Source organism: Drosophila serrata, unplaced genomic scaffold, assembly GCF_035046125.1.
Source record: "Drosophila serrata isolate PLE 108 unplaced genomic scaffold, ASM3504612v1 contig_355, whole genome shotgun sequence".
Classification (NCBI taxonomy): domain Eukaryota; kingdom Metazoa; phylum Arthropoda; class Insecta; order Diptera; family Drosophilidae; genus Drosophila; species Drosophila serrata.
In genome coordinates this window covers 22-62,386 of record NW_028257253.1, presented here as the reverse complement: position 1 = coordinate 62,386, position 62,365 = coordinate 22, and the positions used below count along the sequence as shown (strand labels likewise).

The following is a 62,365-nucleotide window of genomic DNA, read 5'->3' as shown; positions in this document are numbered from 1 at the left end:
ACAGCCGCATGGCTATCCAAGTAGATTCGAACTCTGTTGCCCCTGAGGTCCTGCCTTAAGGAAAGTTCGACTGCTTCCCTTATGGCTAGTAACTCAGCCTGAAAGACCGTCGCTGGGTTCGAGAGATTGAATGCCTTTTCAATCCCCCCAATTCTCAGCTTAGATCTCAGTCCGCCGCAGCTCATCTTGGAGCCATTGGTGTAGAGGAAAACCTCGTTCTCTACTGCCATTTTGTCCTTGCTCCAGTCTTCCCTTGTTGGATATGTGGTCGAGAATGCGTTCCCGAAGCTCAACACCGCGATCATGTAGTCAGTCTTTTCGTTTGTAATTTTACGGTTGCTTACAAGAATCTTGCCGTGCCCAGTAATCGTATAAAAATCGTATCGAAAAAGTCCTATGTCATTCCATAAAGAATGTTATAGAGAAGTTGTGTAAAAATTTTGAAGAGAATTGGTCGAGCATTTTTTGAGAAATCATGTACACCAAAAAACACAAAAGAAGATAAAAAGTATTCTAAGGTAACTTCTAATGACTTCAGTATCAACAAATAATGAGATATTTTAGGATTGTGGACCTTTAGGGTATTCATTAGAAATCCATGCACTATATCCACAGCAGTTGTGCTTTGTTTTATTTTAAGAAAAATTTAAAATAAATATGCACCATGGCTGATAAGCATATAATAAAAGTTGTACTTATAGTGGTAAGATACCGGTAACAATTTTTAGATATGGGGATCTCTCGCATATATGTAATTTTCTTTGCATTGCTTGCGATTACGGTTAACTGTAGACAGAAAAGCCAAGAGCGGAGCGGCATCGAAGATCAGTCGCTCGCTTCTGAGTAAAAAAAATAGCAAGATATCTACATTAGTCTACCGCAATTATAAGCATATTATACATAATAATAACTAAAAAAATCGTGTTAATTATTATACCCTTGCAGGCTATTATAAGTTCAGTCAGAAGTTTCCAACGAAGCATCCACAGCAGAGTCGATCTAGCCATGTCCGTCTGTAGGTGTGTCTGTTTCTACGCAAAATATGCTCTCAGTTTTAAAATTGAATGAAACTTAGCAGTTAGTCTTCTATATTCATCACTCGTATATAAGTCGCAATGGGCCAAATTAGATGATTATATCATATAGATATATAGATGCCATACGAACGATCGGAAAATTAGTCGATAAAAATTATAACTTTTCATTTTCCAACAAGATTTTAACAAATTTCCTTTTTGTATTATTTGTAAAACTGGTTTAAAAAATTTTTGAAAATCGAACTACTATATCACGAAACGAAGGAACGATCGAGAAATTAATACAAATAAAAATTATAACTTTTTCAGTTTTCAACATATATTCATTAAATTTGATATATAAATCGCTGGCTTATTCGGCGGCTATCGAGGCAGGTTTATTTTTCCTTTGAAAACAAAAAATTCTTTGAAAACAAATTGTTGGTTCTCTCTTAAGTGCGTTCAAAATTTTTAGCGAATCGGTGATGCCATACCCTTGTGATTAAGGTATAACCCTCGAGTGGCCCGGTTTCGCGGGAGAGGAAAAGAGAGAGGAATAGAAGAGAGGCAAGTTAAGCTCGTGAAGAATAAACGTTCACGCTGAGGGACAGACTTCTTATTCCAAGATGTTATCGCAAAACTCTTGAAATGTTCTTGGCGTTGGATACCCAATTTAATAACCTTACGCTATTAAATCAGACTCCTAGGCGCAAAAAAAGCTGATATTGGTGGGCAGTATATAGACGGACCCCAACTACCTGCAACGGGCTCTCAGCAGCAGCCTCCCTCGGCGCAGCCCTCGACCTCAGCATTAATTCCAAGAGTGCTGAGATCGATCGCTATAGAAGATTCGGTACCCGAATGTGCAGCGGGAGTGCCCGGACCGTCGCAAATATTGACCCCTCAAAGTCCCAAACATCGGAAGATGTTCTCGCCTTTATACAAGGTAAAACCAGAGCAGACCAATTAAAAATAAAGGTAAAAAAAATCAAATTTTTTTATGCTAGGGACATGTCTTTCAAAATAAATGTCCCTTATGAACTCCTTGAAGCTATTTGCCTTAAAATATTTGGCCAGAGTATATTGCTGTCAAGAATTTCGAAGCTAAGAAGAAGAAAAAGCAGTCTGAAGGAATAACTCTTCCTAAGGCCGATCAGACCACTGCGCCTTAACGTCTAACTCCGCCTCAAAGAACCAACTAACTATCTAACCATTTCCTATCATAATGCAAGAGGCTTACGTAGTAAGCTTCCTAAATTGTATTCTGATAGTCTTTCGTTTGCTTCTCAGATTATTGTGTTACAGCCGGATATTCTGAGCTCCGATGTTTTTCCAGCTCTGTGCACAGTATGGTCGGTCTATCCGGCGTGGGAGTGGAGTCCTCATAGCGGTTGACTCCTCACTCACGTCAGAATTATGAACTATGAAATATGAGGTATCTATCAATTTTTATTGAACACCATGAGATAGCTAAGAAAATCGGTCGATGTCAAAACGTTGCAAGTAATTTTCTTCGTAATAAAGCAGACTATGTAAAATATATGGATAAAAGAAAAAAAAATTTTAACAAAGGCATCGGAACCACGACTTATCTTCCGAACTGTCTCAAATTCCCACCTTTCTGCTCGTAAAATTAAGAGAGAATACGGAGTAATTGTAAGTGTGGCCACGATAAAACGAGTTATTCTAAGCGCCAAAAACTTGAAGAGAATGAAAATGATGCTTGTTAGGAAGCACGACTTCGACTTGCCCGACAACACATGTCGTGGAACAAGTAGTAGAAACCCGTGGTCTTCTCTGACGAAGAGATGTTCAACCTTGATGGACCGGATGGATATAATTACTATTTCCACGATATTTCGAAGGGAAGAGTGTTTTCAAAGTCGTCGTCACGCCTGTGCAGGTGGAGTAATGTTATGGTAAGCCATATGTACAATAGTGTGCTCGAAAAGGGTGTGCCCCAGTTTTCTGAGACGTATGGTAGAATTCCATGAACTTACCAACACGACAATGCTCCGATCTATACCGCTCGGATTGTAAAGCAGTGGATTAAAGACCAAAATGTCAAATGGCCGCCTTACTCCCCTAACATAAACATTATGGAGAACATTTTGAAACTTTTGTCGACGAAAGTATACGAAGGGGGAAGACAATTTAGAGACTTTGGGGCTTTAATTGAAGCAGTTAAAAAAGCGTGGTAGACAATTTTACTAAATAATATTGGAAAAATTAAAAAGAAAGTAACATTTATTAAATAATGCTAAAACAGGGCCTTAAATTACCTAGTGAAAATAATACTTAAAAAAAATAAATTTTATAGTTTAGAGGTCAAAATTTGCTATTATACTAAATACGGATTTATTTATGCAAACAAATTTATTAAAATTAAATCGGAGTGCTTGTTATGATAGTCTCCTAATTTTCTGAAAATTAACCCGAATTTCTGAAATTTTAAGGAAGAGATAACAAGAAGAAAATAAAAATAATTTGAAAAACGCCAAGGTTTTATTTTTTTAATATTATTATTCGATTTTTGATATGTCTTATTTGATATAGTAGTCCGGTGTTCATAAAATAAAGGTCTAAAAATCTGGAATAATACAAAATGACTTTATCTTAATGCAAATAAAAATCTCCTGGAAACTGAAAAAGGGTATCATTTTCTTCTAAAAATGTTCCGATCAAGGGCATTAAAAAAACTGTCGCCACTAATGATATAAACTTTTCTTTCCAGATGAGCATCGTGAAGAACGAGTTACCAATAGTAAATGGAAGGAGTCTCAGACCCAAAGCGACAGGTAAATGTACAGTACTATTCAACCGAAGCTTTGGACAAAAATAAAACTTTTATGATTTTCGAACTCCCCAATATTCATCGCGCTTTTATAATCTTTCACCTTCCTTTCATTAACTTTTTATATATAACTTAGCCAAAAAAGAAATTAAATATGTGTGTAATTAATTCGAATTTTAATTCTGCATCGGAAATTATATGACATTTGGCTTTAGAAGACCAGAAATTTAAAAAATAAATCTATATTTGTATATGACATTTATTTTTAACAAATCAAAGCTTAATAAACTTATAGCGCTTACTCAAAAAGCATTAGATGTAAAAAAGTATATGTATGTAAGATAATTTGATATTAACTCTGTTTTATTAAATAAGCTTATAGGTTAAAGAATTGATTATAATAGGCAAAAACTGTTCGACTGAATTTTTTACTTTTTAACTTTATTTTGACGGTTTATACTTCTTAGTGCTGAACCTTCTCGACCGACTCTTTAAGACACCACTCTATTCGCCTATTCTGCCATCTGGTGCCCATAACACCACCCTTCTTTCGGCCGTCCTGCTGTTCTAGATGCATCATCCTCCTCTGCACTTACCTCGTCATTTTCTTTGTAGTAATCATAAAATCAGCTCTTGTTGATGTTTGTAGTGGACCCTCAAATTCTGCTGCCCCCTTAAAATCGTATCGGCTGTTTTCGATGTATAAGTGGCCATGTGGCGATGAACTGCGTTCCTTTAATAGCTACTAGATAACCTAACTGGAAACCATGATGTCCCTTTCTTTTTTTTATAAAATTTTTTCTTAAAGGTGTCTTAAGCTTTTCCTATATGGAGCCTAGTTTCTTGCCAAGTTCATATGCGTTCGTCTTATAGGTTTAACAGCATCTCATCTTGTAGGACCTTCAAGAGCTCAGGATTGGCGTTATTTCTCTTTCTTTAGCAAAACATTACTTCGAAATGCGTATAACTAATCGATGCGAAGACATTTGTGTTTATAGTGTGCCGCACTTGTACTTATACCATTTTGCTGGTTCCGTTGCTAAAGTCAGCAAGAGTATGGAATTAATAACTTTGTTGACCCGTTCGTTTTAGCCATTGCCCCTTGGTACATCTGCTGAAATGCCGATTTGCTCAGCTTGTTGTTACTGCAAAATTCACTAAATGAATGTGGTGTAAAGGCAGCTCCTTTATCGCTGATCATTCTTTGAGGACTACCAAAATAAAATCGATGATTCCAAAACCTTATTAGGCGTTTTTCTACTTCGTTGGGAATATTCAGCTGTATTTAGAGAAAATATACTTATAATTTTTCGACGTCAAGTCCAACGAACCTAAATGGTTAATGTGAAACGTTGTGTAATAAGTTCAAAAAAAGTTTAATTTATTTGTTAGTGCACTAGTGGCTATTTATTGATCCATTCTAGTCCGGGCTCATTTCATGAATGCCCTGCTTGACTTAAGAATCTATTGGCTTGGCTTACAATTCACATAGCTGCCCGAGCAGGCGGCGCGCGCAGCGGCCGCGCAAGAGAGATAGAGTGTTATGCTTACATGGTAACCGAAGGATCGGCCGCGCATGCAGACATGCCGGCTCAGCATTTAGGAATTTATAACAAAGAAAGACAATCAAATTTTCCATAATTTTCCGTTAAATTTTCGTGGAAGAAAAAACTGCCGTTCAATTTCTTACCGTAATTTTTTGATGTCCTATGTTTATATCAAGTTATCAGGACAACTCCTGAAAACTTTTATATTTCCATAAATTTGTTTGCTCATAATTCTCTTGTATTTATTTGTGAAAGAACTAAATTTGTCTCTCAATTTTTTTATATAAATTTTTTTAAACACAAAGTTGCCCTTATAAGTTGATATCAAGTTAGCAGAACAAACCCAGAAATCCTTCACATTTCCAAAATCTCTTTTAGCTAGAATTTGCCGTTAATTATTCGTGAAAGAAATAAATTTGGTTCTCCATTTTTATACCTTAGCTGGCCGATATTTTCAAGGCCGTACGATTAACTTTTCTGCAATGGATTATTTTTGTATTCTTGAATCGCATAAGCACCAATATCGATTAAACACGAAACGCAGTTGTTGATGATTGTAACAGTTCAATCAGTGCTTTATTGGAATTGATACTCCATCAAAATCAGGCACTACTTTTGAGAAACTCTAGCTGCCAGCAGTTAAAGCACTTCGCACCGTTGTTGTTGCCGTTCTTCACGGCCGGATGTTGATTTCAGCATGTGATGAAATTGAGATTTTGGACCCTTGCCATTTCTAAAATTGACCTCTAAATTTAACCTCTTCCACGCCTCAATCTTCCTTTTTATTTTGGCTTTCTATCTCGTTCGGCGGCAAGAAAGAGACTGAAAATTTAATACCCTGCAAGGATATTAATATATTTAAAGGAAAATGGTCAGCCTATCGGTCTATCGGAATATTTCTTTCCCCCGAAAATTAAAAACATGATAATATCAAAATAATACAGTGAAGCGTTATTACAAAAATTCGAAGTTTTTCTATTTTGGTTCACTGTATTTTTTTTTTTACAATTATTATTTTTAACACTTTTATCTTGAAGCTCATCATCGTCCATTTCTGCTGTGAAAATTTATGTGGGTAACTGAAAGCACGACGTGCGGAATTTATATCATTTGAGATGTAAAATACACCAACTTTAGGTCGATCAACTTTCAGTGACATCTGCTTCGAAAATATGCATTGAATAGGCCTTTATCATCTTGATTATAAGCTTCTCATTTTTGTTCTTTGCGTTTATAGCCTGCGGGCAAAACGAATTCAAATAAACAAATCCAGCAATGACACTTCTACAGTGTGGATTGTAAGAAAGGCCCAACTTGTAGGCGTGCTTGCCTATTGGCCAGTGGCTACCGTTATCTTCTGATGGTTTTCTTACTTTTTGGCGATCAGCTCGGCAGTCCGTCTCTTTTTTTAATTTGGCCAGCATAGTTTCTTGACTACTCCTTGCGGGATAGTATTTGAAATGATCGTAAATTTCCGTCTGTACTGAGTTCAGAGAGTCAAGAGTGTCTGTATTTTCCTTTCCTTTCACCCTCTCCTTGCCAGCTTCAGCTTTCTCGTTTCATGGGATGTCGTCCGATTACCCAAGCTATCCGAGACCTGTTTTCCTCTGCTGGTCCATTTAGGGCCTCTTTGCAGTTGGCCGCTAGTGTTGATGTAGTGCTTACCGTTGCGATATATTTGATGTCCGCAAGGCTATAAGAGAACCTTGGTATTTCGAAGGTGTCGATTTGATGAGAGTTCAACATGTTTCAGTATTGGCAGAACCTCCACCTGGAAAAGTGGAAGGACTCTCCAGTTCTGACGAAAGATTTCGGCCCACACCCCGCAGCTCATCCTCGAGCCTTTGGTGTAAAGTCATCTGGCTTGGGTGCACTCTCTCTTCTCCATTCTTGACTTGTTGGGTGCATCGTGGTATATGTATTGCCGAATCGCAATCGGGTGTCATACAGTCAGTGTTGCTGATGAAATGTTCTATTGGGATTATATATAGAATGACATTCAATGCTACCCCGGACCATAATCTTAGTGCACCAGTGGCACATCCGCAAGCCGATTTCTGAATCTTTGTAAGTTTATTGGTATTCTATGCCTTAGTCAATGCCAACCACCATACTAGTGCTACTACTTTGTAGAGCCGAGCCATGTATTGTCTTTAGTTGGATGCCCCAGTTTTTTCAGACATCTTCCTACAGGAGTTGAAGAATATGTTTGATTTATTGACTCTTTCGTTGTTGTTTTTTTTACATGACAGCTTCGCATCTAGTACCACTCTCAAATACTTTGCTTCTTGCGATAGTTGTAGTTCTATACCTTCTGAGAATTTTTCTATTTGGAGATCTTTGTTCTTCTTCTTGTGAAGAGCATAAGCTCCATTATATCTGAGTTAATGCCCAATCCGCAGGCTTTGGCCCATGATTTGTGTTTAGTGAGCACCCTTGTAATTTGTTCAGCTATCGTTAGCATTGCTCCGACCCAGTAGTATATTTAGTATCCGCGTGCAGACTAAGCGGCCTGTAATCTTGGGTATGACAACTACTCTTGTTTCTTTTCACGCAAATGGTATGTGTGGTATATACATGTTTGGAAGTTAGTTTGTAACCTAAACATGCATGTTTTGTTGTCTGTAGCATTGCTGGTATAATTTTGCCCAGACCCTGATTTTTGTACTTGTATTCCTTCTGTCGGTCCTTGTACGTAGTATTAAAGGCCTTCCAAACATTTTTTCTCAGTTCGCTTATTAGCTCTTTGCTTCATCATTGTGGGTGTGTATTCTCCGATTAAGTAAGTTATTGTTGCGGGGGTTGAGTTTTGGTGCTGTCCCTTGTGTCGGCATCGAGATTTCAAAGAACACATTCCTATGGTCTGAAAAAAAGTGTTGTATCGAGACCCTCCATTTCCCTACCTTATAATCGCTGTGGTTCATTTTGAATTATTGAATTGAATTATGTCTAAGACCTCTGGAAAAATTACCAACATGGAAAATTAAGGTAGGCAAAAATAAAAATTAAATAAACAAGATGGGAAGATAACTATGGCTTACAAGGATTTGTTGTTGGATTATCCATAATCGATCTATTATACTCAAATAATATTTGTATTTTAAAGAAACTCCAATCTGTTTAAAATCGTATAAAATAAATATCCCATATTTATTTATTTATATAAAGCTAGCGGTTGGTTGTAAACTAAAGGCTAACTTAGGATAATGAGCATTGGCTGATGTGGCCTACCGCTCGGTCCCATATAATATATTGTGTTCATATCTTTGTTGAAAAATTACAATTTAACGCCAACTTTTATTAAATACCGATACATACAATATTTACAGTTTTTTATTGTGCTGAAAGGCCCAAAATATAGCTATTTATTAACTTTTTCATGGTGCAAGGATTGACTTCGAAAGTTTTAAATTTAAAGTAATTTAGCAATTAAATGTTTCGCACAGGCGCGAAACGGAAGCGATTTTTGAAGTCGATCAGTTCACCCGCCAATTTCTGCGAATCTAGAGGAAATGTTTTAGTAAAACTAATTTTAAAATTTCTTGCACTGATGACTTAAAGCTTGTTAGTTTTTTTTAAATGGAGGTTTTTTTTAAATTAAATTTGATGTAAATTTTGCACTTGATCTTGCTGAAATCGTTTTTAGGTAATCGCTCTGAATGATTTTAGTCAAATTAATAAACAAAAGTTAGAGTATAATATTAATTTGTTATTTATTTAAGTTTATTGTTTTAGTCGCAGATATGTTTTTTTTTTTTTAATTTCTTCATCAAAATGACAAAACAGCGTTTAAGCGACCATGCATTTAAATATTTTGATCGTTCTGAATTTTGATCAATCTCAACATTTCTTAATGCAATTATCTTGAAAAATAAGTAATTTTAAAGAACATTTAATTTTTTTTATATCATCTTTCACTTCAGTCAATATTGTTGTTCTTTAAATATTTCCTCCGTCTTGGCTACAATTATTTTGTTAGGTTAGGTTAGGTTTCAGTGGTGAGGCCCAAGACTAGAACCTCGAATTAGAGCTAAGCTCCTTTTTGTTCCACTCCCTCTGTTTGCTATTTGTGGTCCCGATCACTATCAGTACCATCATGAGTTAGTAAGGAAGCCTAGGATTGCCGATACTTTCAGCTTTCCTATGCTTCCCAGTGACTCCATCTTGTAGGCACCAAAGTGGCAAAGTCTGGTGCTATTTAGCGCTAGGCAGAAGCAGAGCAGATGTTTCGGTGTCTCTTTGTAGTTTGCTTGCATCTCCTATAGATTGTATTATTTGGCAGTCCCATCTTCATTGCATGCGGTCCGATCGCCCAATGTGCTGTGATGACTATCGTGAGCCTGCTGATATCCCGTTTGCTGTTGGATAGCAGTTCACTGGTTCGTTTTTTGTCGTACCTCGGCCAACATTTTTTGACCTGTGCTCGCTCTTACTAAGCCATTCTTTGTTCTTAGCTTGAAGTGGTCATGGATCCTTGTCTGGATCGCGTTTAGGGAGATCGGTTATTCGAAGTCTGTACTTTGCTCTGCCGAACCTACACGTCTGCCTTTTCGTTTCCCGGGATCTCGTTGTTTCCCGGTACCAAGGTTACTTGTACTTAATTTTTATCAGCAAGTTTATTAAGGGCCTTCTCGCATTCTGCCACTAGCCGCGAGTTTGTTTTCACGGCGGCTAGGGATTTGATAGCCGCTTGGCTATCCGAGTAGATCCGTACTTTGGTGTACTCGAGCTCCCGCCCTAAGGAGAGTTCAGCTGCTTCCCTTATGGCTAGCAACTCAGCCTTAAAGGCCGTCGCTGGGTCCGAGAGATTGAATCCCTTTTCAATTCCCCAATTCTCAGCATAGATCCCAGTCCGCCGCAGCCCTTCTTGGAGCCATTGGTGTAGAGGGATACCTCGTTCTCTACTACCACTTTGTCGCTGCTCCAGTCTTCCCTTGTTGGATTTGAGGTCGAGAATGCGTTCCCGAAGCTGAACTCCTCGGTCATGTAGTCATTTTTATCGTTTGTTTTATTAATCTTTATTCGGATGCTTTCAAGTATCTTGCCGTGCCCGGCGCCGTATTCCTTTTAGCAATTGCTTGCCTTCAGTCTTACTGAGCTCTGTGCTGCAATATCCTTTACGAACAGTTCTATCGGCATTATATTCAGGATAGCATTGACGGCAGCCGCGGGTCATGAGCGCATTGCTCCTACGGCCTCCGCACTCCCTGCTCGTTGTATCCGTGTCAGCTTCGATATATTGTTGTAGGGCCCTGTCTGTTGGGATTGGCCGTACCACTGCCACGTACCACTTTGTCTCCATTTTCCTGCAGGAGTAGAAAGCACTGCTTGCCTTTCTAACTCCTACCGGAAAGTTTTTCGTCCATGAGAGCTTTTTGTCCTGTACCACTCCTAGATACTTTTCCTGCTCCGCTAGTTTAAGCTCCATGCCATTTGCGCTGGGCATGTTGAATGATGGTATCTTGGTTCTTCTTGTGAAGTTCTGTTTTATTAGGGCTAATACCTAGTCCGCAGGTTTTTGCCCATATGCTTAACGTCAGGATAGGGTCCTGATACTAGCAGTACCACATCGTCTGCTTATGCCACTGCTTTAACGCCACCCATATTGAATTCTACCAATATGGCGTTCATATTTATAAGCCAGAGTAGGGGGGATAAAGCCCCGCCATGAGGTGTGCTTCTCTTAACAGTCCCCTTGAGGTGAGTGCCACTCAGTTTGGCCGTGATCGTTCCCCTCATAACCCCGATCCACCCTCTTATGCCTCTCTCAATACCTAACAAGTTGAGTGAGCACAGAATGGAGTCGGAAAGTCGAAGTTGAAAGCGCCTTTGATGTCTAGTAAGGTGGCCATCGTGTATTGCTTGTGTTGTAATGTCTTCTCGACATAATGTACAACTTGCCTTTACGTGCTGCGCATCCGAAAATCGATGTCCCTTTAGTCTCTCCCGGATGTGGACGTTCAGGACAAAGGTGGTGAGACTTATCGGTCTGTATTCTTTTGCTAGGATGTGCCCCCATCTGCCTGGTTTCGGTATGAAGATGACTTTCGTTTCCCTCCACAAGAGCGGGATGTGCGTCAGTTGTATACAAGCTTCGTAAATGGCTTTTAGCCATCTACAGACGCTTTTCTTGGCTGATTGTAGCATTGCCGGTATTATGCCGCCTGGGACCGGGCCCGTCCTTGGTCTAAGGCTCCTGTACCATAATGATGTCGATATCCCTCTCCCTTGGAAAGAACGTGAGATCTGCTGAGGCGTGTGAGCTGCGCTTTAGGTTTATCAGCACGATTTTCGACATTAATGTTTGTTAGGGTACCATCATGGGACTTATCGTCGATGACAATATCATCCAACGTTTGTTGGTGTCATCGACCTCCTCCAGTAGCTCGTCCGGCTCGGATAGGAAGACCTTTATCTTGGCCTTCCTAATGCCGTAACGCACTCCGTCTAGTCCTCTGTATGGACGTCCGGGTTTAGGGCCTTCAGACAGGTGACCGTGGTCGGTTTTCCTTTTCGGTAACCACTTGCGAGCTCTGGGTCGCCGATCGAGTTCGCCGTTTTGAAGGCCTCTTACTCCGCGATCTACGCAAGAAATTTGGCTTTGTCTTCGGTGTTTCTAGGGTCGGTCTTGCCTTCAGGCTCGTTCTTGGCTATCTTGCCGGGACTAAGCTACTGCGAGTCACTGGAAGGCATAAAGGACACGGCGACATTAAGCAAGATTCTCGCCATCTCAGCACCACCTGAGTGGTTTGGGGGGAGTCCTACTTGCTCTCCCCTCGGATTGGGACTCTTCTTCGTCGGTCTCCGATATTATATGAGATGCCGCGACTAATCTCTGCCTCAGCATATTCTTCTCGTCCATCGTTGACTGTTTATGGGGTTTATCCTCTCCCGGGAGTTCTGAAGCTTGGCGTTTTGTATCCATTTTCATTCATAGACGCCATTTTTTGTTTTATTTGGTTTTTTTATTTTAAAAATATTGTGTAGGCGCTTTGCATCGATCGTGGCACATTAGACCAAGTTATATGTATTTAAATCAAGGTGGACATTAAAGAAGTACACAGCAAACAAATTACTTTTGAAACGGACTCTGTAGATTTAAGTTTAAGTTTTTTCCATTATTGTATTATTTGTTATTTCAATTATTGTCGTATTATTTGTATTATTTAATGTATTAAATTAAATTTAGCCTTTCTCCGAAATAAATTTTTTTCTGTTCTGTTTTGCAACAAATTAAGGGGGTAGACCACCTTGAACGCCTGAAAATTTGAGGGTTTTTTAAAAATTCATTTTGACAAAGTTGTTAAGAATACAACTTTTTATTTATTAGTACATCATATTACATATGTTAAACTAAAAAATACTTATTGAAAGAAAAATAAATATTATTAAATGGCGGAGATAAAGCAAGTCAAAAAAAAAATTTCTTTTTGAGAATGGTATGCTGCACACCACATTGGTTATCTGAAATTCAAAAATACAATTTTTTTATAAACTATATAAGTATTATTATTATTAAGCAAATGGGAGCACTTTGAAAATGTTTGTTTTAAAAATGTATAACTTAAAAAAAAAAAATCATATCGATAAAATCCTACGTCATGCCATAGAGAACGTTATAGAGAAGCTGTGTAAACAATTTAAAGAAAATCGGTCCAGCAGTTTTTGAGAAATCATGTACATCGTTTTAAAAAATGTAGTTTTGAGAAAAACGCAAAAGAAGATAAAGAAAGTACTCTTAAGGCATACCGGCAGCGCTCAGTTCTAATGGCTGTAATATCAACAAATAATGAGATATTTTTAAGCCCAATGTCTTAAAATGACCGTAAGGATATTTGCATCAAAATTATGTAAAAACAAAAAAAAATCTTTTTTTTTTTTTTAATTTTTTCAAAGCTAGTGAGTTACCTATTGCCGGAAAGTTCTACATCTAAAAAAAAAAAAATATGACCTAAAAATTAAATAAATTATTGGTTAAGTCCTTTGAACTGCATGAACCTAGAGTATTATGTGCAGATTATAATGATTTGTACACACTAATCTCTTACGTAGATACCCTTCCCAAATTAAAATCTTTAATACTAACACACTTAGTAAACATGCAAGCTAACAACCTGGCAGCATGCCGGTAGTCAATTTCCTCGTATCCTGTCCTATATTTTCCATCGCGCCTACTAAAACCTAACCCAAACAGGCATGTGTCTGGTGTCTTACGGGCCACTTGAATGTACTGACCGTAGTGCATCAACGTCCAATAAAAAAAAAGTTTTGGTAATAGCTTGTTTACGTATTACGCGTTGGAAGGGCAAACACACGATAAAATCGTCCAAAATTCTTAACCACTATTCAAGGGGACACTACAAAAAGGCTTCCAATTGTGATGTACTCCGAGAAAGATCGCAGCGATTAACAATGCTCTCACCTCAAGCGAAAGCTTCCTAATTTAATTTACGTTACTTTTTATACAACTGCGGGCCCACCCAAGCGATCGCATTGCATATATACGCAAAAACTCCCCCTTCGTCTTCCAATCAGGCCAGTGTCACGAAATTCTGCTAATTTTAGTTTTTTCTCATTTTAACACGTGTTCTTTTTTTAATTTATTTATATTTTCACAACCAATTTACATAATGTAATTGTGTCAATGGAATCACCATACATTCAATATGTAAAATTATGTTGCTATGTAGAATAAGACAATTAATAGCAACTAAATACCTCTGTTTAATATTAAAATACGTTTATGTTACCTCTCAGTTATATTATATAATAAATAATATATTTTGTTATGCTCTATTCTGTTAAGGCCCGAAGCTTTGAAAGAAAAAGTTGATCTAAACGGTCAGAACAGATTTCATGAAGACAACAAACATAACCGTGATGACCAACCACTGCCGAAAAATAAACCCAATCATGAACCAGTAAGTTAACTTTCCATTCCTTATAAGTATAATGAATTTAATCATTTATGAAATATATATTTCGTCTGAAGTCAATAACAGCCGTTCGTGTCCCATTCTGATCAGCATAGTTTCGATCTTCTGTGTTCCGTCTTCAACATCATTCCTTGTTGTCTAGAAGTTTAAAATGGTCGTGAATTTCCGTCTGAAAATTTCTGTTTTGTTAAAGCTTTTCTATGACTGTTTCCTGGCCAACTCGTCAGCTTTCTCATTTCATGGGATGTCGTTACCAAACTGTTTATACCCTGTTATCTTCTAGATGTTTAATAGTGCCTTTTTCTATTTGTAGCACTAATGAATATGTAGTGCTCGCCGTTTCGGGAGATTCGATGCCCGCTAGACTATAAGAGTATATTCTTACCTGGAATTCCGGAGGTCTCGACTTAATTAGAGTTCGAATTGTTTCAATATTGCTAGAACCTCCGCCTATAATGCTGTCGCTAACTTTGACAGGTGAAAGGACTCTTCCACTCCCCAGTTTTCTAGAAAGATGCCGGCCCCTACCTAACCTCCAGCCGTCGTTGCAGAGTGGCTCGGTTACACTCCCTCTTCTTCATTCCTTCCTTGTACGGTATATTTTTGAATATGCATTTCCAAGTCACAGTCCCAATTTCATATAGTCTGTGTTTCTTGTTTATCTCGTCCAGGATCACTGTGCCCGGTGTGGTAGTTCTTCCAGCCCAGGCTTGCCTTCAATCATGCCGCGCTTGGGGCTGCTGTGATCGTGATGAAAATATTCTATTGGGATTATGTTTAGAATGACATTCAGCGCTTCCACGAAGCATGATTTTTATGCTCCTGTGGTACCTATGGATGTTGTAGGCTCTAGTTAGTCCTGGCTACCATACTATATCGTCTGGATTTTCTGCCACTTTTATTCCTTGAACTTTTGATCTAAATAAATATGGCAATGGTAGCACCTGTTCGGACGTGTCTCGAAAAAAATTTGAATTGCGGTGCCAATTATAACTCGGTTCCCTATCATCGGAAATAAAAAAATGCATTCGTTAGATTATAGAATACCCTAGGTAACGCTGTAGATTTTTTTAAATTCCAATTTTTGAATTTTTTCTAAGTGAAAAAAAAAGATAAAATAAAAATTATGAAAACAAAAATTTTTAAAAACGCGACAGCGTTACCTCGCAAAACATGAACAGAAATAGTGTTTGAAATTTCAAAAGGATCGGTGGTCAGCTTTTTGCCTCCTTTTTTTTGCGATATTTTCGCCAGTATGAAACTGACCTTATAATCTGCGCCTGCTGTTGGTGGGTTTATCCTCCCCCACTCATTGCTTAGTGATGGTTGTTTCCCACTAAACTCGACGGAGTTAGAGTCTCACCATTCGAAAGCAGCAACTTATTTCCTTGGATTTCTGAAACTGAGTGGGATTTTACCTTCCCCATATTTGGGACATTGAAACCATGGCTACGCCCCTTAGAAACGGTAAGGCAACTTCCGTTGCCTGGCCCTGGGAAGGGAACATTCGAACACAGCTGGATAAACACCTCAGCTGCGAACCTTATACAGAGGCCACAGGTAACTTTGCACAGGACGGCGTTTCAATCAGCTTAGGAATATACATCAGCTAATGCTATGCTGATCTTGCCTTGGACTGATGCACCCTTTCCACTCACATATATGAGTACATAAATAAAATTATTTATATACATGTATTTTAAACGAAATGATTAATTTAATAACAATATATATTTATTTCAGGTTTTGCAATCGTCTAACAAATATTCTGGACTTGAAGATGGAGGATGTGAATAAAATATATGTATGTTTCTCATAAATGAATAATAATAAAAAAGCAGAAACAATTCATCATTATTGTATTCGTTTACATTCTTTACGTTGTTAAATTATTATGGAAACATGTCTAAAATTCTCAAATTTCTGGAGGGTTTGTAAGATGATAGCAGGGTACCCACCGTTTTGCTTTTGGCGGATAACTTGGCGAATTACTACATCTAAACTCGTATTCATTTTATCTTACGTTTTTATATACAAATTTAAGTTTTCCGCGTCTTCCGTTCTGTAGTCAATGTACGGGGATGAACTGATGGATAATGTATTAAAACAGAGCGCATTGAACTATAAACCCGCGTTAAGACATTTTTTTTTTTTTAATATATTTCATCTAACCTTGAAAAAAAGATGCAGATAAAAAAAAAGGAATAGCTTTATTTCTAAGCATATGACATTAATGGAGAACGTGGGGGATTTTCTCCTACACCATTGTTACGCATTCCAAGCAGATTTACTCGCATCGTAACCGATTCGGTTGCGGTGCCTTTCTGTGAGTATACGTGCTCTCTATAAGGTATGCCTATGTCCAGTATTAATCCAATGTCCCTGTCCTCGGTTCGAGGTACTTGGGAGTCCGCATACCCGGATGTATTTTTGTAAATCTACAAGTCAATAAAAGAGCTGTGTGCTTGGTCGAGAACATAAAAACAATACATGTATTTTTTTTGGCGAGACAAAAAAATAAAACTTGTAAGTCATTTGTAAAAAGATTTTTGTATCGATTTCATTTACGGCCTACCTGCCAATCGCGAGGACATGGGAAAATGCTGCCTAATAGATAGTTTTTAAAAATTGACGACGATGTCGCTCATCCAAAACGTAAACAGGAAATCAGTAACTAGGATACTAACTGCCAAAATGCCATTACTCTTGAAAGAGAGAATTGCTCTCACCTTGTACACCTCGGGATCATCCTAGGAGTATCGTTGCGTTGCCCGAAACACTGTGTATCAAATTCTTCGTGAATTTTGCCGGGCAATCTTGGCCGAGTTTGCTGCTGAACGGCTAACGACAACAAGGTCTGGTACGGTACACGGTAAGCCAAGATTAATGTCTTTCTAACTGAGCCGGACGAGATACTGGAAGAGGTCAATGATAAGGCGTGCGAAATGCGCTACGCCTTATCACGCCTTCGACCAGATTACTGTGCAGCAACTCGGTTGGTAGGTCAAGAGCATGTGTTGTAATTAAGAAGCACGATAGTAACTTTCTCTGTTCCAATATCAGGACTGTGGATGTAGCAGTGGCCAAATTCGTGGTAGCGAATGGGAGCGTAGTATTGATCGCTTCGGCCGATGACTAACTAGCCCGCCTGAGTAGGCAAGCTGACCAATTTGCTCAGGTGCGACGGGAACCCGAGGAACCGGCTCTGGGGATGCTTGAAAATGATAAAGACAAGACTCTTCTTGATAGTAGTATTTTTTTTTTACGTTTCAATATGTAAGAAAGGTAGTTCAAGATTGGGATAAAGTGTTAGATCTGACCATGGCAATTTCAGGGTTGAGAACTAGAGTGTGTCGATACAACACTCCTTCTTGGACCAGAGCTATGTTTTCAAAGATTTATCGGCACCGACCCCATGAAACAGATTGGCCAAAATTGTACACTAAAAATTCTAGAACAGAAAGATACTGGTACAATCCCCTTCAGAGGCACTCGACAAGGAGGCCTTTCAAGAGACATGCAAGGTTTCATTCAAGCAGTATCAACTGTATTGGACAAAGGAACTGAGCGATCTCAGAAGAGAGCGGAAGTCCTTTAATACAAGCTAAGCGACCAGGATGTAGGAACCATATAAGAAAGCATGAAAAGCATAAAAAACAAGAAAGGAGGCTAACTTCGTCACGCCGAAGTTTATATACCATTGCAGATAGAACTTTGATCACTAGGAAGTAGTAAAATAGAAATTATATATATTTATTTAAAAAAAAATTAAGTAATGCCTGTTTTCAATTCATTCACCTTTAGATATTATATTTACAGTTTTACATTCACAGTTTTGCATTTTCCTCAATATCTAACTATCGATTGTATTGCAGCTATATTATAGTAGTAGTATATAGTAAAATCTTACACAAATTTGTAGAATAATATGATAGGCTAAATCTTAAATTTAATAAAAATCTGTTAAAAACTAAAAAAGTTATACTTGTTATACAAATTTTCCGATTCTTCCTATGGCAGCTATATGATATAGTCGTCCAATCCGGCTCATTTCGACATATATATGAGGGTAGTATATAAAAGACTAACTGCAAAGTTTCATTCAGATAGCTTAAAAACTGAGAGACTAGTTTGCGTAGAAAGGGACAGACGGTCACGGCTAGATCGACTCGGCTGTTGAAGGAGATGACTCCTTCACTGCATTGCAAACTTCTGACTGGAATTATAATACGAAAGAAGAATATAAAAATCGTATACAAAGGCAAGAGAGTTACCTGGAAAAATTTTACTGCGAGCGAATTTTTTTAAAGCGAATATCAACTGAGCGAATCCAATGGGCAGTAGATTCGTTTGGCAAATACCAAAGCACGGGCCCGAGCGCAGTATTCCTGACAATGTTAAAAAAAAATTAGTTGCCTAAAAAAAATTTAACTTTCCGAAACAAATGGGGGGGGGGGGGGCTACACTTAGAGATCATAATATGAGTCTACACAACGGTGGTATGGCCAATATTAACATACGGGACCCTTGCATGGTAACCAGCACTAACAAGGTCGCGAGAACAATAGAGAATATAAGATTATTTGGGAGATGCTCTTCCCTGGCTGCTAGTACCTGGTGCACGTTAGCAACGATGATCTCTGTGCAACCTGGGAAGCGCGAGTTACCGCCTCAGCACATTCCCTCGGCGGTCCCCCACCTAAGCCCCTGCGGTTGGCAAGTAACTAGAGGCCAAGCATTTATTGGCAACTAAGTTGCCAACCAAACGAAACATCGGGGCCACTGCGAAGCCGAGCCCTACACATGCATCCGGTCCGGTTTCAATCCATCCCGCTAGGTCAGCAGATTATTGTAAACACTAATTTTAAGGTTTAAATAAAGAATTCATTCTGAATTTGTATCCGAAACTAATCGGGTCGGGAAATCACCCAGAATATTCCATTACGAACCTTTATTACTTATAACGGGCGCAGTTGGTAGCCCTTCGGCAAAGGACAGATTCTACCAAGGAAGCTCAAGAAAGGATCTGAGACGGCGAAGGATGACTGGAATTGGCAGCAATATAATTATTCTTATTATGTAAGAGTGAGTAGAGTGAATTGTGCAATAGAGTGGAAAAATGTAATCTAATAAAGTACAGCGAATGTTGGCGGACGACGAATGGTTATGTTGTAAAAGATCCGAACCCTGCAATACCTGTCATCAGTAATTCATCAACGTTTCATCAACAGTCAAGGGGGTGCTGGCTTTTACGTTTCCAAGCTTTTAAGTTCGAGGTTATTTATAAAGCTGGTAAGGAAAATATTTCTGATTACCTACCCTTTATTACCTGTCATCAGTAATTCATCAACGTTTCATCAACAGTCAAGAGGGTGCGGTTGATTTTTCATCGATGACAGGCCATACAAACTGTTGATTTATTTAACATGGGCATGTCCTAGGCTGTCATCAATAAAAATTCATCAACAATTAATCGATGATCAACAAATTCATCATCAATTCATCGATGTTTCATCAACAATTCATCGATGTTTTATCGACAAATTTCTCAACGGCAGGGCCATGGTACTGCCGACGACTGCCGTATAGACTACTCCCGTAACTGTATCGTGGGCAGAGCTTCGTTGTAGAAGTCGCAGTCGGCGCGTTGATGACATGTTGATGACAGTGGCGTATTGATGACACGCGGTACTGCAGAGAAGTTACTGTATGGGCTAATAATGGTGCTCGTACATGATCGGCAACAGTCGTGTGGTCGTAGACAGAGATTAGAACGTCGATGTAGGAGAAGAGCAATGCGTGGAAAAGAATAAAAGTCGAAGAATAAATTAATTTCTGCATTGAAATGTATTGGACGGTGCACTATATCGCACATGGCGGCCGTTTAACATGAAAATGAGAGAAAGTTAAATAATAATATTAATAATTGGTATCGGTTGGGTCTTCACTTGTATTAGGCTGTGAACTGTACAGCACAGAATAGCAAGGGGAGGTACTAATTCGATGGAGTAAATTATTAAATTAATTAAATACGAGTACCCATTAGCATGTATTAGGCGGCGCATTGTACGGCACAGGGCGGCCGCCTAGCATGAGAATGGGATGGGAAAATAATAAATAAAGGAAGATATAAATAATAATAAAAAAAAAAATAAAATAAATAAATAATGGGATGCTGTATCGCACATCTACCCAGCTAGCTTCAGCATGCCGGGGTAACAAGGACTAGATGGTATATAGTAAAATTGAGGTGATCAAGAAAAAGGAAAGCGACAATGATTGAAGAAGGAAATTAGAACAGAAACAAGGAAATGCTAGAAGAGGAAGATTAATAATAATAAATAACAAATGTTGGGAATATAAGAGTAAACAAGTTACATATAGCAAATAATAAATAAATACAAATGTATATAAACACAAGATATAATAAGAATAAACAAATTAACAAGTAAAAAACCCAATTGAAGCTCATTGTTGTTACATTTTTATCAATATCAGAGAAGAAATACTTAATTTAAAGTAATTACAGAACTCCATTCCATCACACGGAGAAGAAGAAATGAATAACAAATTAACAACCATTTAACGAAGTACACATTATAGAAACTAAGTACACATTATAGAGTTTAAGTACACCCTATAGACACTAAATACACTATACCATTATAATAGGCACACGACTAGGCAATCACACATACAAATATTCGCGAAGAAGTAGGAATAGGAAGATAGCCAAGAACAGTACATACAGAAGGTTATGACAGAAGAAAGTAGGCCGGTACCAATGTATTAAAAGCTATCAAGGTGATAGACCTGGTAGAGATTATCCCTAAGTATGATGAAGACTCGGCAAAGTTAGACGGATTTATAGGAGCAGTAGATCAATTACTAGGGCTCATCAAGAGAGAAAGAGGTCAAATGTTGGAGTTGTTGCACTTAAGGCAGTAAAAAGTTTCATGGCCTTATTCGGGGTGCCTAAAAAGATAGTCTCTGACCAAGGAGTGGAACTCTCTTCCAACTTGTTAAAAAACTTGTAGGCAGTACGAACTAGAGCTACGCACGGCATCCTTTCAGCAATCGTCGAGCAATTCTACGGTCGAAAGCCTGAACTCGACGATTACAGAAATATATAGGCTAATAAATAAGACTAAGAAGAAAAACAAACTGGAAATCAGACATGAGGAAGTCCTAGATGAGGCATTTATAACTTTTAATAATTCCATTCATTCAGCAACGAAATTAACACCGCAGGAGTTATTCACAAGGAGAACGCATAACTTCCTAAATAACGTGTTCTTTAACAATGAGCACGATTATTTACAGAAAATTAATGCGTTCCAAGCGGAGCTGTATCCAAAAATTAAGGAAAAAGTTCACCAGAAAAAGAGCAAAAGAATAGAGGCAGCGAATGTAGACAGACAAAGCCCAAACCCAATACAACCGGGAGATGCTATATTTAGGAAGAAGAACAGGAGGGATAAATTAACTCCTCGTTTTTCAAAACACAAGGTGGTGAATGACAACGGTCTCACACTAACCTCAACTAAACCACTAAAAATTCATAAAGAAAAAAATTAGAAAGTTAACTAAACCCAATGGACAATAAATAGTTCCAGGTGGCCAAGGATCATGACCGCAGAAAGGAAACTCGAGATCCGGCCATTGCTAGGAGAAGAACCACTATCGTAAATAAACCTAGGAGCCGCATAAATAATACAAACTCATAAAACATTTGTACACATAGTAAAATTACAAGAATATCAAGAGGCAATAGAACAGTTAGAACAGACACTCACAGAGGTAGTTGAAAACTCGGAAACAAGGGACCTTGTTAAGGTTTTGCAAAACAAATAACAGATGATCAAGACCAGATTAGAGGCAATATGCCCCAGAAAGAGGAAAGCAAGGGGACTAATCAATGGATTATGATCCGTCGTTAAATTCATAACAGGGAACTTGGACGCGGAAGACGCAGAATGGTTAGAGGAGGAAATAAGAAAGATGAAGGAAAAAGAAAGGAGATTGAAGGAGAATTTTAGTTCGCCAGAAAGGACAGGAGCTAGATTCACAATAATGTTTAAGAATATATGAACGATGAGCAAAGTAGAGTAACGACATTTATTAACAATTACAAGAATGGAATCAGCAAGACGTTTGTAGAGGAAGACAAGAGAATTTATAGGACAGAATATATCGATAGAATTGCGATAACAATAGATATGGTAGGGCTAAATTTGAACGAATTAGCCGAAAGTTTATTATTAGCAAAGATTGGGCTAATCTCGAAATTTATTTACGATAAACAGAAAACAGCTAGATGCATAATGAGTTAGAGGAGCAGGGAATGCAGATTGTATCAGAAGAACATATGTATGAATTTTTAGAGCTAAGAACAATAATGAATAACACAGATATAATATTCTCGATAAGATTACCGATGTTTAAAGAAGGAGAATACTACTTACAGAGAATGGTACCATTACCGATGAATAAAACAGAATTTATAATTGCACCAGAATATGTAGTAAACAGTAAAGAAGAAATGTACTATTATAAAGATAAGTGTCAGAAGATAAGAAATTTGTATATTTGTAAGAATGACAAAATTGTAAATCAAATTAATGAAGAATGTCTTAAAAGCCTGATTAGCGGGAAGGGAGCGGATTGTGAGACGAGGGATGCCGGGCTCGTAACCAGGATCTTCGAACCAGAGGGGGACTACATCGCAATTTTCAACGGAGAAAATATAAGAGTGCAAACAGACTGTGGACAGGACAGAACCCTGAATGGGTCAGCATTAATCGCATTTAGTAAATGCAGAGTCATGGTGAACAACGTCCAATATGAGGCGGTTAAGAAATTTGGTACGGCAAAACTAAAACTAGAGATGCCGCAAATTTCAACCATTTAAAAGAACATGAAATGGAGTGGGCGGATGGTGTCCAAAAAAATCCTTAGCCGTCGTCAGCCAGTAATTCCTCCTTGTTCGTTGGTAGAGTTGATTCAGTGTTGTTGTTGGTGTTGTTCCACATTATGTTTTCTCCACAATAAAAAGAGTAGTTGGCTTCAATTTGGTTCGTTTTATTAGACACTTCGTTTCCAATTAAATCTAAAGCCCCGCTCAAGGGCTGCTGGGAGCGAAAGCTCGTGCTTCCACACTGTTGCTCGAAATTAAGCGCCCTTGTGGCGCGAACATTCTCCCCCCCCTTGCGCACGCAAGACCGCGTTAGGCCTCTCGGCATGCTCCGGAGACGGTCCATCCAAATACGGTGCTCTGGGCGACGGGCAATCCCTCGTCCAATTTCAGGAACCCCGGTTGGATCAGCTTTGGATAAAAGTCAGATCCTAACACGAGGGAAATTGTCGCTGGGCGATGGAACAAGGGATCCGCCAGACGGATGTTATCAAATTTTGCCCGGGTGGCGTCGCTCAGAGTCCGTGTAGGGGTGCTGATCTTGAGGCTGGGATCGAGCCTCAAAATCACCTCGAGGCTGAAACTGCCGGTCCGGGACCGGATGGTCGCCGAGCAGACCTCGTCTTCTCCTGGGTAGTCTATACGCCGCCGCCAGCGACCGGTCAATAGAGCTGACCGCCATGCACGGGTCAATCATGGCCCCCATCTCGAAGGTCGTCTTCCCGGTATCAAGCACGACGCAGGCCGTCGGGAGCACATGAACGACCTTCTGGTGCAGCAACGCTGCCACCGACGAGGAGGCCGCAGGATGGGTTGCCTCGATGGCTGGCGACGGAGACCTGGAGACGGTCAGCACGGACGGCCGCGGCTCCCTCGCCCGACGCGGAGCATGCGGGCGCGCCGTGCGTTTCGAAGGAGGTGCTGGTGGCGATGAACACGGCGGCTTTTCGTGCAGATGCAGCAGCTCTCGCCACACTTTTTGCAGCCATCTATGCTGCGACACGTTCCTTCTGAATGTTGGTGGGCGAGGCAGTTCGAGCAGTTTGATAAACAAGTACTGCTCGAAGGCGCTTTTCAGTGCTCAGTTTTAGAAACCTCTTGCACTTTCGAAGAGGATGGATTCCTCGGCAGCGGTAGGAGTTCATACCTCGTGAACGTCTGATGTCCAGGGTTTCGGCGGTTCGAGGACGCGGCACCATGATGTCGAGTTGTTCTGCGGGGAAACGAAAAATAAAAACTTTAATGGGAGTCGGTCATGTGGTTGGAAACGGAAAAATTTTCATCGTTGGACACGTAGGGGACTTTACTCTCCCCAGGGAGGCGGATGACCTTGTGGACGGGCCGTTTTATTGTGCCGCGCTCCGTACGGATCTCCACCACTCGAACTCGGCCGTCAGCGCCCGGACAAACCGAAACGATTCTCCCTAGCCGCCACTCGTTCGGTGGCAGATTGTCATCCTTGACGACTACCATATCGTCTATTTTGAGATTCGTGGTCGGAAATTGCCAATTGTTGCGATTGTGGAGCTCTTTTAAATACTCCTCTTTCCATCGTGCACTCAACTGCTGGTGTTGGGCCTTCAAATGTTGCCATCGATTTTGCTTCGCCTTTTATCTCGGGCTCAGCCGTGGAAAGCAACGGCCCTCCAATTAGGAAATGGCCTGGTGTGAGAGCCAGCAAATCGGATGGATCTTCGGACATGGGGGAGAGGGGTCTAGAATTGAGGCAAGCTTCGATCTTCGCAAGAAGCGTCGCTAGCTCCTCGAATGTGTACTTGCGGGTAGCCGTGGATTTTTAGAAAAGGGCTTTGAAACTTTTCACCCCGGCTTCCCACAGACCCCCCATGTGTGGAGCCCCTGGTGGTATAAAACGCCAAACTAGTCCTTGAAGACTGTATGCTGCATTTACGGACTCTTGGACGAGCTGTAGGAAGTCCCTTGATAACACACCTGCTGCCCCCACAAAGGTCTTACCATTGTCCGAGTGGACCCGCTGAGGACAACCGCGCCTAGCTACGAAACGAGCAAAGGCTGCTAGGAACTTCTCGGTTGTAAGATCGGATGCGGGTTCCAAATGGATAGCCTTAGTAGAGAAACACACGAATACACACACGAATCCCTTGGTAACGAGACATGCTCTCCCAGTATAATTTTTGATTTCGAAAGGGCCAGCATAATCAATGCCCGTGTAGGTAAAGGGCCTGGAGAAGGAGACTCGGTCTCTCGGAAGGTCGCCCATCAGCTGTGTTTGAAGTCTTTTCTTATATATTGTGCACACTTTACACAGAATCACCACAGCCTTGACAAGATTCTTGATCTTCGGAATCCAATACTTTGATCCGATCAGGCGCACAATCAATTGACTGCCGCCGTGGAGCGTAATCTGGTGAGTCAACTGAATGAGAAGGCGGGCCAGCCTACAGTCGTAGGGCAGAAGGATCGGATGTCGCTCATCGTACTGCAGAGCTTTTGACGCCGTGACGCGCCCACATGCCCTTAGAAGACCGTGTCGGTCAATGAACGGATATAAGTTCAAAATTGAAGATGCCACTGGAAGGGGCAGTTTCTCTCGCAAACACTTGTACTCTTGGCCGTATGCTCTACGCTGCGCAATGGAGATCAGCGCTCGTTCTGCCTCTCGTATTTCTTCACTTGTGAGTCGTGAAGTGTGAGAAATTGAGCCCTTGCGGCAGCTCTTGAAGAATCGTAGAGAAGCGTTCCAGAAACTCGTCAGAGGGGGCCTTACTAAAATGCACCCTGACCGCCCGCTGCTCTAGCTCTGTGTTCGGATGCACATCGCTCTGCACTGGCCATAGCTCTTGTGGCCTTTGCAGCCACTCAGGTCCATGCCACCACAGTTGACTGTCCGCTAGCTCGTGTAGGGACACGCCTCGTCTAGCTAAATCGGCGGAGTTCTGTTCGGATCGAACGTGTGCCCAGCAGTCGACTGGTATTGCCTGGGTTATCTTGGCAACTCTGTTGGCCACAAACGTGGTCCAGTTGCAAGCAGGCTTTCGTAACCAGGCCAGCACGATCGTGGAATCGGTCCAGAAGCGTACGTCGGAGCTGGCAGTCGGCATATGTGGAAGAATCGTTGCCACCATGTCGGTCAACAGAACGGTACCGCAAAGCTTGGGAAGGATACCGCAAAGCCTGGGAAGGGACACGGTCTTTACTGGAGCGACTCGTGTCTTGGCCGTAAGGAGGGCTGCGAAGGTTTCGTGCCCAAACTCGACGCGCACGTAAATAGCCGTTCCAAAAGCCTTTTGGGACGCATCGCAGAAGCCATGGTACTCAACCTTTATATCGGGCTGGTACCGGACCCATCATGGAACCCGGATCTGGCTGAGGTCGGAATACTCCAGGAGGAACGATCGCCATCTCTGACTCATTTCGATAGAAAGCGTATCGTCCCAGCCCAGATCTTGCAGCCAAATTTCTTGCATGAAAACCTTGGAGCGCACTATGAACGGAGCGAGCCATCCGGCCGGATCAAACAACCTCGTAATTTGGGATAACACCTCGCGCTTGGTGTAGGAGGTTTCCAGTGCTATTTCTGGAGGGACGATATAAAATTCGTCGGACCTTGCCTTCCAACGAATACCGAGGGTCTTGGCCGTAGTTTCGGCATCGATGTCGTGGAACTCGCTATGAAGGATGTGCTCGACTGGAATATTCTCCAAAATGGACCTGTGGTTGGCAGTCCACTTCCTTAATGGGAAACCCGCGGAGTTAAGAGCCTCTTGCAACTCTTGGATTGAGATTTGGGCTTCCTTAAGGGAGTTTGCTCCTGCCAAGACGTCATCGACGTACATGTTTTGATTAAGAATTCGACTGGCTTTTGGAAATAGCCCTTGGACATCCTCTGCCAGCTTTTTTAGCACTCGAATGGCGAGGAAGGGCGCGCAGTTGACCCCGAAGGTAACCGTTTGCAGCTCGAAGTCTCGGATATCCCCTTCCTTATTTCGGAACAGAATCCTTTGAAATGGCGTATGCTTCGGATCGACCCAGATTTGACGGTACATTTTTGTGATGTCTGCACTAAATACGTATTGAAAGTACCGCCACTTTAAAATCTGGATAGTCAAATCGGATTGCAGGACTGGGCCAGCATGAAGAATATCATTTAAGCTGGTTCCATTTGCAGACGGACTGGAGGCGTTAAATACAACGCGAAGCTTTGTCGTGGTGCTCTCGGGCTTCAGTACTGCATGATGTGGAAGGTAATAGGTAGGAGAACTATGAGTCGGTGAAACTTCCTTCATATGACCCAGATCCAGATATTCCTGACTCACGCTGTCATATTGCTCTTTTAGGGAAAAGTCTCTTTTTAAACGATTCTCGTTTCGAAGAAACTGAGCCAACGCAATGGGCCTTGAATATCCCAGATTGGATCCGGAGTTTTCAGGGTCGCAGAATGGGAGCGTGACCACGTACCTCCCGCTTGCGTCTCTTTTCGTAGTTCGAATAAAATTAGTCTCACAATAAGACTCGGACTCTCCTTTCTCCATTGGAAGATCCTCCACCTCCCAGAACTTGCTGAGAAGGGTGTCCAATGAATTATTATGATCATGGCGAACCTGAGTCGTGAAGGATGCGACTCGGCTGGCCTGCATACTGGAGATCGGCCCCGTTAGCACCCACACAAAGATGGTCTCTTGGCCTAGATCGGGCAGGTCCTTCAAGGAATTGAAGAGCCTCCACACAAAGAGGCTTACGCGATCGCTGACCGCAATAAGCTTGTGCAAAGCTGCGGTCGCTGCCGTTGGCTGGTCGGAGGATGCCATCTTTTTGCTGACCGCGCGTGTCACCCTTAGGAATTCACTCCCGGAAGTGGAGGGGATCTCAGGCTTAACTGCCAGCGACGATTCGCTGGATGCTTTCGCCAATGGACGGGAAATTACAATCCGGGGAGTGGTCTTTGAACTTGGCGACGGAAGCTCCCTTCCTGGAGATCCCGACAATACGGTTCTTCCTTTCGGACTGACTGACTTGGGTGTTGGCCTAGCGCGAGGCGGTACTGGAGTGGATGGGTCGGTTTTGGATTCCTTTCCTGGCGCAGATGTCGGTTTCGACTTTCCCTCTATGGGCATGCTCAATTAGGGCCTGACGAAAAGGAGACCGCCTGACTGACGCACTGCTCAACCAGAATACGAAAAAAAAACACTGCGACAAGGCCTGGACTAGGATGAGCAACCCAGTCTAAATCTCAATTCGAAAAAAAAAAATTGAAACTCCGCCCTCACTGGTACAATAGTAAAAAAAACAAAAGAAACAAATAAATTAGCTAAAAAATAGCTGAAATGCGGCGACCAGTGTTAGCAAAGGCAGATAACTTAAAAAAAATATTCCTCTAGCTTGGTCAAATGCGCTACATAAAAACAACAATCAAAGAAAAGAAACTTTAGCTTTCCTTTTTATACAAAAAAAGAAATAAGCTAGAAAACCACAAAAAGAAAAAAAAAAAAAATAGCCAAATGAGAGATGGATTGCTCTCTTATTTTTTTAAAGAAATAAAAAAATAGTAGCAGACACTCGGCTAAAAAAGGTGGAAATCGGTTTCAATAGCGCAACAACCCCAACTAGGGACAAAGACCGCAACACAATTAAAAAAAGAACTTTTCTCGCCAAGCTAATGGAGTTAGCTATATGCCTATTGAGCGGTACTTGACAATCGCTTCCAGCCGACAGCCTCGATTTTAACTTCCGGAATACGACGGATGATCGCAGAAGGGATGTGAGCACGAAGCGAGACAGGAGCAAAAAAAAAAAATAAACGAAAGAAAAAACCAAAAAAATAAATAAAATAAAAAATCTCCAAACTAACTGAAAAAAACCAGCTATAAAAAAGCTAACGCGTGTGTAGCTCGTTATGCAGCAATTAAGGAAAGTAAAATAAATTTGGATAATATTTTTTTTTTTTTTTAAATCCTTCACGAAATTTATTTCTTTAAAGATTGTAGGTGGCGGATTTTATCTCGTCGGCACTGTTCGGCTGTGGACTGTATAAGTGCAGGTGCATGTACACGCTCTAGGCACAAAGAGGAGACGAAAAAGAAATGACAAATAATCACTTGATATGCCCTTATGCGGGCGTGTGTATATATGTACATATGTATGTAATTGCTTGAAGATCGATGCTCAGCGCAGAATAGCGCGAAGCTTGCCCAATATATATGTATGTATGTATGTAGATAATTATAGAGATCGATGCTCAGCGCAGAATAGCGCGACGCTTGCCTAATATATATGTATATATGTATGTATGACTTATAATTATTTTTTTTTAATAATGTTTGTGCAAATGTGTTTTTGTGTATATATATTTCTTTATTATTTTTTTTTCTTTTTTCGTATTATATATAAAAAAAGGTTATATTTTTGAGTGTATGTGTGTGTGTATAACTTTGTTTTCTCGTATTGTACATTAAAAAAATATTTTTTTGTGCATATATATATATGTGTGTGTATGTATATATATTTCCGTATTGTATATTAAGAAAAATAGGGTTATTTCTTGTGCATGTGTGTGTGTGTGTGTATATATATTTTTCGTATTGTATATTAAAAATAGGGTTATTTCTTGTGCATGTGTATGTGTGTGTGTATATATATATTTTTCGTATTGTATATTAAAAATAGGGTTATTTCTTGTGCATGTGTGTGTATATATATATTTATTTTCGTATTGTATATTAAAAAAATTAAGTGCAGTTTAATGACGGACACTGGTATTTTTGTGTGTGAATAGGCCTCTGGATTAAATAATATATATATATATATATATATATATATATATATATATATATGTACATATATATACATATGCTTGGAACAGCGGATCACAGTGAGACGAAGTAGGGGGCCGATATTGGCAAGCGCTTAAGCACTTAGAAAAGAAGAAAATTCACTGTGGCTGGGCATATGTATGTAGGTATGCACTTGGATGTATATGCATATATATATATATATTTATTTGGCACTTTTCACTTTTGTCGGAATCGGATGGAAAGAAAAAACGCCGTTGGAAAAAAGAATATGGCGACCACGGACGAATGGACTTCGGAAGGCGAGTCATACTTATCTTTGGAAAAAATCCGCGATGGGGCACTGGTGCGATCAGGATAGATCCGGCTCAAAGGACCATGAAATGGAGTGGGCGGATGGTGTCCAAAAAAATCCCTAGCCGTCGTCAGCCAGTAATTCCTCCTTGTTCGTTGGTAGGGTTGATTCAGTGTTGTTGTTGGTGTTGTTCCACTTTATGTTTTCTCCACAATAAAAAAGAGTAGTTGGCTTCAATTTGGTTCGTTTTATTAGGCACTTCGTTTCCAATTAAATCTAAAACCCCGCTCAAGGGCTGCTGGGACCGGTGGAGTCGCCTTCGGCTGCAAGACGAGAGGGAGCGAGCGACGGCCGGGAGCAGCGAGAGCGAAAGCTCGTGCTCCCACACTGTTGCTCGAAATTAAGCGCCCTTGTGGCACGAACAGAACAGAACAACTAAAAAATTAGGAATCTACGAGCTGAAAATGGAAGACATCGAAACGAAACTACGAATCAACATCATACAAATGGGAGCAACAATACACACGACAACCACATACACCATGTTGTCCGTGATGCTGATAATAGTGTTAGCTGTGGCATATTTTTCTAAGAGAACGACCACTTTCATACCAGTCGCCCCACTCGCTAGTTTCGCACCAACCATTGCTCCATCTGTCACTTTCACACCAACCATCGCTTCACTATGGTCGGGAATTCAGTCTAAGGGGGGAGGAGTTACCGCCTCAGCACATTCCCTCGGCGGTCTCCCACCTAAGCCCCTGCGGTTGACAAGTAACTAGAGGCCAAGCATTTATTGGCAACTAAGTTGCCAACCAAACGAAACATCAGGGCCACTGCGAAGCCGAGCCCTACACATGCATCCGGTCCGGTTTCAATCCATCCCGCTAGGTCAGCAGATTATTGTAAACACTAGGTTTAAGGTTTAAATAAAGAATTCATTCTGAATTTGGATCCGAAACTAACCACGACGAACACTTATCATTGGTCGGGAAATCACCCAGAATATTCCATAACGAACCTTTTTTACTTATAACTCGCCATTGCATTACTGCTGTTAGGGCCTCTTCGCTGCCCTCAGTCCACTGCCCGTCGTCGCTTTTGAGCTGACTCTGTATGGTGGGTTGCTTTGAAAGCAACTTCCGTAGCCTGGCCGTTTCTGGGCCGTCTCTATGTTGAAACAGAAGTTTCTCCAAGAGCTTCTTTGTGTCCTGCGTATTTCCGTCTTGTAGTTCCTTAGCAGGATTTTGTATTCCTCGTTGATTATATCATCCTTCGCCTGCATGGCGAGTTCTCTGAGGTTATCGCGTTGGAGCGAGAGGTCCATGTTGCACCAGGGTGGTCTGGTCCTTTTCTTGCTTCTTGAAATCGGGCATGATGCGTGATATGCGTCTAGTAATTCCTTTGAGAGGGTCTCTAAAGACTTTTCTATGTCTTCATCGGATTTTACTTTACCCGGACTAGTCGCGAGTTTACGATAGATTATATCTATAAAATTCCCCCAGTTAGTGTTCCGGGGGTTTCTAAAGACTGTTGGTTTTGAAGAGTGATCGAACTCTCATTGTAACTGTACGTACCTGTGGTCTGAAAAGGATGGTCTCTTCAGGACCTTCCAGTCTGATACCATTATACTTTGTCACGCTACGAGTGTTTTTTCTAGCACGTTGGACGAGTTGGGGCCTACAGAGGTGTGTTCTGCCCACACTTTTGCTACACATAAGTTGGTAGAAAGAAAAAAGTCTAAAAGAGACTCACCTCTGTCGTTTATGTCGGGGCTTCCCCATATGCTGTGGTGTGAATTGTCGTCTGCACTCACGATCAGTTGCTGGTCCTTTGGGCCGGGTTCTACCAGACTCCTGAGTTCTTCCGGTGGAGCTGGCATATCATGTGCCATGTAGCAGGAAGCTACCAGTAGGCGCTTCTTCTTGCTTTCTAGCAGCACCACAGTCAGGTCGTCCGAGCTGAAATTAGACATAAGGTTAGCTTGAAAACCCTTCCGTACGAGTACGGCGGTTCTGTTTCTGCTTACCGATGGTGTGGAGAAAGCGTTATAGTTTGAAGATTTTAGTCCGGCGACGGCATTGCCCGAGGCAATCGATGGCTCTTGGAGTAGAGCTACATCGGCGGACCCTTGCTCCACGGCAATTAGGAGTTCCGCCGACGCGACCTTGCTCTTATGGAGATTGAGCTGCAGCACCCCTATGGACATGGGTACCGGGCTCAACTCCACTCGACGGGTTGACTAGTATCGTCAGGTCATCGTCTGCGGCCTCAACAATGGTTTCCAGTCCTAGGTCTGTCTCAACCTCGCCTGGATGTGGTCATCCTTAGACCCACGCCATCTTCCCGTATCTGGGAGGCAGGATGTCTTCCGCTTCCTTATTTATCTGGAGGATAAAAACCCCTCTTAGGGTAAGGGGCTCATGATGTGCAGTACCTTCCAGTCTGCGGTTGGGATGTCCAGATTCTTACACTGCAGCAGCTTCAGCGTTCGGTTCCCTTGGATAGCAATGGGGACGAGTACCTTCGCTTTTGGGATGGATGGGATTAGTTACCTGTCCACCACCTCCAGCTGGGCCCCGTCCCACAATGCTTCCATCCGGCCGACCGTTTGCGTCAGCCACTTTCTTGTCGGGTCATCCCTACACTTTAGGATTTTAACCCCATTTAGCCACCCGGCACCATAGAATATGGGCATGGGCTCTACATGGTCTTTCACCATCCGTGTAACTAATAACTCCACGAGCCGCGCATGTACCGTCCTCCACCGCGCCTCGGTCATCTTTCCATTCTCATCGCTCCTGTCAATGAGTGCCACGATCAAATGTCGTTTGGTCACCTAACTGGCCTTCGCGATTTTTCTTCCCTTTTGAGTTTTCGCCTTCAAGGGGGGGAGCTGCTTCCTTGGGCACGCGTTGCTCGCCGGAGTGTCTTTAATGGCATTCTCGGCAGAGCGTTGCCGTTTGGTGGCAAGCATCTCCTCCACCTTGTTGGCGAAAACGGAACGTGCAGCCTGATCTCTTCGATCCTTTGCTCGGCCCAGTTGAGCTTTACCTTCTGCATTTCGGATATGGCAGCTTTTGTCCGGCTCTGGATTCGAAGGACATCTTTATACTGCGCCTTAGTTGTTGTCTTCCCCTTGGTTGAACTGGTGCCTGGTTCGGGCGAGCGAATAAGGCTTTCTTCCTCCTCTTTCGAAAACTGCACGCTCTCCAGGTCCGACTTTGTATGGACTACGGCACCCGTGCGGCTTAGCCTTCTTTGTGTCGGTATTCTGGCAGTAGCGTTACAACTGACGTGACCTGCTCCCGTCAAATCAGAGGGGTGACCGCTGGCGACACGCAGAGAGAATTGCTCCCAGCCATGCCCGCTGGTGGAAGAAGTCACGCCTTCCACCGACGATTGGGCTGACATCCCAGCCCCAATAGCTTCTCATTTCTCCATACCTGCGAAAAAGATGGTTTATTTCTGGGGAACCACCCACTTGCGTGTTATGCCTGCCACCAGGCACCTCCAACCATGGACGTACTTTTAGGCTGAGATACTCCCCACAATCGAAGCAGCCAGGATTTCAATTATTCGAGGACTCAGCGAAACCAAAGTACGGTCCTGTTTGGATATCCAAGTGGATATTAAATCCCCGGCAGCCGTGAAAACCAACTGACGGCTAATGGCAGGATGCAAGAATGACCTTAATGGACTTTCTAAGAATAATGATGTACAAGTAACCTGGGCAACGGAACATAATGACATCCAAGAAAACGAAAAAGCAGACGAATCAGCCGATCAGGCTCTGCAGGGCTAGTAACTAAGAGATAACGATCTTCTTTAACTCGGTCCAGACAAAGATTGACGACTATTTAAGGCGGACAGCCAACAAGGAAAACTCAAAGAAGACTAAAAACAGAAGGTCAGAGAAATATTGGCGAATGTCGACAAAAATCGAGCAAGAGAACTGCTATCCAATAGTAAACGGGAAATCAGCAGGTGGTCACGGAGGTCACCACAGGACGCTGACTGCGAGCGAGCTACGGAGCAAGAGACACCGGAGAATCTACTCTGTTTCTGCAACGGAAGTTTTGTGGAGCACAAATAAAGCTCAGGGCAATCCCAATTCCAGGGAAACACTCAGTTATGTTTTCCCACGCTGATCGGAAACCATCGGAAACCATTTCAACCATGGAATTAGTTTTACCACTAAGCTTGACATTTAAATGGAACAGCTTTTATCGCAGGGTTATCTATATAGACTGCTGTTGAATGGTCTCAGAAAGGCCAGCGAAGTTAATCGCTTTGGAAGAGATCGTATCGATCTGTTGAAAATAAGAGCCCCTTTGACGCAAACAAGTTGCACCTACCTACCTTAAATCGGGTATATTTAGATGAGAGAAAAGAATATATAGGACTATGCGTCTTGTATTGGACTGATGGCACTCGCCAAAGGAGACCAGTTGGCAATCTATATTGGGCTCGCGGATCTAGTTGACATGTGTTTACTCTGTGAAATTACAGGTGCCGGCCATATGACATTGCTTTTAGGACTCTCTGAAAAGGTTGTCACCATGGAACTGTTGTGATTTGATTATTTATTTGCACATGTTGATCGTGTCTTTCGGCCGCTTCATTTCCACTATTAATATATTTAAATTGCCATATTTGGGGGTGGTTTAGTTTTTTCCTAATCTAGTTTCTCAAGGCTGAACAATATTTCTGTTGCACGTCTGCATGCAATTTCGCCTCGCTGCTGATACTCGGTCGAGCATAAATTCGTCTGCTCTTGTAGGACTGCTGGGTTTCACTCCAGGTGTTCCATAAAGGCTCCTGAAGGCTGCCAGCATTAATCGTCCGCTCGTGAGGCTCTTGGTTGAACTGCTGTTGTTGTTGGGACTTTGTTAGTCCCAGCTCGCCGGTGTCATTTTAACTGGTTGCCGCCGCCATTGGCAGTCGGTCACTTTCAAATTTTGTTACGGTATCACTGGACCGATTCCACAGGACTAACACGAGGTTTCGCGAAAATTCTCCCGGGCTAGCGTTTTCTGTTCTGATTCTCGAATGCTCTCTTTCCTGTACTTCCGTGGTAATATTATCATTGTTTCGTGGGAGCTAGGATCTCGCCCGGTTTGGCAGGGAAGCCCTTAAACTTATCCTTCCTGATGCCGTACCGGATTTTGTGCTCTTTTTCCTCCAGCTTTGCTAGGCATATACAGGGTGTGTCTCAAAAATTCTCAAACTTTTTCAAAATAAAAAAAAATACAATTTTTCTTTAATTCCATTTTTATCTAATCAAAGTATTCTCCTTCAGCCTGAATACACTTATTAGCACGTTCTAAAAGCATATCAAATGACCATTTTGGGCCTCGATCGTCACACCCTTCAAAATGTCGGTCGTTGCCTTTTGAATGGTTATCATAGCGCCTACCATTCGGCATTTGTTTAGTTTCCAGATCATATTGAAAATACCACGATTCGTCGCCAGTAACGTTTTCTGGCTTCTTTATTGATTTCTTTCGAATGTTGAATCTGAAGCGCCTTTTGGTGCTCTTACAATTGATGGGGAACAATGCATACACACACTTTCCAAATGCTCAGTCAAAATGCGAAATAGAGTCTTAAGACATAGCCAATTCCATTTCCATATCCCACAATGAGGATTTTTGCTCATTTTTAAAGGGTGGACAACGATCACCATAAACTTGTTTCATCATTTTGTGAGTTTGCGTAAAAGATTTACCAAGCTTAAAATAAAACTTAATATGCGCTCTTTGTTCAACACTCATTTTACGACCGATGTCAAGAACATACTAACACATTTGATTGCTTAACTTCGCTTCCACTGGTCCAAATGTCGTAATATTTGGAGGGAATGTAAATGAAGGATGCACCTTAGATGGAATGTACCTACTAGGAGGCACCACCAGAAAATGCCCTTGTATGATTGTTAAGCGGACAGAATGGCTGGCTCGTCTTTATTTCATTCTCTGCCTTTAGTATGGCACAGTCCTCCATATGTACGTCCGAATTCTGTGCTCGCATACATTGGAGCACACTTGTATAGTCAGAGTGCCGCTTTGCTAACCAGATGTCTCCTCAGAATGTCAGTCATCTTGGCCTCTGTCTCCTCCCACTTCTCTCCCATTGTCTTTACTTTCGTCAACCGCTCAATTTCATCTCTAGCCACCTCACTGAACTTCTTCGCCTGCTTGACGAAGGATGTCGCTAGCGCCCCTCTCAGATCTCGACGGAGATAGCCGGACTTGGCAGCAGCGGCCTGTCTTCATTGATCTCCGATGTCGGTTGAGATACTAAACACTACCGAGGCTTTAGTAGCTTCTCGTCGTCCATCTCTGACATTATGAGGTGATTAGCCTCCCACACGAGCACAAGGAATATACATCCACATTTTATAATAAAAACATTAAATGTACCGTCATATAATAACACATATAAATTCCACAACATAACATTTCTTTTATCTAATTGATGGTCCACAACTTCTAAATAAATAAATATATATAAAAAAATGTGGCTTATTACAAGACTTAATTATTATACATGCATTTTTATCAAATCGTCGTTGCTCTATTCCGAGCCGAGTATTTAACTGAACCGTACCCTTGTAAACATATAAAACCGATTTGGATGACTTTTTTTTTAATTGTTAAGAATTGCCATGCGAATTTTTTTTTTGCTAAAAAAATGTTGTAAAACCTTTCTGAAAATCTTAAGGGCATCAAAGATGTTGAAAACACACTAATTATGTATAAGTTATATTAGTTTGAATTTTAAGATATTTTATAATCATTTATTTTCCCTAACGATGATATTATTAGTTATCAAAACACAGCTGAGGATGCGGAGTAAAAATTTAAGACTAACTTAAAGGCCAAATAGTACCGATCATTCGCTGAGTCAGTGTTCTATCAAGGCTCTGGGCAATTGCCCCCAGAGCGAATGCAATTCGAAAATTTCTGTTTGTGTGTACTGGGTGGGTTAACTTCTCCCCCTTCAAATGTTCGCCGTCCCGTTTTCCCGTTTGTTTCACATTCTCAAATGGTGGTAGCCGAGGCATACGATATGCCACAGTGGGGAGATGGTAATTAGGGCGAAGGAGTAGCTGAAGAAGGAACCCAAAGTAAGTTCTTCTCTAAGGGTCCCGATGTGGTTGAGGTTGCTCAGACTCAGCTCGTAAAGAAATGGGAGGCTTTGCCGGTGTTAGTGGGTCATGATGTTTACCACGGTCATGGCCGACTCAGCGGGTTTTTTGATTGAACTTCCATGTTGGTTTACTAACCAAATTCATTCAAATTCAAATATTTCGTCTGAGTAGGTTAACAGATAGATTCCAGATATTTTTTGCTCCTGTCCTTGGACAGTGGTTATGGTCATGTTGGCCTCGTTCACGATGAGGGTGCCGTGATCCGGATCCAGGCGCAATAGCTACAGAAACTATTTGCTGGTCGTACGTGCCATTTTGGAGCTTTTGGCGGCGACCGTCGTCTTGCAGTACCGGATGCAGAGGTTTCGGTTTCGAAGTCCACGATTTTGTTGTGGTGCTAAACCGGATAGACCGTTATCTTCTTATATACAATGTTAGGATTAGGGAATTTAATAAGAAAGTGGGGGATCTAGGAATTTAGCAAAATGCTTATACTAGATACTTCTAATATTTCTATCAAGCTAATGTTGATGGGCTGCTTGTCCTTAAATTCGCCAATGTCGAATCCATCTAGAATTGTCGGGCTTACAATATTTAATATTGCTTAGGTTTATAATTAGAAAATTTTCCAAATCAGTCATAACGCTTGTATTTTTATCCAAAACAATTTCCACAGATGTTTATTTGCTTAGAATTTTTCAATTTGAGTCATCGCGTTTAAGAGTGCGTTCAAACGTTCTTGAAATTTGATATTTAATTCAATTTGTCTCTCATCTGCTGTAAATGTTTTTGTCAACGTTTCCCTGTGCTCAGCGTAGTCTTCCTAGGTCGTGAGCTTCGTTGCGTACTTTAAGTATCTGTCAGATTACTAAACTACAATGTTACCGTCTTCTATTGAGATATAGTCCGCGTTCGGCTTGTTATTCAGTAGTACAGTCTCCTCCGTCCTAACAGCCGTTAGTGACAAAACTAAAATGATTTTTCTATCCTAGAAAAATATAAAAGATTATAAAGGAATAAACAAAAATATATAAAAAGAATATAAAAATCTAAAAAGGGGTCATGAATCTAGTGAAGATGGTTACCATAGAGGTGGGAGCTTCTTTCCAATGCGTTTAAGGAAACCTGTTAAATTTCTCTAGTAATTCCTATCTCTAATTCCGCGGATTGAAACTAGCGAAGGTGGTTATCGTATATTGTCCCTGTGGACCACTCTCCCTTTAATAGGTCTAATCTTCCGAACTATGTCTAATGCCGCGGATTGAAACTAGCGAAGATGGTTATCGTAGATTGTCCCTGTGGACCACTCTCCCTTTAATAGGCCTAATCTTCCGAACTATGTCTAATTCCGCGGATTGAAACTATCGAAGATGGTTATCGTAGATTGTCCCTGTGGACCACTCTCCCTTTAATAGGCCTAATCTTTCGAACACAGAGGTGGGAGCTACTTTCCAAAGCGTGTAGGGAAAACTTTTCAATTTCTCTAGTAATTCCTGTCTAAAATTCCGCGGACTTTGGGTCTATTTTTCCCATTCCTTTTTAATTGCTTACCGAAAATTAACTCAACGGTATCCTTTAAATTGTTTTAGTGGTCTTTCATTATCGCAGTAAAATTTGTCTATTCTCGGAAAGAAATTTATAATGCTTATGCACTACGGTCAGTACACTCAAGTGGCCCGTATGAAACCAAAAACGTGCCAATTGGGTTAGGTGTTAGTAGTAAGTGCGACAGGAAATATAAAAAAGAAAACGAGGAAATTAACTACTGTCGTGCTGCCAGATTGTTTGCCTGTATGTGTTCTAAGTGGGTTAGAATTAAAGATTTTGGTTCTGAGAAAATAGATCGGATATTGCATGATCATTATTTGGGGTAGTATTTTAGCATACAGTCAAAATGTCTTATTTTTAAGTCAGCTCAACTCTTTAGTAAACCACGGAGGCTTATTCGAGATTGGGGGAAACAAAATATCCACGGCAACTGCCATGAATTGAATTCATATATAAAATCATTAAAATTTTTGGCAAGTGATCAGAGCTTCGGCGATCTTTATTTACCCACAACATCTGGATCATCTCATATAAAGACAGTGACTTTAATTTCCGAAAACAAAATCGGCGAAAAATATTCTTTCGGCCTTGTTTTCTTGCGCTGTGTGTTTACCGCATTCTGCTGCACCGGTTTTAGTGTTGTTGTTGCTGCAAGTGATTTGCAAGCCGCCAACAATCACACAATCTCATACTATCTTGAGCTGAGATAAAAGCTTATATTTTTCTCTCGCCCTGTTTTCTGTTTTGATCGGTTCCTTCGCCACTCAAGTTAATTGCCTTTCTATTATTTGCGAGTGCTTTTGCGATTTACTATTATTTCAACATAATATCAACCTGTTGTGCCACGGATTGTCCAGATGGATGCAAAATTACTTCGCGGCAAGCCACTGTTTATTGTTGGCTGTGCACTGATGCTGCACACCCTAGCTGTGCCGATCTTGGGCAAGTTGGCCAGCGCATTGCCGACCGCATACGGGATCACGCTGGCTTGGATTGGACATGCCCGAGCTGCCTTCATATTAAATCAGAAATGCGGATTTTTATGAGACAAACCCATTTGGAGTTTCAATCTTTGGCGGCTGGGTTCAAGGATTTGGCAAGCCGTTTCCAGAAAACGGAATCTTTTTTCAAAACGATGAAACTGATAAGTGTCACACCAAATAGCAATACGGGACCTATTCCTAATAATTTCTTGCCTGTTGCAGACCCTGCGAGCCCCCTGTTGCTGTTTAGCCCACGCAACCTACTCAATGGTCATACCACGGGTGTTGCCGATGACTCAGTTGCCGATGTCGCTGCGTCGGGTCAAGTTTTGAGTGCTTCCCCTTGCCCTGGACTAGCTGATATCGTCGCATCTCCGACCTTGCAGCCAGTCAACGTGGATATGGCATCTACGTCGCATGCTGCTGCCGCAAGCAAAGCCCTGCTGGCCTCGAACAAACTGAAGGATGCTCACTCTGCAATCGGCCCGGCGGCCTCAAACCAACTGAAGGATGCTCACTCTGCGATCGGCCCGGCGGTCACCATCGCATCTCCTCCGACTTCTAGTCCCAGTCATCTCTGGTGTCGCCCCAAGGAGTCCGGCGCCTCTTGCTGGCGTTGCCCCAAAAAGGCTAGTTTTTGTCTCTCGCCTTTATCCTGATGCAACCGCGAAAGACGTCGCTATACACTTGAGCAACAAATTGAATGTTCCTTTAACTGAATTCTCTGTCTCAAAATTCAATTTTAAGCAGAAACGAGATATTTCTTCATTTAAAATTGCACTTATATAACTTTCATCTTTCCAAGTGAACGGACGTGTTTTTTTCTTGCGCTCTCGTTTTGTATTAAAGATTGATTCTAACCACCGGGGTTAACTTAAATTTTCTAATTTGTGTTTATAACTTCCCGTTCACTTCGCGTGTGCATGCAGCTATACTATTTTGTGTACATAATTGGCTTTATTTTCCAATTTAGTTGTGCTGCTAGTGTTAGCTTTTGCATATTTTGCATTCCTTTTTGTGCCTTCTTCGTTTAGCTTTTGTTTGCGCCGTCGCAACAGCTAAACGTTTATCTATCTATCTCCCACGCTCTCTCACTCTCTCGCTTTAGCTGTGCCGCTGCACTTCTTATCTAATCTAATCTCATTCGCTCTCCCGCTCTCTCGCTCTCGCTGTTCATATCTCTGTTGTTATTTTTTCCAAGTACAAGTACAGTGGTAAGTCCTAATAATGTCCGGAAATATTGTCTGTTTAGTCAAAACCTGCAAAAAGGCAGTTGTTGCAGGTGACCTTACAATCGGCTGCTGGCTGTGCGACAACGTCATGCACGCTAAGTGTATTGGAGTTGCAGCTCGGACGGTGGACGATGTAAAAAAAAAATCGGCCTGCGTTTCTGTTGTGAGGCCTGTCGCGATGTAGAAAGGGAGATGATGTCTTTCATGCGGCAAACCAAAAGCGGTTTTAAGGGCATTTTAACGAGTTTTCGTAAAACTCTTGATATGTTCTTGGCGCTGGACACCCAATTTAATAGCCTTACGCTATTAAATGAGCAGCCTCCCTCGGCACAGCCCTCGACCTCAGCACTAATTCCAAGAGTGCTGAGATCGAGCGCTAGAAAAGATTCGGTATCCGAATGTGCAGCGGGAGTGCCCGTACCGCCGGTGATTTCTGTTTTATCCCCTGGGGGGTCGCAAATATTGACCCCTCAAAGTACCGTGCACACACCATTATCTACCCAGGGTGTTAGGCCCGGAATACCGGCCGACAATGGCACGGCAGATAACCAATCTGCCTTGCCAAAAGCCCTTATAGCTGTTCCACCAACGAGACATATTTTTGTCTCGCTGCTCTCCCCTGACCAAACATCGGAAGATGTTCTCGCCTTTATACAAGGCAAAACCAGAGCCGAAAAAATTAAGATAAAGGTGGAAAAATTCAAATTTTCTTACGCAAGGGACATTTCATCTTTCAAAATAAATGTCCCTAACGAGCTCTTTAATACTATTTGCTCTCCCAACTTCTGGCCAGAGTACATCGTTGTTAAGGAGTTCGAGGCGAAGAAAAAGAAAAAGCGGCCTGTAGGAATAACTCTTCCCAGGCCTGATCATACCACTGCGCCTTCTACGTCTTCCAATCCCGATCCAAAAAACTAACCCACTCCCTAGGTATTTCCTATCAGAATGCAAGAGGCTTACGTAGTAAGCTTCCTAACTTGTATTCTGATAGCCTTTCGTTTGTATCTCAGGTTATTGTGCTCACAGAAACCTGGTTAAAGCCGGAGATTCTGAGCTCCGAAGTTTTTCCAGCTGTGTTCACGGTATATCGGCTAGATCGCCCTATCAGACGCGGGGGTGGAGTTCTTATAGCGGTGGACTCCTCACTCACGTCAGAATTATTAACGTTCGAGGAATGCAACGATGTTGAATTCCTCTGTGTGAAGCTATCTATCAAAGGTAGCTCCATTTTTATTACCTGTTCCTACATACCTCCACTGTCGGAACTTCCTATTTATTGGAATCCGCTATTCAGATGGTTTCCAGTAGACTTTTGGATAGAGACCAGTTGGTAGTTCTAGGAGATTTTAATATCCCTGGTGCTATTTGGTGCTCAAATAATTCCACCAATACTCTCCATACACCTACACAACATGACTTTATCGCTGGCTTGTTTGACATTTCGCTGTCTCAAGTCAACCATGTTCGAAATTCCTTACAGCGCTTGCTCGATCTTTGCTTCGTCTCTGATCCTGCGAGAGTCAGTTTAGCAAGGGTGGCGACTCTGACGCAGCCCGAAGATCCTTATCATCCAACTTTCGATGTGACTCTTGATATTGGGTGTGACGTACAGAATATTTCTGATCGTCCAGCCAATAAAGTCCTATGTTTTCGCAAAACGGACTTTGAACGGCTAAATAATTTTATAAACGAGTTCAATTGGTCCGATCTATACATGTGCACTGACATGGCAGTTGCCGTTGATATTTTTTACAGTGCCATGAATTCATTTTTTACTGAATGTGTTCCGTTATATTATCCGCCAAGCTCGAATAAACCGCCGTGGTTTACTAAAGAGTTGAGCCGACTTAAAAATAAAAAATCTAGACTGTATGCTAAATTTAATTTATTTAATTTTATTTATCAGCTCGGTCAAACTTTACCGTGCTGAACGCGCAGTGTTATAAAAACTATAAAAACTATTTAACTCGTTGTAGGGCCCAGTTCTCACAGGACCCAAAACAGTTTTATAATTTCGTTAACACTAAACGTAAACCTAAAACAAATCCTTCCTCGCTTTCATTTGAAAATACTACCGCAAATAATGATCAGGCAATAGCCGATCTATTTTCGCAGTTTTTTCAAACAACCTATTCTAGCTCTTCGTATATATACCAGACTTATTCCTACGACATACCCAAATCGAACTTAATTTTCTGTCCTAGCCTTAACGAAAGCTCTCTCCTTTTAGATCTTCATCGTGTCAAGCCAGTTTATTCGCCAGGTCCCGACGGAATTCCTGGCTGTGTGCTCAGGTATTGTGCCGACGCCCTGTGCTATCCCCTTCTGAAATTGTTTACCTTGTCCTTGGAAACCTCCCACTTTCCCATTATTTGGAAGGAATCGTTTATTATTCCTCTCCACAAAAAAGGTAGCAAATTGGATGCCAGCAATTATAGAGGAATCTCTAAGTTGTCGGCCATCCCTAAATTATTTGAAAACATTATCACCCCTCACTTACAGCACCTTTGTAGATCGGTTATTTCTCCATGTCAACATGGTTTTATGAAGCGAAGATCAACAACAACAAATCTTTTGGAGCTCTCTTCCTATATTATAAAGGGCTTCCATAATAATTGTCAGACAGATGTAATCTATACTGATTTCAGTAAAGCTTTTGACTCTGTTAACCATTCTCTCCTCGTTAGAAAACTCGATTCAATGGGTTTTCCAAGTGATCTTCTTAATTGGATCTCAAGTTATTTGAATGGCAGGACGCAAAAGGTCCTCTTTAAGAATAATTTATCCAATGTTCTAAGGGTTACATCTGGCGTCCCGCAAGGAAGCCATTTGGGACCCTTATTGTTTACATTATTTATAAATGACCTGCCCAAAGTCTTGACTAACTCCAGAGTACTTATGTACGCGGATGACGTCAAGCTTTGCGTGCAATACAATGACGTTGCCTGCCAGTCGGATTTACAAACAGATCTTAATAATTTTCAAACTTGGTGCCGTGTAAACTTATTAAACTTAAATGACTCGAAATGCAAGCTAATGACATTCTCTCGTGTCGCTCCTAAGCTTGCTACTTACACGCTGAACGGCTGCTCTTTGGAAAGAATTAATACAGTTGACGATTTGGGCGTCCGCTTGGACCCAAAACTTGACTTTATTGATCATATTTCGTCTATGGTGAATAGAGCCAGGGGTGTGCTTGGATTTATTAAACGGTGGTCGAAGGAATTCAATGACCCCTATGTTACTAAATCCTTATATACTTCCTTAGTTCGTCCTATCCTAGAATATGGATGCTGCGTTTGGAGCCCTCAGTACGGCGTCCATAGTAAACGCATTGAGTCGGTTCAAAAGAACTTTTTACTTTTCGCTCTACGCGGTTTAAATTGGGATGCAAACCAAAGATTACCTTCCTACTCTAGTAGACTCCTATTAATAAACTTGCCGTCCTTAGCCAATCGTAGAACGATGCTAGGGATAACCTTTATTTTTAACCTTATCCATGGTGATGTGGAAAGTGCTGACTTGTTGAGTCAGCTTAATTTCCATGTACCATGTAGAACCACTAGATCCTATATCCCATTAGTGTTGCGCCACTGTAGGACCTCCTTTGAACTGCATGAACCTTTTAGAGTGTTATGTGCAAATTATAATGATTTGTACACACTAATCTCTAACGTAGATTCCCTTCCCAAATTAAAATCTTTAATACTAACACACTTAGTAAGCATGCAAGCTAACAATCTGGCAGCACGCCGGTAGTCAATTTTCCTCGTATTCTGTCCTATATTTTCCATCGCGCCTACTAACACCTAACCCAAACAGGCACGTGTCTGGTGTCATACGGGCCACTTGAATGTACTGACCTTAGTGCATCAACGTCCAAGAATATATGGTAAGGTTCTTGATGCTTCCGTATGGACCGAACATGCTATTGTTCATGAATTTTTTTACAAGAGCAACCCTCGGGCTGGAGTGACTCTGACTCCCTCAACCAGGCCTCCAAAAACATAATAAATTCGTTTTCTTTGCACTATCAGAATACTCGTAGTTTGTTGGGGAAACTTAGCAAGCTGCACGCTAATAGTGCCTCTTTCGATGTCAACGTTATTTCTTTCACTGAAACGTGTCTTAACTCCTCTGTTTTTGATTGCGAATTATTCGCTGGCAACTATATTGTCTATAGGCGTGACCGTTAAATGCGTACTGGCGGCGGCGTTCTCATTGCCGTGAAATCTGACCTTATTTCTGAACTGGTTCCCATAACCTACTCAGATAATACTTTGGAGTTTATTGCGGTTCGTGTTCAAGTTCACGACTATACTCTCTATGTATCATGCTCTTACTATTTATCTACAGCACCTGTCCTTAATCCAGGGAATTCACTCAACTCTGGGTGTTAATGACCATTTAATAGCTATGGGCGATTTTAACCTTCCTTCCATATCTTGGTTGCCATCACCAGACACCAATTTTCTGGTTCCCACTGCAGCTCATGACTTAGTCCAAGGTCTTATTGACCTTTCTTTGGGCCAATTGAACTACGTCAAGAACTGTAGTGATAAAATCTTGGACCTTATCTTTGCGTCCGAGTTCGCCAACGCCCTTGTCTTAAGAATTGACCCTATCTCCTATCCTGAAGATGCTTATCATCCCACTCTGGAGATAATTCTTGATGCGTCGTTTCCTTTACTTCCTAGACAACTTTTCGCTGCTTCCGCAGAGCTAATTTCAATGGCATTAACTCCTGATTGGACTTTTTTGGATTCTCTAGACGACCCCAATAACATGGTTTTATATTCTGCCTTTGACATTTATGTCCCATCCTTTCCTTCACCTGATACGTTTTACAAGCCCCCATGCTTTTCTCGCCGACTTTCTTACCTTAAAAACAAGAAAGTCACTAGGACTGGGTCACAGGTGGACCTTTCTAGATATTTGACAGCTCTCACAAAATTCTTAGCCCACAATTCAGAATGCTACAGAAACCACCTAAATCGGTGTAGAAATGAGTTCCAGGCTAATCCTAAGCAATTTTACGCGTTTGTTAATTCAAAACGAAGATCCCAAAATTTTCCTTCTTATCTTCATCTCAATACTGAGTCTGCGTCTAACGAGCCTGATATAGCGAACCTATTCGCAAAATTTTTCCAGTGTACGTACTCATCCATTGGCTACAATACAACCTCTTCGTAAGCTTATTCTCTTCCACTTTCTAATTCCATTTTCAAGCCCGCTATTTGCGAAGACGATGTTTTTCAGAACCTTAAGACACTAAAACCTTCCTTTCTTCTGGTCCTAATCGCGTTCCTAGCTGTGTTTTGAGACACTGTGCTGGTGCTTTATGCCGACCTCTGTCAATTCTTTTTCAGATGTCGCTTCGTCTTTCATTTTTCCCAGAAAGTTGGAAGGAATCTTTCATCATCCTTCTCCATAAAAAGCGCAGTAAATCTATTCCGAAGTTATTCGAACTTCTGATTACTGCGCAGCTGCAGCACCAATGTCGGTCAATTATGTCCCCCTCTCAGCACGGCTTTATGAAAAACAGATCAACGTCTACAAACCTTCTAGAATTTTGTGCTGTCATTAGAAACGGTTTCTTCACCGATTTCAGCAAAGCTTTTGACTAAATCACCTACTATTACTTGGAAAACTTACGCTTCTGGGTTTCCCTGCTTTATTGACTAACTAGATTGCAACATATTTATCCAACCGTAGTCAACGTGTTGCCGTTAAGCGCTCTCTCTAAAACCGGGATTTTGTTATTTCTGGCGTTCCTCAAGGGAGCCACCTTGGGTCACTTCTGTTTGGCCTCTTTATCAATGACTTGCCTGAAGTGGTTCTTCACTCAAGTGTGATGATGTACGCAGATGACGTCAAACTTTGTTTGCCATTGACGAACTCTCATTCACACATCCTTTTGCAAACTGACCTCAATAACATGCAATCCTGGTGCATTAACAATCTCCTCTTTCTCAACAACTCCAAATGCAAATTTATGTCATTTTACCGGAAGAATTGCCTGCTCGCCAATTAGTCTATATGTAGGTGCGTGCGATCTTGAACGCATCTATACGGTAACAGATCTCGGAGTCCTATTTAACCATACCCTTAATTTTAATGACCACATTGGTCTAATTATTAATAAAGCTCGTGGGGATTTTGACTTTGTTCAGCGATGGTCAAAGGAGTTTGATGATCCTTATACATCAAAACTTCTCAAGCTGCGCTTGAGGGCAGAGATAAGTGAAGCAGCAGACAAATCCTCCACCAGCTCCAAATGGCAAGCTTTAGTGGCGAAGCAAACAAATATTGCGATATAGTATTTGACGGGTGGCCGGTTTCTGACTTCAGACTTGGAGTAGAAAGGACCACAGAAATTGATTCCCACTGTGACAAATGGTCGACTTGGCTGCACGCGGCTGGATGGCAAGGGCGCCATGATGTGCTCAGCTAATTTGGGCTTTAATCGAAAGCAGCAAATGCATTTGTTGACAGTGGCGGCGACTATTTTTCGACCACCAATTGGCCAAAACCTTTGCCGTAAAGCCGCCAATAAGCTCTGCGGGCCTGAGTGAAGAAATTTCAAATGAAAGTGAGCTATGATTGCTGACGTGACTGGATGATCCTTGGGAAGCAAAATTGGGTGTTTTGCATCATAATAATGAATTCTGCAGCCGACCGCCAACTCGAATAAGTCCCGATTCATCGCAGATTGGATGCAGCGAGTACAGCTTGCTTTTTGAGGAAATCTGCCTTTCGGATTGCAGGGCCTTATACTCCTCAGCAAAGTTGATGAGTTGGATTCCCTTGATGAGCAGATGCGTGCCTCCCTTGATGTCGTCTACTGTAAGAGGTCCTCGCCGTCGTGGCTCATCCTTGGCTTTTAGCATTAGGAACCGATGTATGTAGCCAAAGACTCGCTGCAGCATTCCAAAACAATTTTGAAACTTGCAGCCATACGAAATATCCTGGCTTTGCGTCAGCACCAACGTGAGGCGGCGGCGTTCAGGCACATCTACTAGAGTAGGCGTATGAGGCGGCCAGCAAGCTGTCGTCTGTCCGCAGGAATGGTGGGCCCTCACGCCACAGCGTCGAATCCAAAAGTTCGAGCGGAGTACATCCTCTGGATAATATGTCAGCCGAGTTGTAGTGGGTCGATATATGATGCCAAGCCATATCCTTGGTCCTTTCTTGAATCTGCGCGATTCTGTTGGAAACGAAAATGTTAAAGTCTGATGGGGCCTGGCGAATCCAAGAGAGCACAATTGTGGAATCAGACAAACGATGATTAGCGATGTTGTAGATGAGTTCGGATAGCAATAGAGCTGCGCATAATTCAAGCTTGGGTATGGTTAGTGTTTTAAGCGGCGAGACTCTAGTCTTGGAGCAAAGCAAATGTGATGAGTAGGTGCCCCCTGTTTCGGAGTGCACATAAATACAGGCACCATATGCCGCCAAGCTTGCATCACAAAATCCATGAATTTCCAAAGATGAGTCAGATTGCATGATGAAGCGAGGAAATTTTAAATGGCTGACTGCTTGCAAGAGAGCGACATATGGCCTAAATCGATATACTCCTTCATAAAGGCAATATATTGAGCCTTAAAATTAGGATTTCTAGCCAATTTGGATTCCAATGATTTGAATCGCTGCGAAGCACGATGGTATGAATTTCCTAGCATATCGAGACTAGTCTTTGCGGGCAATCGAACTGAATATTGGCCTGACTCAAGCCGAGAATAAGATTGAGCAAATAAATTCTCGCATAAGGCATCAGTTGGAGCAGATGACGATTCACAATAGCTGTCAATTTCCCAAAACCGTTTGACAAGGTCCGGCAACGATTCAGGTTCCAATTGTACATCGTGCTCAACTGACAATGCGGGAAGAGAAGAGTGTTTATGGGCCGGCGAAGATATGCCACCAGATACTACCCAACACAATCTAGTTTTTTGTAAAGAGGAAAGGTGGTCGGCCAGCCGTATCTGACCAACGCAAAGCAGATCGAAGAAGATTCCAGCTCCCATAAGAATGTCAATCCTTTGACTTTTATGAAAGAGCGGATCGGCGAGGAATAAATTGCTGGGGATGTTCCATTATGAAGAGTTTAGGTCGAAATGCGGCTGATAATCTGTGATGGTGCTAGTCATTATTGCAGCGAATGATGTTCGGTAACCTTTGTTGCGAGATTGTACAATAATATCTACCGCCTTATCAGCCATAAGTGAAGACTCTCCTATTCCTGAGATGCATGTATTTGAGCGACGAGTTGACAGTTGCAATTGATGAGCGAGTCGAGAAGTAATGAAATTAATTTGCGATGCAGAGTCGAGCAAGGCTCTGCAGGGCACCATTATGCCGGAACGATTTCGGACATATATTATGGCAGTGGCAAGAAGCACATAATCAGATTGATGATCTACCGAGGCTTTAGGTGGGGGTGACTTTGGCGAAGCAGAAATGAGCGAGGCACTATTTTAAGGAGCAGAAGTAGATGTTGGCTGCGAGGGTGATGAACCAGGATTTGACTCCAAATGTAGCATTGTATGATGCTTAGAGCGACAATGCCAGCAGTTCCCAGCTTTGCACTGATGCAGGCTGTGGCCTTTACGCAGGCAATTTAGGCAAAGATGTAGCCTTTTTGCTTCTTTGTAGCGTAATGTGGGACTCAAGGCAATAAATTGTGGACATTTCGAAATAAAGTGATCCTTAGAATCACACAAAATACATAATGAGGTGTAGGATGATGCGGTGCAAGCGTTTTGGACATTTTTATTGATAGTTTTTCCCACCTGGTTGCTAGGTGTGTGGGTTACCATAGCATTTTCAATGTTTTCCATCATCCGACATCTCTTCTCCAAAAAGGCAGCCATATCCGTCCATTTTAGCAGCTTATTGGTAGGCAATCCCTCTTCCCACTTCTCCTGAGTATGCTGATCCAGTTTGGAGGACACCAGGGATATGAGCATTCCATCCGCAATCTCCTGGGTGGTTGCCATTGTGTTAAGGGCTCGCAGATGAGAGTTGATGCCGTCGCTCAATTGCCGCAAACTACTTGCCGACCCTTTCACCACACTAGAAAGCCTGAAAATAGATCGTATGTGCGCCTGAAAATGCAAAAGTTTGTTATCAAACCTAGCAGTCAATAGGTCGACTGCCTTCTCATAATTGGCCTCTGTTGACTCCAGCGAGCGAATTGTGTCTAGCGCGGGGCCATCCAAACAGGAGCGTAGATGCTGGAATTTTTCCAAATTGATCAGGTCCTCGTTGTTGCCGATGACTGTACTGTACTGTACATAGCATAGAAATCTGGCCAGTCCATATAAGCGCCTCCAAGCCGTGGCAGCTTAAACTCGGGCAGCCTAGTGGCCCGGACACCAGCCCTGGAGGTTGAAGCCCGCTCGATGTTGAAATTTGCGAGTGCAGTTGAATTTATCACTGACACTCGGCGGAGTTTTGCTAGTTCGCGAGATCGCACAATAAATGTTTAGAAAATTTGCACGCACATCACTAGCCAGCTCAAGTAGATTGAGCCTTTCGATAGCTGTTTGAGATTTATCAAAATTATCTTGCATTTGTTCAATAAGCTCAAGCCTGACTTGAAGGTCGGCCTCATCAAAATGAGCCACCTCTTCTGAACCGAAAAAGTCATTTAAAGCCCCTAGCTGTCGAAAAACCGAGTCAGCTTTGGCTTTATAAAAGTCCAAGTCACTATTGGCCCCGGATGGGCACGCAGTAACCGAATCATTCTCTGCCATTTTATTTTTCAAAAAGGAGTATTCAAATGTCACTTTGGGTTTGCGGCCGATGCAGCTGTACCAAACGCAGAGAATAGAGAACGAAAAAATAGCGGAGCCAAGCTTGGCGTTCACTGACCGCAAGCTAACGGTTCTATCGGACCACCAAAACCAACAGCACAAACACAATTTGCACGAAAAGTATATAAAAGGGCTGCAACTATATGCTAGTGCACAAATATATAAAGATATGCTATATACTCGAATGTACCGATAGAGTTCAATAGCGATGCAACGATATGCAATTGTATTGTGTGAGCATACGAACTATATATAAGCACTTTTCACCTTTTATTTTAACGAAAACGATTTTTTACGCGATCACGTCGGGGTCACCAAATGTTTTGAGGAGGGCATTAATTTATGCCACCTATTAAGCGAGTTGATTTAGCGAGGGTTTTGTTTTGTGTTGGCGTAAAATTAGTTATTTTTTAATTTGTGCGTGCTTGTGTGTGGTTTTGGTTACAAAGTAAGTGAGCGAATGTAAGCGAGAGAATAGATAAGCAATCAGAAGAGCTGTGGCGGAAGAGCTTTCAAGCCGGCTTATGAGTTGGAAAGCTTCTGCCGCAGCTGATCGCTTGTTTACATATAATGATTTTAAACATGTTTATATTAAATCTGCTGCTTCTGCTCCCGACAGTTTGTAAGACGAATAATGACGAGCAGGATCCTTTCCGTGTTCTATGTTCCATGTACAATAAGTTTTATTTTCTGTTACATGTTGAATTGGCCTACGAGTTAAATGTCAAAAATCTGTTAAGTTACCTATCCTTACCTCTGCCAACCTGATGTGAGTCGGAGCACATCTTTAAAAAACACTCCCTTTTGTTGTGCAGAGGTAAGGGTATAATATAATCAAGAATGACAGTTATTGCTATTTACTTTTATAAATAAATAAATATATCAAGTAGTCGTTTCCTTTCAATTGGAAACAATAAATTAAATAAAGTGTGGGCATTTGTCTTTAAGGTGGTAAGTTGAAATGTGTTAATTATGTGTGTTTATGTAGCTGGGGCCGGCTGCTCAAGATCCGGAGTTGAAAATTGTAGTAAATTGCTCGCACAACAGGCCCGTGCAAGGAGTTGACTTTCGTTGGAGGTGGTGGTGAGACGCACGTCTGTTTTATTTGACTTCATATAAGTAACTCTTAAACCTAGCTTACAGAAATAACTCCGCGCTCATGCTTACAGAGCTCAAGAAAAAAAACGAGAGCGGGAGTGCAACGGCGACCGGCATATCGCGGTCCCGAACCTAGCTTAACAGAGCAGAGATCGGATTGCTAAGAGCGGTGCTCTTCGACCCGCTCTGCCCGGCGGCCGTACAGTGGCTCCTGACCTGAACATTCCGGCCCCCCTTGCAACCATACGGGTTGCAACTTGGTCCGCTGCTCCTCATGACTGGTGGCAGGCTCCGGACAGGACCCAGCCAAATACTGTGCTTTGGGCTACCGGTAGTCCGTCCTGTACCTTGTGGAAACCTGGCTGCATCACCTTCGGATACACGTCCGCACCAAGGACCACGGTAATTGTCGCCGGGAGATAAAAACGGTCATCCGCCAATGTGATGTCTCGAAACTGAGCCCGCACGGTCTCGCTAAGCGCACGGATTGGAGTGCGGACACGCACGTGCGGCTCAATCTTGAATAGGAGATTTAGCCGGAGATTGGCATCCACTTTCGACCCCACGACGGCCGAACAAATCTGCTCCCCACCCACGTTGGTCGTCGGCAGGCGGAACCATCTAGCCAGCGAGGCGTCGATACAGCTCGTCGGTGTGCATGGGTCGATGAGAGCCGTGGTATCGAAGACTCGCGTCCCGGTATCGATCCGCACTGCCGCAGTCAGAAGGACGTTTGCGCTATGCCGCTGCAGCAGTGACGACAATGACGGCGCCATTGCCGGGTCGGCAGCTCTTTGCGAGGCGACCGCCGCGTCCCGAGGAACGCTAGGAGCAGACTCACGTGCGGTGAACGTGGGCCGGGGCGCGGTAGACGAACGCCGAGAGGACGGAGACGCCGGTCGATGTGACTGTCGGCGAGGTGCCGGACGCTCGTGCATGTGCAACAATGTATGGTGATCCTGCTGGCACACCTTGCAAAGATCACCCCGGCGGCACGCTCCATCGGAGTGCTCGTGAGCCAGACAATTCGCACAGTAGCGGTTGGCGAGCACAGCGCGGAGCCTCTTCTCCACACTCAGCCGAAGAAAACGGCGACACTTCCGTAGCGGATGAACTCCATGGCAGACTCGGCAGCGGTAGGAATTTATACCTCGAGTTCGTCTGCTCTCAAGAACGACGGCACTGCGTGGACGTGGAGATATGGTGCTTGATCTGCTGGACAGGATAATAAAAACAAAATTAGTTGGAGGTAGCGGTAGGACTTAGACCAGGGGGCGCGGAGGACTATGGATTTAGGAAGAGACTAGTCATTGCGGCCGATTGACGGCTACCCATGGTAGCAGGACGACCTTTGCGACAGGGCGCTTAACGAAACCTCGAGAAGTGCGAATGGTCACTACTCTGACATGACCGTCTGGTCCGGGAGACACCGCATCGACCCTGCCGAGCCGCCACTCATTGGATGGCAGATTGTCGTCCTTGATGACAACCATATCGCCCACGGCAAGGCGGTGGGTGTTTGCCACTTATTGCGTTTATGGAGCTCCTTGAGGTACTCCTCTTTCCACCGCAGACGAAATTGCTGATGGATAGCCTTAAGGTGCTGCCACCGGTTGATTATAGAAGTCGTGGTACCCTTTATTTCAGGTTCTGCGATGGCGAGGAGGGGCCCCCCGACAAGAAAATGCCCCGGCGTGAGTGCCAGCAAATCTGTGGGGTCCTCGGACATTGAAGCGATTGGCCGCGAATTCAGGCAGGCCTCGACCTTGGCGAGAAGCGTGGAAAGCTCTTCGAAAGTATATTTTCGAGTGGCTGTGGACTTATAAAACTGGGTTTTAAAGCTCTTGACTCCAGCTTCCCACAAACCCCCCATATGGGGCGCTCCCGGAGGAATAAACTGCCCCAAAATCTGCTGGTGACTATAGGCACTCGTCACTGATTCCTTCAATGCCAGCAGAAATTCCCTGGATTCATATTCTTGATGGAACTGGATGGTTGAACTGAACGTTTTTTGGCTCAGGCAGGCGTATTCTAGCGGGAAATATCGACGTTGGGACGTGGAAATTGGGAGCCGTTTGGCTGCGGCGATCTCATCGTTGGACAGCTGCTCTTCACAGGGACCCGCTATTCGTCGCGACCGTTGAATGAACCGATATACGTATGCGAAAACTCGCAATGCCTTGTCGAGCATAGAGAATCGCACGAGAATGTCCTCTGGGAGTACCTCCGCGACATGGACCTTGACCGCTCGTTTCTCAAGGTCAGTTTCGGGCGACTCGCCGCCTGACGATGGCCATTCAGAGCGGGGCACACGCAACCAGGCCGGACCGTGCCACCACAGCTGACTGTCGGTAAGGTCTCTAAGCGACACTCCCCTGCCTGCGAGATCTGCAGGGTTCTGTTCGGAGCGAACATGTGCCCAACTTTCCGCATCTGTGGACTGCGTAATTTTGGTTACCCGATTAGCGACGAATGTTGTCCAATGACACGCTGGCTTGCTTAGCCATGCCAACACGATCGTCGAATCAGTCCAACAGTGCAAGCCTGTAGTGGACCCGGGCATCTTTGGAAGAATAGAGGCGGCCATTTCGGACAGCAGCAAGGCTCCACATAATTCTAGCCTCGGGAGCGACACCGTTTTCACCGGTGCCACTCTCGTCTTTGCGTGAGCAGATTGATCATTATCGTAGACCCAACTTCAACTCGGACATAGATGGCCGCACCATACGCCTTTTGCGACGCATCACAGAACCCATGATGCTCTACCCTCAGTCCTGGCCGGAATGCGACCCAACGCGGAATGCGGATCTGACCGAGCGAGGAATAACTTTCAAGAAATTCGGTCCATTTCTGAGCTGATTCCTGGGGGAGAACGTCGTCCCACCCTAGGTCCTGGAGCCAGATGTCCTGCATGAACATCTTAGATCGGACAATAAAGGGGGCAAGCCAGCCTGCTGGATCGAATAGTTTTGCAATTTGGGACAGGACCCGTCGCTTCGTAAGGGGCGCGTCAGAGGACAGTTCAGGCGGAACAAAGAAAAACTCATCGGATGTTGCCTTCCAGCGCACCCCCAACGTTTTCGCCGTACTTTCAGAATCGATCTCAAGGATGTCAGCGTGAAGGAGATGCTCACTCGGGATATTTTTCAAAATTGCTCGGCTATTGGCTATCCATTTCCGTAGAGGGAACCCTGCCGACCTCAGAGCCTTATCCAACTCTTGAATAGCCAGCTCAGCTTCTCGCTTGGAGTCTGCTCCGGCTAGGACATCGTCCACGTACATGCAATTTCGAATAATATGCCTCGCCTGCGGATACCTCTCTTCTTCGTCATCTGCGAGTTGTTGCAGGACTCGGATCGCCAGAAATGGGGCGCAATTGACTCCGAAGGTGACCGTCTTTAGCTCGTAATCTCGGATTTCTCCCTCTGGATTTCGAAATAGGGTGCGTAGGAACGAGGTATGGCTCGGATCAACCCAAATTTGACGGTACATCTTCTCAATGTCGGCATTGAAAACGTACCGAAAGTACCGCCACTTTAGAATTTGGATTGTCAAATCGGACTGTAGAACTGGACCCGCGTGAAGGATGTCGTTCAAGCTGGTCCTGTTTGCGGACGGACTGGATGCATTGAACACGACACGCACCTTCGTTGTCGTGCTCTCGGGCTAGAAAACCGCATGATGTGGGAGATAATAGCTGGCAACATGATTCGTGGCTGGAACTTCGATCATGTGCCCTAGATCCAGGTACTCTCGGATAACGGCCTCATACCGTGCCTTGAGTGACGGATCCTTCCTCAAGCGTTGTTCGTTCCGCAGGAACTGAGACAGCGCGAAGGATCTGGAATGTGCCAACCCCGCTCCTACGTGATCAGGGCCACGAAATGGCAGTGTCACCACATATTTCCCGCAACTGCCTCTCTTCGTGGTCCGGAGGAAGTTCTTCTCACACGCCGAATCAGCTTCGGATACCAATTCAGCCGGCACCTCTTCCACCTCCCAGAACTTGGTAAGAAGTTTGTCCAGGGGGTCCTCGACCGACCGAGAAACCTGAGTGGAGAACGCGGGCACGCTGCGATGACCTGCAATGGACACGGGCCCGGTAAGCACCCAGCCGTACCTAGTAGGACGGCCCTTGAACCGGACGTGAAACACACCTGCACATCCGAGGAATCTTCGAGGGGTACCGCACCTGCTGCAGAAGTGGTGGGTGGTGACCTCGACGGCCCCCCAGAACTTGAAGAACCTGTAAAAGGATTGCTGCGATGTAACAAAGAATGATGCCGGCTGTGGCACGTAAAACAGCTATGCGGACTGGTACACTCTCGCTGTTGATGGCCTCGAGCAAAGCAATTTAAGCAAAGCTGCTTCCTCTTTATGTAGTCTAACCGCCCATTAACGTCCATCTCTAAGAAACGTGGGCATATCCGCACAGGGTGATTTTCCCTTGAACACAGATCACACCCTTTGGGCGCCGAAGCCACCCGGGCTTCGTACGCGTTGAGCCTGCGTGAGGGTCCATTGGCATGTGACGGTCTCGACGGACCTGGCACGGGCCCATTGGGCCGGACATCGTCAATGGCTTCTAACGTACGATGGCGCTCTGTCAGAAAGGAGTCGAGTTCCTTCCAGGTAGGAATTTCCGCCTTGTTATGAATCGACTGCTCCGACATGGAAAGTGTGAGCTTGGGAAGTTTTGACGACACCATATACACCTGGAGACAGTCCCAAGCTTCGACCTGGATGGATGACATCTCTAAAGCAGTCAGGCAACTCTGTATAGTGCCTTGTAGCTCCTTTAAAGCGCTTCCGGACTCTTGGGGCACACCCTGGATGTTAAAGAGAATTTTTAACTGACTATTGACAAGCAACGTCCTATTCTCGAAACGCGTCGAAAGATTTTGCCACGCTGAGCTGAAGCCTTCGTTGGTTAGTGGTGCCTTGGAAACAATGGCATGCGCATCGCCACTCGTTTTGGACAACAAGTGGAACAACCGTTCCACCGGCGTAAGACGCGCATTGTTTATATAGATCGCCGTGAAAGGTGGGCCACCGAAGATAGTCGCCTGTAAAGACTTCAGTGTCCACGGGTGGCAGACGGTAGAATTTGGGACGTGAATGCTTGCGGACGCCTGAACGGCCTAAGGCGCGCTCTTATCGATCAACTCTTGGAGATTGGAAACACATCTTTCGTAGATCGAGAAACAGTATTCATACTTGGACTGAAGAGTTAGCCCGATGGACGTACTCTCCTCGGATGCCGCTATAAGTTCAGAACAACTTTCATAATCCCTGCCCACCTTTTCCCAAAGTGACCGAATCTGGTCGCGACGCACTTGACACATGTACGGAGAGACCTGGGTAGTTTCCGGAGTTCCCGGAGTGTGGATATTAGCCTCAAATTGACTCACACGGTCTGTCGTGGCAATAAACTTCCTTAACGCAATGGCGTCGATGGCGCTCAAAGCCATTTTCGTGGTCGATCGAGTGACCCTCGACGATGGACCTGGGCGAGTATCTAAAGCGTCGTTACTGTTCATCCTTGATCGGGCAGCGGTGGACCCTGACCTAAGTGGAGAGCGGCGCGGAGAGACGGATTGGGATCTTTGCAAGCGGATTGATGGAATCGCCTGTGGTTTTTTGTCGTTTCCTACTGGCATACTCGACTACGGACGTTGCGATTGACCCAATAGTGTTGACACACTTGAATGAACCAATCGACTAGAAATGAATGCGGGCACCCTAGATCTCACGGAGTCGATAAGAACCCCAAATTTGAAGATAAGAAATCCAGCAGCAATTGGAGGAAACGAATCACTAAACCGACTCGGTGACCGATGAATATGCGCGCGTTGTGGCCCCTATCGACACAATATCCAACTCTTAAATTGTTATCCTTGGAATCACACGCCGCAGAATGGGGAACGAAATGTCGCACTGTTAGCGTGGGTGGCAAAAATACCAAAAAATAATAATAATATTAGTAAATGAACGGATATATAGCCTTTTCACTGGTTGCGTGGGCGAAAAAAAAATACCAACCAATAATAATAATAGTAAATGAACGGATATATAGCTTTTGCACTGGTTGCGTGGGTGAAAAAAATACCAACCAATAATAATAATAATAGTAAATGAACGGATATATAGCTTTTACACTGGTTGCGTGGGGAAAAAAAATACCAACCAATAATAATAATTTTAGTAAATGAACGGATATATAGCTTTTGCACTGGTTGCGTAGGTGAAAAAAAAATACCAACCAATAATAATAATAATAGTAAATGAACGGATATAGCTTTTGCACTGGTTGCGTGGGTGAAAAAATACCAACCAATAATAATAATAATAGTAATTTAATTAATGCACTTAATTCAACCAATTCAGTTCATTAATAATTTAAATAACTCAATTAATTAATTAAATAATAATCAATAATCAATTAATAATTATTAAGTAATAATTAATAATTATTAAATAATAAATAATAATTAATAATTATTAAATAACAATTAATAATTAATTAATATAATTATTTTTAATTAATAATATAATAATAACAATTAAATCAGACTGATGGGAGTAAAGCACCAGGTATATTGGCTTATCAAGTGCTTGTTCAAGTACGATGCTAGCAACCCTCGCTGCTGTATAAATGTATGACAATTTGAAATATATACATATGAATACACATATGAATGCATGAAATGTTGAATGCCGAAAATGCGCTGTCATATGGATGTATGAGATGTTAACTGTTGTACAATGTATGTATGTTGTATGCAATGTTAAAATGTAGAGAGCTTCCGTCGATGTATTGGATATACATATGTATGTCTGTATGTATGCTCAATCGCGAATACTGATGGGCGGCTTTAGTTCTTCGTATAATGTTTTTATTGTTGTATTAGTTTGGAATTAAATTATGCACAACATATATTCAATGTATGTACCCAATCCCGAAAAATTTATAGTTGTAGTTTTCCGTGGCCTTATAAATATTTTTTTGTTGAGTAAAAAAATATAAATAATGTAAGCCAGTATTAATAACAGGGTAATTATGTGTGCGGATATGTGTATGGGCGCTGTAGAGCCTTTAGTGGACTGTATTTGGGAATGTGTGTGTGTATATTGTAAATGTAACTTTTTGACAGTCGAACAACGAATATGAATATGGACATATGTAGGTATGTATGAACTGACGAACTGCGGTAAGACCGTTTGTCGGTTGATGTAAGAATATGTACCGAGGAAGAACGGAGTAAACGCAGACAGAAATAAAACGGAGTTGGAACTGAGGTAAAGACCGTTTGCCTTTTGATGTACGAATATATGTACCGAGAAATAACGGACTAAATGCAGACGGAAAGATAACGGAGTGGAATTTCGTACTTATCTTCTTTATCGAAGGGTAATCCGGCTCGAAGGACCAAATATTTATGTAGCTGGGGCCGGCTGCTCAAGATCCGGAGTTGAAAATTGTAGTAAATTGCTCGCACAACAGGCCCGTGCAAGGAGTTGACCTTCGTTGGAGGTGGTGGTGAGACGCACTTCTGTTTTATTTGACTTCATATAAGTAACTCTTAAACCTAGCTTACAGAGCTTTAGAAAAAAAACGAGAGCGGGAGTGCAACGGCGACCGGCATATCGCGGTCCCGAACCTAGCTTAACAGAGCAGAGATCGGATTGCTAAGAGCGGTGCTCTTCGACCCGCTCTGCCCGGCGGCCGTACAGTGGCTCCTGACCTGAACAATGTGGATCGTGCATTTGAAGTTATAGTCCAAAAGGACGACGTGCGAACGAACATCATGATCAACAAGTGTATTTACAGAACTTAAACGAAGAAAGTAAAAATATAATAATAGAAAGTGCCCTATTAAGAAAGCGCGTGAGGACACGAAGGTCATTGGCATCATACAATCGATTGGCATTCATTGGCGGGATTGCGCTGCGCAAGTGGAAAAGTTAAACTGGCTCCATTATTTTTAAAATATAAAACAAAAATAAAATGTCTTCATTTTTTAATCACCAAACAAAATGTTACATAAAACGAAGCCATCTGGTGGCGAAACGAAGTTGGCCAGGTTTCCTAGTATATTTATACATAAATAGAATTGTGTTTATTAATTTAAGAAATTGTTGTATATTTATTTATTCCCTAATAGACTACATATGGCCGTCAGCCATACTCAGGGGGATCAACGGATGACCGAGTCATCTGCCGTAACTGTGCGCATGATCGGTAGTGTAACTATTGAGGCCGCCTTTTAGTTTTAAACACTTCTTATTCTTTTCTTCTGTTATTAATATTTTCTTTATTATTAAATTTACAACTTTTTATACTTGGTTTTGTCTTTTCTTCGCTCTTGTCTTTAGACTTCTTGTCTTGTTCAGTTGCCGCTCTCAGCAACCACTCAAAAACCCCCCCAAGATTTCTTGTCTTGTTCAGTTTCTATCACCAAGTGATCTGCCGCTCTCAGCAACCACTCAAAAACCCCCCAATCTCTCAGCTCTCCCATGCTCTCTCTTGAGAGAGCTTAACATCTTAATTAGAGTGGTCTCTTAACTGGCCTGCTACAACTCGGCCATCCTGACTTTGAGATAGCCATCTATCTCTGTTTTGTATTATAACTTAACTATAATTTACAATTTGTTTCTTTCATTTACAATTCAATTCTTAGTTTACTATCTTAATTATAGTTTTAAACAATGTTTAATATTATTTGCACTCCAAACACCTTGATAAGGATTGCGAGACAACAGGATCCCGTCAATATCTTTAAGCAAATATCTGTAATTTTTTAACACTTTTTCATTTACATAAGGACCTTTATTTTTTTTGGAATGAGTTTTCTCGAAGCTCCTACAGTGCTATCAAAATTCTTTACCATAACATAATCTCCTGCTTTATATTCTGTAGCAATTTTCTTTTTTGCATTATAATATTTTTCATTCTTTATTTGAGACTTTTTTTGTTCCTCTTCTGCTTCTTTTTTAACATCTTCTATAGTTTTTCTAACATTTTCTACCTTAATTTCGTCTCTTAATCTTTCTTTTTTTCTTCTCTTCTCTATGTTATCCCAAAAAATGTTTCACTAGGACACTGCTTAGTACTCTTATGAATCGTATTATTCATTGCATACTCTACTTTTTCCATAACTCTATCCCAATGTAATTCCTTTTCCGGTTCTGTCAATTTTGCTATCATAGGTCCAAGACTTCTATTGATTCGTTCAACTTGGCCATTAGCCTGCGGCGAGCCCGTCGCTATTTTTATGTGCTTCACATTACTTTTTTCCACAAACTCTGCAAAATCAGAAGATGTAAAACAACTGCCCCGATCTGATACTATGCATCTAGGTAAGCTCGAAAATAATCTGTTAATGCACTTATCACCTCTTTTGTATTCGTAGTTTTTGTTGTGTACAACCTAACAAACTTTGTAAAAGCATCTACGACCACAAATATAAGCTTTTTCGATCTGCTACTATCTACCGGCCCATAATGATCTATATGAATGATCTCATAATCGAATTCCTGCAGCTCTAGAGCCCACCTTGCTATTCTTGGGTTCAACTCAATCTTATTGAGGGTTAAAATTAGAGAGCTATAGTCTGTTACAATTTTAAATCGTTTGCCTAGCAAATATATTCTAAATCTTCTTTACGCGTAAATTATAGCTAAAGTCTTCAATTCAAAACTGTGATTCTTCGCTTCCGTTGCAGTTGATCTCTTTGAAAAATAAAAAGTAGGATGTAGCTTGCTGTCATTTTTTTTCTGCAGAAGCACAGCCCGAAATCCTAAAGCACCTGCATCACAGTGAAGTTCGATATCATCTCTGTAATCGTATAAAGCTAACACTGGCGCTTCCATTAACTTCGACTTTAAAAGCGAAAAACAATTCAACTCTTCTTCTTCGAACCTAAAAAGCTTATCCTTTCTCAATAAATCATATAATGGTTTCGCTAATATAGAAAAATCATTAATGAAAATACGAAAATACGAAGAAAGACCCAAAAAGCTTTGAACCGCTTGCACCTTGCCTGGAATTGGAAAGTTTTGTATAGCTTCTAATCCCTTGCTATCAGCTTTAATCTCATCTTTTGAAATTAGAAAATCTAAATATTTGACCTTGTCTTGTAAAAATTTGCATTTATTCATTCTCAATTCTAACTTACTTTCTACTAACCTTCTAAATACTTATTTTACAATATCTAAATGTTCTTCTAAACTTTTGCTTGCAACTAAAATATCGTCCATG

The 62,365-nt window shown here is 42.3% G+C and overlaps 2 protein-coding genes, 1 long non-coding RNA gene and 2 pseudogenes across 3 annotated transcripts; 1 reads left to right on the top strand and 4 right to left on the bottom strand.

The window, feature by feature from the left end:
- Nucleotides 1–3,749: 3,749 nt before the first annotated feature.
- On the top strand, nucleotides 3,750–16,150 carry LOC147642795 (uncharacterized). Its single transcript, XR_015272944.1, has 3 exons — nucleotides 3,750–3,814; nucleotides 14,164–14,278; nucleotides 16,037–16,150. It is a non-coding gene; the product is annotated as an uncharacterized LOC147642795 (long non-coding RNA).
- An 8,767-nt stretch (nucleotides 16,151–24,917) lies between these two features.
- On the bottom strand, nucleotides 24,918–28,300 carry LOC147642794 (uncharacterized; annotated as a pseudogene).
- Nucleotides 28,301–32,443: 4,143 nt separating this feature from the next.
- LOC147642793 (uncharacterized) lies at nucleotides 32,444–33,683 on the bottom strand (annotated as a pseudogene).
- A 14,640-nt stretch (nucleotides 33,684–48,323) lies between these two features.
- Nucleotides 48,324–50,946, bottom strand: LOC147642792 (uncharacterized). Its single transcript, XM_086838601.1, has 3 exons — nucleotides 50,695–50,946; nucleotides 49,981–50,478; nucleotides 48,324–48,395 (listed from the first exon to the last, which is right to left on the bottom strand). The coding sequence occupies exons 1-3, from the start codon at nucleotides 50,944–50,946 to the stop codon at nucleotides 48,324–48,326; spliced, it is 822 nt and encodes a 273-aa protein (XP_086694727.1).
- Nucleotides 50,947–52,376: 1,430 nt separating this feature from the next.
- On the bottom strand, nucleotides 52,377–57,575 carry LOC147642791 (uncharacterized). The gene is given in 5 exon segments (XM_086838600.1): nucleotides 52,377–53,316; nucleotides 53,511–54,768; nucleotides 54,771–55,111; nucleotides 55,265–56,350; nucleotides 56,428–57,575. Coding segments are annotated over 5 exon segments (4,773 nt in total).
- Nucleotides 57,576–62,365: the final 4,790 nt, after the last annotated feature.

Coding starts and splice junctions, on each gene's coding strand:
- LOC147642792 (XM_086838601.1), bottom strand. CDS start 50,946: ATGGCAGAGAATGATTCGGTTACTGCGTGCCCATCCGGGGCCAATAGT. Junction 50,479..50,694: donor TACTTGAGCTGGCTAGTGAT/GTGCGTGCAAAT, acceptor TGCTATGTACAG/TACAGTACAGTCATCGGCAA. Junction 48,396..49,980: donor CCCACACACCTAGCAACCAG/GTGGGAAAAACT, acceptor CGTTTCCAACAG/AATCGCGCAGATTCAAGAAA.